This window comes from Salminus brasiliensis, chromosome 15 (genome assembly GCF_030463535.1).
Source record: "Salminus brasiliensis chromosome 15, fSalBra1.hap2, whole genome shotgun sequence".
Lineage (NCBI taxonomy): Eukaryota > Metazoa > Chordata > Actinopteri > Characiformes > Bryconidae > Salminus > Salminus brasiliensis.
Window position 1 is genome coordinate 18,918,472 of NC_132892.1, and position 55,254 is coordinate 18,973,725.

The 55,254-nt window shown below is 39.5% G+C and overlaps 3 protein-coding genes across 3 annotated transcripts; 1 reads left to right on the forward strand and 2 right to left on the reverse strand.

Annotated features, from left to right (window-relative positions):
- Positions 1-19,843: 19,843 nt before the first annotated feature.
- On the reverse strand, positions 19,844-30,855 carry LOC140536183 (interferon-induced GTP-binding protein Mx3-like). Its single transcript, XM_072657867.1, has 13 exons — positions 30,786-30,855; positions 30,465-30,679; positions 30,197-30,334; positions 28,025-28,179; positions 27,779-27,917; positions 27,461-27,659; positions 25,894-25,972; positions 25,672-25,794; positions 25,445-25,577; positions 24,319-24,474; positions 24,161-24,237; positions 22,386-22,643; positions 19,844-20,922 (listed from the first exon to the last, which is right to left on the reverse strand). The coding sequence occupies exons 1-13, from the start codon at positions 30,842-30,844 to the stop codon at positions 20,692-20,694; spliced, it is 1,962 nt and encodes a 653-aa protein (XP_072513968.1). The 5' UTR covers positions 30,845-30,855; the 3' UTR covers positions 19,844-20,691.
- A 1,411-nt stretch (positions 30,856-32,266) lies between these two features.
- Positions 32,267-41,641, reverse strand: LOC140535504 (interferon-induced GTP-binding protein Mx3-like; the record flags this gene model as incomplete). The annotated part of the gene is made up of 12 exons (XM_072656902.1): positions 32,267-32,753; positions 35,367-35,606; positions 36,286-36,362; positions 36,480-36,638; positions 36,767-36,899; positions 37,734-37,856; positions 38,433-38,511; positions 38,597-38,795; positions 38,911-39,049; positions 40,127-40,281; positions 40,377-40,508; positions 41,398-41,641. Coding segments are annotated over 12 exons (1,905 nt in total), but the record flags the coding sequence as incomplete, so codon positions are not given.
- A 1,742-nt stretch (positions 41,642-43,383) lies between these two features.
- On the forward strand, positions 43,384-52,255 carry LOC140536182 (adrenodoxin-like). Its single transcript, XM_072657866.1, has 4 exons — positions 43,384-44,022; positions 45,923-46,047; positions 46,695-46,824; positions 51,479-52,255. Exons 1-4 carry the CDS (start codon positions 43,856-43,858, stop codon positions 51,582-51,584), a joined length of 528 nt encoding a protein of 175 aa, XP_072513967.1. The 5' UTR covers positions 43,384-43,855; the 3' UTR covers positions 51,585-52,255.
- Positions 52,256-55,254: the final 2,999 nt, after the last annotated feature.

Sequence of the window (55,254 nt, forward strand, 5' to 3'; positions counted from 1 at the left end):
AGAGATCCGGGTCCGAGCCTCTTCTGAGCAAGCAAGCGGCGACAGTGGCAAGGAAAAACTCCCTCAGGTCAAGAGGAAGAAACCTTGAGAGGAACCAAGACTCAAAAGAGGAACCCATCCTCCTCTGGTCTACACCGGATAGCACAACTATATAATGTGTTTAGTAAAAGTTTATGAAGGAGTCAGTCTTATCAGGGGGATGAGTGGAGCTGCTGAGGGGGTTCTCTGGCTCTACTGGAGGGTAAATGGAACAAGCAGAAAACTCAATGATGGTGGAGTCTGTCTGGAGAGCAGCAGCAGAAGCAGCAGCTGGAAGAGCCAGTCAGCCCTGATCTCACACCAGCATCAACACAGACAGGAGGGCGGTACAGCTCGGAAAAAAGAGAAATACGGAGAGTTAGAAAAATAGACAGCCGGGAAGAAAGACCGCGGGGCAAAGACAGCTCAAAAGACAGCTCAAAAGACATGTCCATAGTGGGATGTGTGGGATGGAAAAACAGGCAAGATGAAAGACAGACAGATAGAAAGGCAGGTAGGCAGAAAATATACAGTCAGAAGTTTTCTAATGAGCGCTGGATTAATCTTGTTTATTGCATCTTTAATCTTTATTTATTTCTGCATTGTTCAGATGCTAGAGTGCAGCTGGAAAGACAGGCAGTTAACAAGATAGAGGAGAGAGACAGAAGGAAACAAGGATTCTGCGAAAGACGGGGGGGGGGGGGTGTCAGAGAGTGGGAAAGAAAATATACAGCTAGACTGAGAGTGAAAATGACACCTGGAAAGACAGTTGGAAAGATAGACAGCTGTAAACAGAGAGTGGGAAAGAAAGACTGAGGGGAAAGTCAGGCAGGCAGATGGACAGCTGGGTAAAAAAGACAGTGGGAGAGCCAGACAGCTTGAAAGACACACACCTGAGAAGACAAATACTGGGAAAGGCAGACCGTTGGAAAGACACGAAAGGCAAGATGAAAGTCAGGGAGGCAGAAGGACAGATAGATGGAAATATAGATAGATATAGATGGAAAGACAGACAGTGGGAGAGCCAGAAAGATGAAAGAAAAGCCATTTAAAAAACAAATTGGCAGAAAGACAGACAGATGGAAACAGACAGTGAGAAGGACAGACAAATGGACAGTCAGGCAGATATAAAGACAGACAGATAGAAATAAAGACAGCGAAAGATCAGCTGGCAGACAAAGGCAGTGAGAAAGGCAAATAGCTGGAAAGGCAGGCAGTTGGAAAGATAGACAGTTGGAAAGATAGAAAGTCAGGCAGATATAAAGACAGAGATAGGAAGAAAGGCAATTTGAAACACAGGCTGGCAGATAGCACACTGAAAGAGAGACAGGTAGTAAAAAACAGACAGTGGAAAAGAAAGACTGATGGAAAGTCAGGTAGGCAGAAAGGCAGATAGATGGAAACAGACAGTGAGAAGGACAGACAAATGGACAGACAGTGAAAAAGGCAAAACATTGAAAAGACAGACAGCTGAAAGGCAGAGAGCTAGAAAGACAAACAGTTGAAAAAAATAGACAGTTGAAGAGACAGCGGGAAAGAGAGAGATGAAAAGCAAGGCAAAAGATAACAGGCAAGATCAAAGACAGCTGGAAAGACAAGCAGCTAGAAAGACAGACAGATTGCAAGGCAGACAGTTTGAAAGACAGACAGTGGGATGAAAAAACAGGCAAGATAAAAGTCAGGTAGGCAGAAAGACAGACAGACAGGAGTTCTATAAAGAGTACTGGATTATCAGGGTTTATTGCATTATTAATATCCTAAACATGTTTTCTGCTTCGTTCAGACGCTAGAGACACAGCAGCAGGAAAGACAGACCGATTGATAGATAGAAGGCCAGCCAGGCAGAAAGACAAATAAAAAAGACAGACCGTGGGAAAGACAAACAGTTGGAAAATCAGATGTATGGAAAGTCAGTCAGTCAGAAAGACAGATAGACAGACGGGTATAGATGAAAAGACATTTGAAAGACATGCTGGCACAGACAGACAGTGGGAAAGACAGATTTGGAAAGACAGACAGTGGAGTGGTGAAACAGGCAAGACAGATACAAAGTGAGGCAGGCAGGCAGATGGATGGACAGACAGGCAGGCAAGAAAGAAAGACAGGCGGAAAGACAGACAGACAGACAGGCAAGCAAAAAGAGATATGGAAAGACATACCGCCAGGCAGACAGACAGGTGGAAAGACAGGCAAAAAGACAGACAGACAGACAGACAGGTAGTTGGAATGACAGGCAGGCAGACAGTTGAAAAAACAAATGGAAAGACATGCAGTTGGAAAGAGAGATATCAAAAGTCAGGCGGAAAGACAGGCAGGCAGACAGGTTTAACTACAGATATTTGGAAATAAAGACAGACAAATGGAAACACAATACAGACAGACAGAGAGAGAGAGAAAACAAAAGGGCAAAAGACAAGCAGGCAGAAAGCATGACAGAAGACAAGGACAGCTGGAAAGAGAGTGTTTTAAAGACAGGCAGATGGACAGACGGGCAGGCAGAAGCACAGACAGACAGGCAGAAAGAAAGAGAGATGGAAATAAAGGCAGGCAGTGGAAAAGAGACAGCTGGAAAGACAGACAGCTGGAAAGATAGACAATGGAAAGACATGCAGGATTTAAAGTAGACAGGAAGAAAGACAGAGTTGGAAAAATATTCAGCTATAAAGACAGACAGCTGGAGAGAGACAGCTGAAAAGACAGAGTTGGAAAAATATTCAGCTAGAAAGAAAGACCCCGGAACGACAGACAGTTGAAAAGATAGGCAGTGGGAAACAGACAGATTAAAAGGCAGGCAGGCAGGCAGAAAGACATTTAGATGGAAAGACAGGCCGTGAGAAAGGCAAACAGTTGGAAAGATAGAGAGTTGGAAAGATACAACATCAGGCAGATATAAAGACAGACAGACAGGAAGAAAGGCAATTTGAAACACAGGCTGGCAGATAGCACACTGAAAGAGAGACAGGTAGTAAAAAACAGACAGTTTGAAAGACAGACAGTAGGATGGAAAAACAAGCAGGATAAAAGTCAGGTAGGCAGAAAGACAGAAAGACAGACAGACAGGAGTTCTATAAGAGTACTGGATTATCAGGGTTTATTGCATTATTAATATCCTAAACATGTTTTCTGCTTTGTTCAGACGCTAGAGACACAGCAGCAGGAAAGACAGGCCGAAGGATAGATAGGCAGACCAATAGAAAGTCGGGCAGGCAGAAAGACACACAAATAGAAAGACAGACAGTGGAATAGCCAGACAGTTGAAGAGACAGCGGGATAGAGAGAGTTGAAAAGCAAGGCAAAAGATGAAAGGCCAGATGAAAGTCAGCTGGAAAGAAAAAACAGGCAAGATGAAAGTCAGGTAGTCAGAAAGACAGACACACAAGAATTCTATAGAGTACTGGATTATCACTGTTTATTAATATCCTAAACGTGTTTTCTGCTTCAATCAGACGCTAGAGGGCAGCTGGAACAACAAGCAGTTGGAAAGACAGACAGCTGGATGAATAGACAGTTGGAAAGACAGACAGCTGGATGAGAGACGGAGATGGAAAGATAGACAATCAGAAAGAGAGCTGGAAACAGTGGGAAAGAGACAGTTGAAGAGACTAGCAACTTGAAAGACAGTGGGAAAGAAAGACGAAAAGACAGACAGATGAAAAAAAAGACACTAAACTGAAAGACAGACAGGCAATTTGAAAGATCAGCTGGCAGACAGACAGCTGGGGAAAAAAGACAGCTGGGATTATTGTTTATTGCACCATTAATATCCTAAGCGTGTTCTCTGCTTAGTTCAGACACTAGAGACACAGCAGCAGGAAAGACAGACAGATGGAAAGACAGAGAGATAGATTTATAGGCAGACAGATAGAAGGTCACATAGGCAGAAAGACAGACAAAAAAAATGGAACAATAGAGAGATGGAAAGGCAGACATTGGGAAAAATATACAGCTAGAAAGACGGACAGTGAAAAAGAGACAGCTGGAAAGAAAGGCAGACAGATGGACAGACAGGCAGACAAGAAAGAAAGACAGGTGGAAAGACATATAGTCAGAAAGATAATACAAGCAGTCAGAAAGACAGACAGTTAAAATGACAGGTAGGTAGAAAGACGTAAGATGGATAGGCAGACAGATGAAAGAACAAATGGAAAAACAGGCAGTTGGAAAGACAGGCAAAAAGACAGACAGACAGATATAAAGACATGTAGAAAGAAAAAAAGATAGAAAATGAAAGAAAAATGCAGGCAGTTTGAACAAATTATGTAAAGACGTGACGGAAAGTCAGGCAAAAAGACTGACCGATAGACAGGTAGTTGAAATGACAGGCAGGCAGACAGTTGAAAAAACAAATGGAAAGACATGCAGTTAGAAAGAGAGATATGAAAAACAACAGGCAGAAAGACAGACAGGCAGGAAGACAGGTTTAACTACAGATATTTGGAAAGAAAGACAGACAGATTGAAACACAATAGAGGCAGACAGAGGAAAGGAAAGGATCTGGAAAATCTGACAGTTGGAAAATCAGATGTATGGAAAGTCAGTCAGTCAAAAAAGACAGATGCACAGATGGGTATAGATGAAAAGAAAGACAATTGAAAGACATGCTGGCACAGACAGACAGTGGGAAAGACAGATTTGGAGAGACAGACAGTGGAGTGGTGAAACAGACAAGACAGATACAAAGTCAGACAGGCAGAAAGACATTTGAAAGACATGCTGGCACAGACAGACAGTGGGAAAGACAGATTTGGAAAGACAGACAGTGGAGTGGTGAAGCAGACAAGACAGATACAAAGTCAGGCAGGCAGAAAGACAGACAGATGGATGGACAGACAGACAGGCAGGAAAGAAAGACAGGCGGAAAGACAGATAGACAGACAGGCAAGCAAAAGGAGATATTGAAAGACAGACCGCCAGGCAGACAGACAGGTGGAAAGACAGACATGAAGAAAGATAGACAGGTGGAAAAACATGCAGTTGGGCAGACAGGCAAAAAGACAGACAGACAGGTAGTTGGAATGACCGGCAGACATACAGATGGAAAGACAGATAGGTGGAGATAGTAGACAGTTGAAAAAACAAATGGAAAGACATGCAGTTGGAAAGAGAGATATAAAAAACAGGTAGAAAGACAGATGGACAGACAGGCAAGCAGACAGGTTTAACTACAGATATTTGGGGAAAAAAAAAAAGACAGACAGATGGAAACAATACAGACAGACAGAGAGAGAGAAGAGAAAAGGGGAAAAGACAAGCAGGCAGAAAGCATGACAGAAGACAAGGACAGTTGGAAAGAGTGTTTAAAGGACAGGCAGGTAGAAAGACCAACAGCTGTAAAGAAAGGCAGGCAGTGGGAAAGACAGAGCAGAAAAAACAGAGAGCTAGAAAAATGGACAGCTGGAAAGACAGAGTTGGAAAGAGACAGCTCGAAAGGCAGTGGGAGACAATGAAAAAGACAGGCAGCTGGAAAGACAGACTTGGAAAGGCAGACAGTTGGGAAAATATACAGCTAGAAAGACAAACAGCTGGAAAGACGGACCATGAAAAAAAGACAGACAGTGGAAAAGTACTGGATTATTGTTTATTGTACCAGGCAAAAAGACTGACAGATAGACGGACAGGTAGTTGGAATGACAGGCAGGCAGATGGAAACAAATGGAAAGACATGCAATTGGAAAGAGAGCTATGAAAAGTCAGGCAGAAAGACAGATGGACAGACAGGCAGGCGGACAGGTTTAACTACAGATATTTGGAAAGAAAGACAGACAGAGAGAGAAAGAAAGACAAAAGGGGAAAAGACAAGCAGGCAGAAAGCATGACAGAGGACAAGGACAACTGGAAAGAGAGTTTAAAAGACAGGCAGATGGACAGAAAGGCAGGCAGAAACACAGACAGACAGGTAGAAAGAAAGAGAGATGGCACAACAGATGACAAGAGACAGTTGGAAAGAGAGTTTAAAGGACAGGCAAGCAGAAAGACAAACAGCTGGAAAGACAGATAAAAGACAGAGTGCTGGATTAATCTTGTTTATTGAATTTTTAATCATCTTTATTAATTTCTGCATTGTTCAGATGCTAGAGGGCAGCTGCAAAGACAGACAGTTTGGAAGATAGAAGAGAGAGACAGTAGGAAAAAGGGACGTTGCGAAAGACAGAGGGGGGAAAGACAGAGAGTGGGAAAGACAGAAAGTCGGAAAAAAAAACACTAAAAGACAGGGTTGGAAAGAGACAGCTCGAAAGGCAGTGGGAGACCATGGAAAAGACAGGCAGCTGGAAAGACAGATTTGGAAAGACGGGCCGTGAAAAAAAGACAGTGGAAAAGTACTGGATTATTGTTTATTGCACCATTAATATCCTAAACGAGTTCTCTGCTTTGTTCAGATGCTAGAGACACAGCAGTAAGAAAGACAGACAGATGGAAAGACAGAGAGATAGATTTATAGGCAGACAGATAGAAGGTCACATAGGCAGAAAGACAGACAAAAAAAATGGAACAATAGAGAGATGGAAAGGCAGACATTGGGAAAAATATACAGCTAGAAAGACGGACAGTGAAAAAGAGACAGCTGGAAAGAAAGGCAGACAGATGGACAGACAGGCAGACAAGAAAGAAAGACAGGTGGAAAGACATATAGTCAGAAAGATAATACAAGCAGTCAGAAAGACAGACAGTTAAAATGACAGGTAGGTAGAAAGACGTAAGATGGATAGGCAGACAGATGAAAGAACAAATGGAAAAACAGGCAGTTGGAAAGACAGGCAAAAAGACAGACAGACAGATATAAAGACATGTAGAAAGAAAAAAAGATAGAAAATGAAAGAAAAATGCAGGCAGTTTGAACAAATTATGTAAAGACGTGACGGAAAGTCAGGCAAAAAGACTGACCGATAGACAGGTAGTTGAAATGACAGGCAGGCAGACAGTTGAAAAAACAAATGGAAAGACATGCAGTTAGAAAGAGAGATATGAAAAACAACAGGCAGAAAGACAGACAGGCAGGAAGACAGGTTTAACTACAGATATTTGGAAAGAAAGACAGACAGATTGAAACACAATAGAGGCAGACAGAGGAAAGGAAAGGATCTGGAAAATCTGACAGTTGGAAAATCAGATGTATGGAAAGTCAGTCAGTCAAAAAAGACAGATGCACAGATGGGTATAGATGAAAAGAAAGACATTTGAAAGACATGCTGGCACAGACAGACAGTGGGAAAGACAGATTTGGAGAGACAGACAGTGGAGTGGTGAAACAGACAAGACAGATACAAAGTCAGACAGGCAGAAAGACATTTGAAAGACATGCTGGCACAGACAGACAGTGGGAAAGACAGATTTGGAAAGACAGACAGTGGAGTGGTGAAGCAGACAAGACAGATACAAAGTCAGGCAGGCAGAAAGACAGACAGATGGATGGACAGACAGACAGGCAGGAAAGAAAGACAGGCGGAAAGACAGATAGACAGACAGGCAAGCAAAAGGAGATATTGAAAGACAGACCGCCAGGCAGACAGACAGGTGGAAAGACAGACATGAAGAAAGATAGACAGGTGGAAAAACATGCAGTTGGGCAGACAGGCAAAAAGACAGACAGACAGGTAGTTGGAATGACCGGCAGACATACAGATGGAAAGACAGATAGGTGGAGATAGTAGACAGTTGAAAAAACAAATGGAAAGACATGCAGTTGGAAAGAGAGATATAAAAAACAGGTAGAAAGACAGATGGACAGACAGGCAAGCAGACAGGTTTAACTACAGATATTTGGGGAAAAAAAAAAAGACAGACAGATGGAAACAATACAGACAGACAGAGAGAGAGAAGAGAAAAGGGGAAAAGACAAGCAGGCAGAAAGCATGACAGAAGACAAGGACAGTTGGAAAGAGTGTTTAAAGGACAGGCAGGTAGAAAGACCAACAGCTGTAAAGAAAGGCAGGCAGTGGGAAAGACAGAGCAGAAAAAACAGAGAGCTAGAAAAATGGACAGCTGGAAAGACAGAGTTGGAAAGAGACAGCTCGAAAGGCAGTGGGAGACAATGAAAAAGACAGGCAGCTGGAAAGACAGACTTGGAAAGGCAGACAGTTGGGAAAATATACAGCTAGAAAGACAAACAGCTGGAAAGACGGACCATGAAAAAAAGACAGACAGTGGAAAAGTACTGGATTATTGTTTATTGTACCAGGCAAAAAGACTGACAGATAGACGGACAGGTAGTTGGAATGACAGGCAGGCAGATGGAAACAAATGGAAAGACATGCAATTGGAAAGAGAGCTATGAAAAGTCAGGCAGAAAGACAGATGGACAGACAGGCAGGCGGACAGGTTTAACTACAGATATTTGGAAAGAAAGACAGACAGAGAGAGAAAGAAAGACAAAAGGGGAAAAGACAAGCAGGCAGAAAGCATGACAGAGGACAAGGACAACTGGAAAGAGAGTTTAAAAGACAGGCAGATGGACAGAAAGGCAGGCAGAAACACAGACAGACAGGTAGAAAGAAAGAGAGATGGCACAACAGATGACAAGAGACAGTTGGAAAGAGAGTTTAAAGGACAGGCAGGCAGAAAGACAAACAGCTGGAAAGACAGATAAAAGACAGAGTGCTGGATTAATCTTGTTTATTGAATTTTTAATCATCTTTATTAATTTCTGCATTGTTCAGATGCTAGAGGGCAGCTGCAAAGACAGACAGTTTGGAAGATAGAAGAGAGAGACAGTAGGAAAAAGGGACGTTGCGAAAGACAGAGGGGGGAAAGACAGAGAGTGGGAAAGACAGAAAGTCGGAAAAAAAAACACTAAAAGACAGGGTTGGAAAGAGACAGCTCGAAAGGCAGTGGGAGACCATGGAAAAGACAGGCAGCTGGAAAGACAGATTTGGAAAGACGGGCCGTGAAAAAAAGACAGTGGAAAAGTACTGGATTATTGTTTATTGCACCATTAATATCCTAAACGAGTTCTCTGCTTTGTTCAGATGCTAGAGACACAGCAGTAAGAAAGACAGACAGATGGAAAGACAGAGAGATGGATAGATAGGCAGACAGAAAGTCAGGCAGGCAGACAGAGACAAAAGGAAAAAAGACAGTGGGATAGCCAGACAGTTGAAAAGATAGACAATTGTAGAACTGAAGAAGCAGAAAGACAGACAGATGAAAAAGCAGCTGTGAAAGCAGACAGTTTCAAAGACCATGGAAAAGAGATGAAAAGACAGACAGTAAGAAAAAAAAGACACTAAATTGAAATACAGACAGACAGGCAATTTGAAAGATCAGCTGGCAGACAGACAGCTGGGAAAAAAGTGTGTTCTCTGCTTAGTTCAGACACTAGAGACACAGCAGCAGGAAAGACAGACAGCTGGAAAGACAGAGAGATAGATATATAGGCAGACAGATAGAAGGTCACGTAGGCAGAAAGACAGACAAGAAAAAGTAGAAAGATAGACAGCTGGAAAGGCAGACATTGGGGAAAATATACAGCTGGAAAGACGGACAGTGAAAAAGAGACAGCTGGAAAGAAAGACAGATGGAAAGACATAGTCAGAAAGATAATACAAGCAGTCAGAAAGACAGACAGTTAAAATGACAGGTAGGCAGAAAGACAGTAAGATGGATAGGTACACAGATGAAAGAACAAATGGAAAGGCAGGCAGAAAGACAGATAGACAGACAGGTAAGCAAGAAGACAGAGTTGGAAAGACAGACCACCCCGCAAACAGACAGATGGAAAGACCAACAGGTAGAAAGACAGACATGAAGAAAGATAGACAGTTGGAAAAACATGCAGTTGGAAAGACAGACAGACAGATATAAAGAAAGATGATTTGAAAAAAAAAAAAAACAGAGTTAGAAAAATAGACAGCTGGGAAGACAGACAGTTTGAAAGATAGACAGTTGTAAACACACAGTGAGAAAGAAAGACTGAGGAAAAGTCAGACAGGCAGACAGACAGATAGATGGAAATATGGACAGCTGGAAAGACAGACAGTGGGAGAGACAGACAGATGAAAACACAGACATTGAGAGAAGCAAGATCAAAAATTGACAGGCAAGATCAAACTCAGGCAGGCAGAAAGACAGAGAGATAGAAGGAAAAACAATGGGAAAGATCCACTGGCAGACAGACAGATAGATGGGGAAAAACACAGCTGGAAAGACAGTGAGAGAAACAGAAAGACAGTGGAAAACAGAGATATGAAAACACAGGCAAGTTGAAACACAGACAAGTGAAAAAATAGACAGTGGGAAGGACAGACAGATGAAAAGGCAGGCAGGCAGGAAGACATTTAGATGGAAAGACAGGCAGTGAGAAAGGCAAACGGTTGGAAAGACAGACAGCTGGAAAGATAGACAGACAAATAGATAGGTAGACAGATAGATGTTTAGGCAGGCAAATGGAGAGACACTGGGAAAACAAACAGTTGGAAAAAGAGAAAGCTGAAAGGCAGACAACGGGAAAGACAGACAGCTAAAAGGCAGAGAGCTAGAAAGATGATCAGCTGGAAAAATAGTCAGTTTTAAAGACAGACACCTAGGAAGACAAACAGTGGGAAAGGCAGGGATAGATAAAAAGAAAGGACACTTGAAAGACAGGCTGGCAGACATACAGTACACTAAAAGATAGACTGTTGCAAAGACATACAGCTTGAAAGACAGACAGTGGAAAAAACAGCTGGAAAAATAGAAAGCAGAAAAAACAGAGTTAGAAAAATAGACAGCTTGGAAGACAGAAAGAGAGACAGATCTATAAGTGTACTCTATAAGGAGTTCTAAGAGTACTAGATTATCAGGGCTTATTGCATTGTTAATATCCTAAATGTGTTTTCTGCTTCGTTCAGATGCTAGAGAGACAGCAGAGATGAAAGATGGAGAGATGGAAAGGCTGACAGGAAGAAAGATAGACATGGATACATGGAAAGACAGGCAAAGAAAGACATGCAAAATGATAGACATATGGAAAGAACAGAAATGCAGAAAGACATGCAGGAATAACAACAGACTGAGATGGAAAGAGAGACAGATGGAAAGAAACATGCAGAAAGACAGATGGTTAGAAAAGCAGGCAGTAAGACAGATGTAAAGGACAGATGTAAACACAGAGAGACAAAAAGACAGGCAGGCAGAAAGACAGAAAGATGGATAGACAGACATTTTAAAAAAACTACACGCAGTTGGAATGACAGATGAAAAGGCAGAGAGAAAGACAGACAGAAGGACTGACCCATCAGATAGACAGACGGGCAAGCAGAAAGACAGAAAGATTTCAGTTTGATAAAACAGATGAAGACATAATTGAAGAGAAATACAGGAAACATTAAAATGCATGTAGAATGAGAGGCAGTCAGAAAGACAGACAGACAGACAGACAGACAGGAGGGTGAATAGACAAGCAGTTGGAAAAAATGATGAAAAGACAGGAAAAAAGACAGAGACAGGTGGAAGGACAAGCAGACAAATGACAGCCAGGAAAAAGATGGAAAGACAGACAGAAAAATAGACATGGAAAGACAGACATGCAAAATGACAGTGAGTCAGAAAGACAGACAGTTAGAAAGGCAGGCAGCAAGACAGAATGATGTAAACACAGAGAGACAGACAGACAGGCAGACAGGCAGAAAGACAGACAGACAGGAGTTGTCTATGGAGGACTGGATTATCATCATTTAGTGCAGCATTAATCTCCTAAACGTGTCTCTGCTGGGTTCAGACGCTAGAGGGCGCTGCAGTGCGAGTCAGAGGAAACGGGTTGAGGGGAGATTTAGTGGAGTCTCGTTTTGTAGGATTGATGATTTTAACAGAGGAAACGGCTCGATTCCTCAAAACAGACCAACATCAGACATTTCAACACTGCTGAGAGATTTTAAACTCCTTTAAACTCCACTAATAAACTTAGAGTGGACTTTTAACACCGTCTTATTTCCACTGAAGCACAGACACACAGTGAGCTGATCAGCTGACCAGCCAGTCAGCACTCAGTGATTTTTCATGAGCTACATTTACAGAAATGAAGATAATTCTCCAGTAAAAGAATAAAAATATGAATATTTAATAAACACTTCTATCCGTTCAGCTCCATTCAGCTCTATTCAGTAAGGACTCGGTCTCTGGCGCCCTCTAGCGTTTCTACTCATGTTTCTTTGGTAGAATAGGAGCAATAGGCTCCTCACAGATCTGCTCAGGAGAGTTTTCGCACCTGTACTCCCTCTGCTTCCCTCCGCCACTCCTGGAAAATGGACACACCTGGACACAGCTTGGGTCACACACCTGGGGGCGGTCAGCTGAACCAGAAACGGCTCCGTATGAAGAGAAAGCAGCTTGTCGGTGGAGCGGTCGGTTAACGTGTGAACGGTTTCCACCGGATCAGAACCCGAACCGAACACCGAGCTCCATTTCAGCGCGCGCTCACAATCAGCCTCCAGCGTCATCAACGAGTGATGTCATCGACGTTATGACGATGTTAATGTATTAGTAGACTAATATCTCTCAAAGCTAATAACAATAAAGTCATTTTTAAAAGACAGACACAAATAAAAACATTTGTCTATGATCATAAAAAGCTTCAGTGCATGTATTTCATACATTTTATAAGCAATGAAGGTAATAATAGGACATAGCGGCACGTATTTGTCTTCAGCTGGTTAACATGCTAGCATCAACATTGTTAGTGTTAAAGCAAAAAAACCTTTTTATTCAAGTTTTTCATTTTCACAACAATTTCACTCTTTTCTGGGATATTTTAGCAAAAAAAACAAAAAAACAAAAAAAAAAAACAACAAGCTATCTCAAATCCAATTCAGCCTTTAACAATATCAGTGCCATCTTGGTCAAGTGATGTCACTTCCTCTAAGTCCTAACCCTTAAATGCAGAACATGGGGACAGTTGTAAAATTACAAATTTTCTTGATCTATAATTACATGTTTGTAATCAATATGTTAATAACAACATGTATTTCTTTTTAACATAAAACAAAAAGTTTTCATAATCAAACTATGAAAGATGTAGCTAATATTAACTGGGTAAACCCAATAATAAATTGTAATTTTCATAAGTGTTTTAAACAAAGGAAAAAACGACCAACACAAACTGTTCCGCAACAGATAAGCTTCTGTCTCTGACTTTACATCTATGCCTTTACACCACACCCACCACCCAAATAATACCTGATCTGTGGTGGTCCTGTGGGATCCTGACCATTAAAGAACAGGGTGAAGGAGGCTAACAAACTATGCAGAGAAACAGATGGACTACAGTCAGGAAATAGAAAACTACAAAAAGCTGCTGTATGGGAAGTGGAGCGGATATAACGGACAGTGTGTACATAAAGATGTGGCATTAATGTTAAGGCTGATCGGTGGAGCTAGCTCAGAAGCATGCGGATTTGGATGAATATGTATGATAACTAATGAAATATCTAACTAACAACTATTAAGATACATTTTTAATTTGTACTTAGTTATTCAAATACAAAACAAATTTATTGTCACATCACATGAACATAAAAGTAAAGGTGAGTGAAAAACTAGCTGCTTGTCCTTCGAAATTAAATAATAAATATATATATAATATAAATAGTTACTTTAAAAAGTAGAATGCAGACTATACACACATTATCACACACACATTAACATACACTTTACATACTACTGCACTGCTTATATGCATAAGCAATTAGTTATGAATATTCAGATGTTACAAATTGCTACTTATAGGCATTTATAGCAAAAGGGTGAGAGTCTTTAGTGTGCAATATGACTGGGCTGTTAATCCCAGCTGTAAAATGCAGGGATTCCATAGAGGTAAAATGCTACTTCCATAGAGGTCCATAGTAGTGCTGACTGAACCAGCTGGTTCTGGTCTTCATGCTTCTGTACCATCGGCCGCTGGGCAGCTGTAAAACCAGACAGCTGTAAAAATCAGACAGCAGCTGGTGTGCGAGTCCAAAAAGTTTGGGAGCTCAACCCTGGTGATGTGCTGGGCTGTGCGCACCACCATCTGAAGAGCTTTCTGCTCGAGAGGGGTGCAGTTCCTATACCAGGTTGTGATGAAGCCAATCAGACACACAGTGTATTCATACAATTGTGCAATAACTGCCTTAAAAGGATACTTATGCTCTCTTGTCACTGTGCAATCCCTGGAGCATGCTCAAGAGTTTCAGCTATATGGGTCTCACCATCTTGCCCTTTAGTCCTGGTCTGTTTGTCATCAGTGCTTCTGAATGGATCAAACATAAAAGTTAAACAATGAATGCAAGGGGGGGTGGGGGGGGTGGGGGGGGAATCTAAGTCTAAATGAAGCCCATACTCTTAAGGATATCAGAATGTGCATTGTACGTCTCCCTGAATCTTTTAAAATTTGCTAAGTAATTTCTCACAAGAAATTGGCCCTCTCAGGTGGCAAGATATCGGACCTATAAAGAGAACTGGACTGTTTACCGTTTTAGTTCACATGACTGAAATTCTGAAACGCCACTGACTGTAAAAAGTACACTGAATGCAGCAATGCATCACAGCAATATTGGACAGTATATCAATATTTAATTTATTCACTTTATCATCTTTCAATTTCATCTCAGTACGAAACTCTCCAGATCATTCACAGTGACAAACTCTACATCCAGTGGCCCCTCAATTGATTAACTATTTAAGAAAAAGACGGTGTTCCTCCTGCTTCTGCAAACCTGGTCCAGTTTCTTAAGGACATGCATCTGAAAATGTTTAAAACAGAATGTTGCCATAGTATCTCCAAAATATTTAATTAATACTATTAAATACTATTTATAAACTTACTGTCTCTTGGGGAAGTGTGCTCCTGTTCACAAGGTTGCCCTAAAACAACTGCAATTAAAAAATCTTAACATTAGATGGTTAATGGTTTGCTGGCTGTGATATTTGATTTCATGTTAGAAATATGGATTGCTTATAGAAATGTAAAAAATATTAGCTGACCCAGGGACATCAGGACCGCTGCAAGATCGGTCTGGATCAGTCCTGCTGTCAGTGGCTGGAGTGGGTGGTTGGGTGGACGCAGGGGCCTTCACTGGAAAGGAGGATGGTGGTGGCACAGGCTCCTGTGGGCTGGGGCTGGTGCTGAGGTGGCATGTGGATTTAGAGGAAAAAAAGATGCCACACTTCCTGAATCCATGCACCACAATGCCCCGGGCTTTCAGCCGCTGGTACGAGTGACGGAAAACTCAGGAAGACATGCGAGCAATGAGGTAGAAGGCACAGGAGTAACACATCTTCCCTTTTGGCTGCCTCAATGGCCTCTGGTGTGAGGTGAGATTTGTGGTCATCAAAGATTAAGAGCAGAGGGCGCTCTTTCCAAGCATGGTGAAGAAAGTGGTCAAACCACTGCTGGAACAGGTCCCCGTTGATGTACCCCCCTAAAGATTTCCCATAGAGGCAGTTGGGCAGTCCTCCTTGAGTGTAAAGACCTTGGGAAAAATAATAAATGGAGGAATGTCCTCCCCAGCTGCGTTGAAGTACGGGCATGTGGTCTTGGGTGCCGGGGGCCTGCTAATACACATGTTTAGACACTCGGGGTGACTGTACTGGTGCCACTCCTCTGGAAACCATCTCATCACGGCCCTTCAGACCAGCCTTTTCCAGAGATGATCAGCAGGTCAAAGTACTGATCCACCATCTTCTTCTTAGCATACAAAGATGCAAACCTTGGGAGACAGTGGATGCAAATGATGACACTTCACACTTCCCCATTTAGACTAAAAGAAAATGAAAGAGCAGGTCATCAGAAAACAATCAATGAGGGAAATGTGTCTTATTTCTGAAAGCGTTTCTCTCCACCTTATTTTAAAACTGAAAAATGATCAAATACAGAGTACAGTTTGCTCACAGGGTGAAAAACTACGTGGCTCTGAGTCAGGAGAGAGAAGCTGGTTATCAGACAACTAGCTAACAGCTGAGCTCCCGACTCAAGACTGGAAGACAGAAGAAAAACTTGTGTATGTGAGAGAAGTCGAGCGACTGGTGTTGGGAGAACATAAAAAAGGCAAATTGAGAGACCGGTGCTGCCATGTTTGGACTTGTCGTCAGCTCTAGCACGATGTAGCTTCATTTATACAGCACTAGCTAAGTTAGCCAGCACGCTAAACACCACAGCACAGTCTGTGTTCCAGCTAACTGAGGGAGTCGAGCTAAAGGTCTTAGGAGTGCTTTCCACTGTTTTTAGGCACATTTAATATCCAGATTTGCTCGATTTTCCCTTTCAGTCGAGCTCAGCCGTCATTAACTCACAACTATGGCGGGCTTGTTTTTCAGTGAGCTCCCACAGCGCCCCCACCCTGTGGCTCTCTTAAATGCACATGGGGGGGGGGGGTGAGCTTATTTGACCATTGATTAGATTAGATACACACTGAACAGAAATCTGACACATCAGACACGCAGTAATTCAACTTCTCACTGTATTTACATGCAGTCCATAAATATCTGAATGAATTACAAGAAAGATGAAATTAGAGACTATTTATTCAGAAGTAATATTAAGTCTAATAATAATGTTCTTATTATTCAAAGCACACCCAGAAGTCCTGACACATTAATCACAACATATAAAAATACAGAAATACTATACCATTATTTTAATGTTTATTATGTTAATGTTTATTATATTTAAATAAGCACAAACCTCCAGCCTGAACCGGTGTGTGCATGACATAGTGGCAGTGTGTCTGTGACGTGGACATGTGAAGACTTTTCAGAGCCTGAAGCTTTTATTATTCTAGCAAAAGAATAAAGATTAATTCCAAGGCAAATGACTAACTAAATGTTCTAACTGGTACATTATGATCCATACACACACACACATACACACACACACACACACACACACACACACACACATACATACATATATATATATATATATATATATATATATATATATATATATATATATATATATATATATGTTTTGTTCAGAAGTAATATTAAGTCTAATAATAATGTTCTTATTGTTCAAAGCACACCCAGGAGTCCTGACACATTACTTACAAAATATAAAAATACAGAAATACTATACCATTATTTTTATGTCTTTTGATAATATGAAACTATATGACAGTAAAAAAAAAAAAAAAGACTGCAGAACCCAGGTCTGTGTTGAATTCAGAGTAAAATGCCTTTCAGGGCACAATCTATAGATCAAACACCACAACTGATCAACAACGATAACGTCTGTCTTGACGTCATCACGTGGAATGATGATTTACTAGATTCCTGAGTGATCTGTGTCACTTCTGTACAGAGTACAGAAGAGTACAGAAAACACTGACTGAATAATTCTTCAGACCTTTCTGATCTGATTCATGTACAACTAAATCAGATCTGACATATTATTGGCTATACTAATAACCATATAATACTAATATAATATGTACTAATAACCAGCAATGTTAATGGATATGTCAGGCCAAACCTGTGATGCTTGAAAAAGCAATAAAAAAAAGAATAACAAGTAGACAAATGTAAATACATGTATTTTATTACAGATACACAGATCAATACACCCCTCAATTATATTATTCAGGGTCATCATAGTTTATTTAAAATAAAAAAGTGATAATTCTGCACAGTTTGTTTATAATGCGGTAGCTCAGCTTAAGAACGAAGTATTGGAAACCAGTTTGAATAAAACAGATCCTCTGTGGAAGAACTGTACCCCGACAACTGATGAACAATACAGATACAACAGTCTTGTTTAATCCATCATCATTTCATAACTTTAAATAAAGTGGAAAAGGCCAGGCTGAAACACTGCTGCTGAAACACAGTGTTTATTTTCAGTCATTTCACTGCAAACAGAATGCGTGGGCCATTCTCTCTATGCATAGCTTACCACATACCATGACGGTTCAGTGTGAGCACATACCGCTACACCCACAGTGGAGGAATGACTACTGCTGCATTTGAACGGCTTAAATTAAAGAGGAACTAAAGAGCCTTTCACCCCAGTAATAAGGAGCTCCTAACTTCCCTGACTATCAAAATAAGCACAAACCTCCAGCCCGAAGTAGCACAGGAACCCTGATGTATCCAAAGTGACATAGTGGCAGTGTGTCTGTGACGTGGACATGTGAAGACTTCTCAGAGCCTGAAGCTTATATTATTTTAGCAAAAGAATAAAGATTAATTCCAAGGCAAGTGACTAACTAAATGTTCTAACTCGTACATTATGATGCATACACACACACACACACACACACACGCACACACACACATATATATATATATATATATATATATATATATATATATATATATATATATATATAAACCCATAATGTTGGATGGGCAAGATCCCAGAGTGTGTAAAAGCAGAAAATAAATGTCAGTGTTTTTAAGTGTTTTTAAGTATATATCTTCAGCATCTGCAGCGTACAGTTGATTACCACAGACAGTAATTGTTGACTCCTGAGTCATAATTGAAGCTCAACGGGCCAATCTTTAATTATTGCCATCAGGTCAGGAGGTGCAGGTTGTTTTTTGTCCTGTTTGGTCATCACACACTCGCACTCAAGTGGTTTAAGTTGATTTCAACATTATTTGCCATGCAAATATCTATAAAATGGTATGCATGCAGAATACACAGTGCTAACAGATGAATTACAGCTTCAGTGAGTTAGCTAGCATTAGGTAACTACATTAGCTTTGTAGTTGTAGTGCAAGACTGAAGAACGAAGCTTCATACGGCATAGCCTCGATAACCGTTTGGCCCTGCAGTGGAAAACAGGCCTATGAATCCTGTCGCAGCTTCCGCAGGCTGATCATTCTTGTGCAACTATTATTTTGCACAACCATCTGTAACTACTGTGAGATACTTAAGCTGTGTTGCATGCACAGCTCTTTTAAGGTCTATTGGATCTTTGCTCTTTGTGGCCAAAAATTACTATTTTAACTTAATTTAGTTTGCAGTAGTTGCATGCATCAGGCTTCCTTAGATGTTCTTCTCACTTTGAATTTTGCAATGAGGATGCAGGAAAGACTTATTCTTAAAGTCTTTTCATGAAGCATATTTCTGCAGACATTGAGAGCCTCAAAATCTGCCTGAAAGTCTTTTGCAGTCAAAATAAGCAGCAATTCTATGAGCAAACCACTTCCAGACCATGATTAGATTACCACCATTCCTGTTGATCGTCAATTCTCAACTACATTAGAAACTGAAGAAAAGGCTTCCTGGAAACACAGTGAAAATCTTGTGATTTTTATCTGTGGTTCATGTGACATGCGTGTTTTGTGCATGTTCTTTCATTACACTAATGGCAAGCATAACAAGTTTTTGGAATAGGAACTCGACAATGCAAGTGCAAGTGCCACAGGAAAAGTGATGAACTCATAACCCATTACGCTGTAGACCTTTTATCCAGTAAGTATTTCTAATACTCATTATCCAGGAACTACTATGACATTCTATATGAACTATCTGTACCCACTGAAAGGATAATGAAGTTCAAATAAGACTAGCAGACCTTCATTTGACATGTTATCCAACACAAGATTTATTTTTCATTTTCATAATGAGTACAATTTTTGTTTCAACAGTTAAAGCACACTTAATATAACTCACATGTTAACTGCCAGGTTTAGTGGGTCGGTTACAGCAGGGAAATCAGCAGTCTGTGCTGCACTCATGCCCCCTGTTACCCACCGTTGATCTAGTACATTAACCCTTCATCTGCTCATCAATTTTTGTGATGAAACTGCTGTAAAGACACTCGACTTATTCCCTCATTGAATTGAGAGTGTAATGCAGATTACATAGGTGACAACGCCTAAAAAAGGTAAGTGTCGGAAAGTAAACATGTTTTGTCACTACACAGCTCCTCAGACATTTACTTTAAGCTACACTGAAAGTTGAGGTAAGAAGAAACACTACAGAACAATTATATGTTTGTTAAAAGGCAGAAATGTGACAATGAAATGTATCTCTACGTTACCCTAAAAATCTTGTGTGACCGCTCAGTTGAGTTGCCCAGTTAGGGTAAAAAGAATTAGACGCTAACGCTTTTCTTTGCTAGACTAAATTGTATTTGTTACTTTTAGATTGGCATGTCTTTACAGCTATTTACCCTCTCCACAATGAGGCATAATAGTGCTAATAGTGCTCATTATTTCAGCCATCAAAGCTGGGTCTACCTAAAGAACAATAAGCATTGAACAGCCACAGCTACTGCTATCTAGACAGGTAGTTAGCTATTAACATTATATTTACATCTAACTTGGGATAGCAAATTTGTCCATGTTTTATTTAGCACAATAAACTTTCTTCTGTTTTCTGTGTTTGAATATTAATTATATTCTACTTCTATATACTTCTATATAATTACAATGAAAGTTCAAATTGTATATAGATGTTGTTAGTTGATGCATTTAAGCAATTTGATTAAATTACAGTTGTTGTATTACAGACTGTTCTGTAGAACGTTTTACCGGAACTGGGCAATTTTGCTTCATCAAAAAATAAATAATTGAAAAAGAAAAGTTGCTATGAGTATGAATCCAGGAACACAATTTTACTAATAATTGTTGCCAAATATACTTTTTGATGTAACTTTTAAAAGGTTAAAAGGTCAAAAAGTCTTACTAGCTTGGGCACATTACAAGAAATTCTGTATTTGAATTTCTCTTCACATTAAGTATAAAAAAAAAGAAATTATACAAAACTGCAACATTTCAAAGGTTAATAGTGATGCTGATTCTCTCCTGTGCCTGTCGCAGTCGTTCCATGCGCTGATAAAGCTCCGCCCTCTTTCGCCCGGCCTCTGAGTCTTCAATAAGTAGTTTTGACATATCAGCTCCATCCCGCAGGTTCATGGACTCAGCTCGCAGCAGAATGGCAGCTTCTTTCAGCATGAACAGCAGAACCAGCATAGGCACGTAGTCCGCCAGCCGCTGGTAGACAATCTGTTAGGTTGGAGAGCAAGGCATGTTCTTCAGATACTAACCAACACATGCATTATTCAGTTTTTTGTATTGGTAAATACAATGACACTATAAGTTACTATAAGTTTGCTATTGCTGAGAGCGGGAAGTTGAAGTGTGGGCTCACATAAAGGTGAAAGTGAAGGTTATAGGGGTAAGAAATTTTATGAAATAACATTCAGAACACTATAGGAAATGACAAAGAACGAAACAAAAGTGATGACATTTGAAGGATCATGCCTGAAACTGAAACGTATGCATCCCACCATCTCCTTCCGATTATTTTTTATGCTTACCACTCAAGACAAGAGACAACACAACCATTTTCACCATTAGTGTCGGACACGGATGGAATTTGGCCTCTGCCTTTAACCCATCCGTGCAGTGAACACACACATACACACAGTGATCAAACACCCACACACATGCCTGGAGCAGTGGGCAGCCATTACTTCACTCCAGCACCCAGGAAGCAGGGAGAATTAAAGACCTTCCTCAAGGGCTCAACAGTGGGACACACTCATAATTCACTTCAACCGTACCTTTACAATACCTGTACAGCACTGTATTTTTGTTCCTCAAGATACAACAATGACAATATATCCTCATAAAGTACAACACAGTCCTTAAAATCCAATCACTTTCACTTTTCCAGGGGAAAGAAGAATATATGTAGTTGTTCATAACCTAGTAAGTGTTTTTTAAGAGTATCCACACAATGATAGTTCAGTACCCTTTTCTGTGAATGTACTCACTCTATGAGGTACATCATATAAACTACAGTTTTGGAAATTAACTATATGGACAAAAGTTTTGGGACACCAACAGGATTTTTTTTTTCCTATTCCAAATCCAAAGACATTAATATGGAGTCTGCACCTCCCCCCCTTTGCAGTTCTAACAGCAGGTTGGGAGTCAGCAAAGCGTTGGAGACATATGCACTATATGCCTCAGCTCTGTGTGACACAGCTCTGTAACTTTACATCGTCTGACACTTCATCTGACAAAGAGTTCATGTGGTTCCTAAACACTTCCACTTTTAAATAAGACCACTCACAGTTGATAGGGGAATATCTAAGAAGGAAAATATTTCACCAGCTGACTTGGTGTTGCAATGGTGGCATCCTACTACGGTACCAGGCTGGAATTCAGTGAGCTCTTGAGAACGACATGCTCTTTCATTAATGTGTGTGAAGGCAGTAATGTGCACGATTTTATACACCTGTAGCAACGGGACTGGATGAAACACCTGGATTCAATGATTAGAAGGTGTGTCTGAATACTTTTGTCCATATAGCGTATGTTAAAAATTCTCAGATTCTGCACAGGTTCACAGGTTTCAAATGTTAAGTAGGTGTCTGTAAAGATGTTAAAATTGTTAATAAAAAAAAAGTCTCCAGTAAGGATTTTGGATTCACTTCCACATTGTCTTGTGCGGCACCCACCTCGTAGTAGATGATCAGTTTTTCAGGCGTTAGCTGTCTGGTGTCAAACACAGCACAGTTGCTGGCAGAGGTAGCGTTCTCCCCAGTGTCTAAACAATTGGACTCATACTCTTGCCTCCGCTCCACGAACCGGAATTCTACCAGTTTCAGTGTAAATATGGGGTCCTGTGTATACACAAGCTTCTCCATGTTGATGTATTCGAGAAGCCTCTTCTCCACTTTGGCCTCTTGCTTTGACTGAATGCTATCGATCTGGTTCTGAACACATGTAGAGCGGCTATTAGGACATACAGTTCACACAGCATGAAGCCTTGTTATTTTTGATAGCATACTTAGACAGTGTGTTTACTATCCCAGGCTTGTTATTGACTCATTCATCTTTAAAACTGGTATTTATTATTCAGTAGCTGCTGTGAATTATTTGGTTGCTATGGTGAAACTACTGAGCAGGTTATGTGGTCATGAGTGAGAATGCGTAATTGATGTATAAGCTCACATACATACCCTTACGGCAGGGTTCTTTAATTCTGGCTATACAAGACATTGTGTTGGACACGTGTTTCTTAGTCCTGCCCTTGGGGACCCACTACACATTTTCTCCAGCCCTAACACACCTGAGCTAACTCATCAGCTAATTATAAAACTCTTTCTGAGCTGGATCAGGTGTGAATGGGTTGGGAATATTTTGGCCATAGAAGCAAAAACTTTTTTAGCTGTGGAAAACATAAACTAAATAAATTCCATAAATACCAAACAAGAAGGGGCCACAGTATTATAAAATTATGGCCTAGAGTAAAAGAGATTCATTCAGTTCTGGGCCACAATAAGGTGTAAGGGGGGATGTGGAGTTCTTGGATACATTAATAGAAAGGTTATAAAGTTCTTGGCAATAGTAATGGTTTTTGTGAAGTTCTGGCCCACAGTAAGGTATAAGGGGGGATGTGAAGTTCTGGGCTACATTATTATGTTTGTGGCACAGTAAGGGGGGTCTGGTATAGTTCATGACCACAATAAGAGGGTTGGTAAAGTTCTTAGTCACAGTGAGAGGGTGTGGTATATAGTTCCTGACCACAGTAACAGAATTTTACAAAGTTCTTGGCCACAGTTCTTGGTCTGGTATAGTTCTAGACCACAATAAGGGGGGTTTGTAAAGTTTCTGGCCACAGTTCATGGTCTAGATTAGTTCTAGGCCATAGTAAAGGGGGTTTCGTAAAGTTCTGTGCCACAGTAAAGGAGGGAAGTTGTAAAATTCTTGACCACAGTAAGGGGGTTCAGTATTTTTCCTGGCCACAGTAAAGGGGCTTTTATAAAGTTTTTGACCATAGTAAAGGGGTTTTGTAATGTTCTGGGCCACAGTAAGGGGGTACGGTATAGTTCCTAGCCACAGTAAAGATGGTTCGTATAGCTCTGGGCCACAGGAAAAGGGGTTTCGTAAAGTTCATGGCCACAGTAAAGGGGGCTTCATATAGTTCTTGGTCACAACAAAGGGGGTTTTGTAAAGTTCCTGGCCATAGTAAGGGGAGTTTTGTAAAGTTCTGGGCCACAGTAAAGGGATGGGGGGGGGGGGGGTTGTAAAGTTCTTGGTCACAGTAAGGGGGTTTGTAAAGTTCTAAGCCTCAGTAACGGGGCCTGTATAGTTGTTGGCTTTGTAAAATTCAAGTCCAAGGTTGGCAGGGTTGTAAAGTTCTAGGGCACAGTAAAACTTATTGTCCCAAAAAGTTACACAGCAAAAGAGAAGCTCAAATTGTTTCACTTAAAAGATCATCTTTACTTACTAGGATCATGTACCTCAAATGAGGATAATTTGGGAAGCAGAGCTCACACACACCTCTAAACTCACTTTGTACAATGCCTGAAAAAAAGAAGAGTAAAAAAAAACATCAATGAATTCTCTGTACCTTCATATTTTTGTGCTGGTTTTGTGTCACATTACCTCTGATGATCTTCATAGTCTCCACAGCTGGTAGTTTGAGATCATTAACGTGCTTCTGAATCAGTGATTCATACACACAGTAGTCGCTGAATGTTATCAGCTCTCTCCCACGATGTTCTGCGTAGTTCTCGGTCATCTCTTGAATTGCTTCTCTGACTTCATTCAGACCAAAAAGGGAACATAACTTAGATAAGTAAATAAACTAAAATTAAATTAATAATTAATACTTGAGTCTATTATGCTTGTTCATACTGATTTAAACAATCTAACAAAAACAAAAATCTAATTTACAGTGATCCACTCACCCCAGATGTAGTTGATCCATCAAGATATGCAAGATATATCAAGATATGGTTCGCCTGACCCTACAATTGCTGTAGTACGCATCTAGCATGAGTGCTAACTGTGCCCTAGCTTGGAACTTAACCATGACGTCAGTAAAGGTTGTCTTATATGTGCCGCATGATAAAAAGAAAATCACTTGCATAATTGATAAATCTGAGCATCAGCGTGCCCAAAACAGCTCCAAATAAGCATCAGGCAACTAAAATCTACAAAATTACATTTCTGTCAGTCTAGTTTAAATCAGGCAGGCGATGCAGATCAGGAAGAAACCATTTTTCTTCAGCCCAAAAAGCCACATTATGATGATATTGAAAGTTAGGAAGCCCTGAACGTGAAGTGCAATGTGAGCGCAGGCCAGTAAGGGAGTGGGTATAATCGTGGCTGGGCACGGTACAAGGCAACCAGGTCTGGTGTGATTACACCCTGAGCAAGTGGTAAAAACAAGTAGACCACTGAATGTGCATAATCACTTTAAGGTGTGAACTGGAAGATTACCCGAGTTGGGAAATTCTGAGCTCCTATGAACGCGGCATTTTTGACATGGTTTGAGACAAGGGTGTGATGATTTAGTCACACAGTTTGCAGGATGCTAACCTGGAAGCTAGAAACGTATTCCAATACTTAGCCTCATAGCTTCAGTGAGAAACTATAGAAGAACACTTCGGACACCAGGTTATGGCTGTTTGATTACACCTGGGGTGAGGGGAACATGTTTGGCCAAACCAACATTTTACACATTTTTACAATAGAAGAACTCAAAGCTCTGACATTAAGGACATACAGCTTGCTTTGGAGTCTCTCAGCAAGCCTTCCCATTGCTTGAACACAGGCCGCAGGAGAGAGTAGAGGTTTCCTTGTCCTGACGCTCCAGTCCGGCAGAGCTCGCTGATCTGATCGCTGAACTCCAGGATTCTCTACTCACCCAAAAATAAGCAAGAGACCACTTACAAGAGACAACTCACAGCATGAATGCGTACCTACATTTTCTGCTATATTCCTGATGCTTACCTTGCTCAGATAAGGTCCCATCTTCTCTTGCTCTAGGGGAGGACCCTGACCATAGCTCTTAAGCTCTACCCTGACAGCAGACAGACGGATCTGAATCTGCTCTGTCAAGGATGGCAGTGATGCCTGCATATGAGGGAAAATCAGTATAACATTAGTATAAGTAGCACTTATTCCATGTTCAGGGATACTGTATAAGTCTTTCACCAGCATGTTAGAACTTGCCTTGATATGTTCTACCAGGTCTTTGGTGAGCCTGTTGGCAAGGCACCGAGTTGTGACTCTCTGTTCTTCCAGAAGATAGCTGAAGAGGATTACACATTTCAGTGAGTGTTTCAGTCTCAGTGAGGTCAGTGGTCCACACAATAACACCCAAAATGAGCTTAAAACTGTCTTTAAGATCAGTATGTTTATGTAATATTTTGGAAGGTTTTGCACAGATTTGTCAGTATTTGAAAACATTTTTATTGACCTTATAGACCACCATTAAACTTAATTTATTTTACTGTAGCTACTAAAACTGCAAATAGTTAATAATAATAGTAGTAATAACTACTACTATTAGACTACTAGTAGTAGTCAAGTCAAGTGGGTTTTATTGTCATTTCAACTACATACAGAGTTGTTTCGTTTCACTGTGTACTCTGTATGTAGTTGAAATAACAATAAAACCCACTTGACTTGACTTGACTTTACTACTACTATGCCTACGTAACTGTTATACTACTGTCTAATCTCTATTTTGATAGGATAAGTTGGGGGGGGGGGCTGTTAATAAAATATTTTGCCCCTTAAAAAAAACATTTGCATCCAGAATCCATAAAATGTGGCAAGACAAGCAAGTTCCTAGTGGGTCATATTTTCTATGGACCCATATGATCATCACAGGAAACATAAAGTCTCCAGAAGTCAGATTCAGATCCATCCTGATTACTAATGAAACATTTATATTCTTTGTTGTGTTATCTTTTACAAAAGACCCTTCATTAAAATTCCTTAATTTGAAGTGATTTTGGTTTTACAATCATTTTGAAAAGTGCTATGCTAATTTAAATGCTCTGATCTGAAACCTGAAAATGATTTTTTAGATAAAATAAAGAAATAATAGAAAGTATTGACATACAAAAGATAAGAAAAAACCTAAAAACATTGAAAAACTATAGCAAAACTCCATAATCTGTAACTGCAACAAAAAGTGATTCTACCAAACAGTAGTCTGTTTTTTACAAATAACTTTACGAGCAGTGAAAATAGCTGTCTGGAACAATCTGTGTAAATGTAATTCAGACAAATCTGATCAAAAACTTTTGCAAGGCACTGTCTGAATCAAAAAGTAATGATTTGTACCTGTAGCTGCTACTACAAGCACCTCTTTAATTAGTTGGCTAGATCTAGCTTTCCTAACTAGTGATAAAGCCAGGCCAGTCATATCCAGTTCTGGCTCGGGAGGCTCAGTATGATGCTTTTCCTGTTCTAACTCACCTACTTAAATTGGCAATTAATATACTGTATGTATGTTTATATGAGCAGTGAAAGTACCCTGTGTGCTGTACAGTGGCCCTTTAAGACCAGAAGTGAATACCCTTGCCACAGTCCTAGTCATGGCAAAGTTGTTCTGTAGTAATATTTGTCAGTATCATTATGATTCATTTTACTAAGGGTTAATATATGACTCAATTAATACTTTGCCTTGATTTAATGGTAAAGACAAGTATATGTCACAGGCATCAAAACACCAGGTTCTTGTGGACCACAGTTGCAGGCTGGGTTTTCTGTGGCAGAATTATGTTACCTGAAATGACTGTGGTTGCGGAAGAATTCCGTCTCCAGTCTTGTGGCTTCAGCCAAGGACAGGTTTTCATTGATGTCACTCTGGCCCCTACATCTTACGATGATGTAACCCTTTTTCAGTGGGACAACTTTACCCTGCATAATCTGCAAGATGTCAGCCTCGGCCCCTTTATCCACCAAATCGGGTTTTGTTAGAATTGCTGGTTGAGAGAGATAGAAAGAGACAGATAAGGAAACATATCCAATAAAGTACACTGCTTTTCAAGTCAAATTACTTCTGCATTGAGACAGACAGCTAAGCTTTCATGTAAATTCATACCTAAAGTTCTCATTCCGTGAGGATCCACACCCTGTGCCATCCGCAGGGCCTCAGTTGTCGCTATGTCAACATTGCAGGGCACAACGACCAAATTGATGGTTTCTTTCTTCTCAATGAATTTCAAAATAAGCCGCCTAATCTGAAATCAAGCATACGGGTTGGGTTCACTGGTTATTTAGATAAAAAGAACTTTGCCAGTATTAATGACTGTTTATAGAGTAGTGCATATTAAATATATAAACACACCTGATCTCCAATATCTTCAGGTTGACCTTTCACAGGAACTCTAGTTATACCAGGGAGGTCAATCAGTGTGAGGTCACACACATCAGGAGAGGTGATCTCCAAACTGATGAGTTCATCACAGATTCCGACTCCCTCTCCAGCAAGCACATTCTGGGCTGTGTGCATAAGCAAGGTTTTCATTTCCAATTACAACCAATTTTACAGGTGATCAAGGCCTCCAAAAAGGCCTCTTGGGGGTTCTTTAGTAAAGACAATATTACTACATGGAACCATAACAGCTCAAAGAGCCATATATAGGCTAAAATGGATATATATTGCAAATATAATATACATTCTATAGAGATTATAATATTTATAATACATATTCCATATAGCATCAAAAAGTGTTACCTACACTACCAAACATTTTAGGACACCCACAATTTTTTTAGTAGTCCACTGGCAGTGTGAAGCCTGTTTACACCTCAGCAGTGTCTTTCTTACTGCCACTCCACCTGCAGTCAACCCTGCACCTCCAAGACTTCTCTTCACAGCTAAAACTGAGACTTGGTCCAGTGCTAAGCTGAGCTACAATGTGTTTTACAACCTGATTTCTCAGAAACCTCTTTTGGTGGTTGTAAATTAGAGTCTATCAGATCTCTTCCTGTACCAGACCTCTTCAGCTTTCTCCACTTTCCAAGAGTGTTTCCTTTGATGGTGTAGGAAATTGTACTTGAAAACACACTCTGTTTCATTGTAATTCCTCTAAAGGAAAGACCTACACTTAAACATAAAGTCTATCAGGTCTGTTTCTAGACAGTATGATTGCAATCCAAACTGGCAGTCTTATGTACATACTATAGTAAAGAGTCAGTAACACGGCCTGATGAACACTGCTTCTGTACAGACAAAGACTTTATAGTATTTATAGTCTTTATAGTTTATAGTCTTTATAGTTTAGTCTTTATAGTCTTTATAGTTTATAGTCTTTATAGTTTATAGTCTTTATAGTTTGTATAGACTTTATAGTCTGTATAGACTTTATAGTCTTTATAGTTTATAGTCAAAGACTTTATAGTCTTTGTCTCAGTAATCAGCTAAAGTTTGTACATGTGAGTTGTTTGCATACATTTTCAAAGCTTAATTTTACTTCCTTTGCTACAAAACAGCTGTGAGTTGCTAACCAATGACTTGTTTCCTGAAAAAAAGGAACCGAAATGGTTGGAAAAAAGGGAACCTCTTTTTTAAACATACTAAAATGTATATATTTTTTTCAGCCTTTAGTTATTTTCACCGACCCGACGATTTACTGCTTACTTTGGACCATTTGAGTTCAGTAGACTTCAAACCATTTCAGGTTATGAACTGTTATTAATCTCTAACCCCTGAAAACCCACGTCTCCACATTGATCGTAGCCTTGACTCTGTAACAAGCCAAAGGCATCTCGATATCATATTTCTACATGAATCTTTCATGTAGACATCCAGCTTAGACCTGGACTACCTAATATGGAATGATTCAATGGCCTGGTAGATCAACCTTTGCATTAGTTTATACTGGATTTGGCAGCAGTAGCTTCTTTTCCTATACGTTTAGTTCACTTTCTGCCAAGGGGGTCTATGGTAGGTATATTTACATATCCACAACAATATTTGTGTTGAATATCATACATACATTTTATAGGTTTTTACAGGTCATTTTACAGGTCAAATGAAAACCTTGAATAACATTTAATCAAGAAGTATCTTTACCTTTTCTGACAAAACTGAAAAAGGGTGACCCTTATTGTAATACAATAGGGCATAATTAATAAAACTAAGTGGTGAACTAAATCCATTTACTTCTATTTTAAGAAGGAAAAAGTATTATATAATTAATTTAAATTAAATAATGAAAACATATTTACATTAAATATTACAATATTAAATAAACTAAGAGAAGAAGAATTTTTTGTAAAAAAGGATCCATTGTTTTAATGTACAGTACCCTGGCTATGTTACAATTATGGGTTTATTTAACTTTTATTAGTAGGTTTACAATAATCTGTGTTACATTCTGACCTGGCAACATCTAAATACATCTAAAAACATCTAATGTCAAATAAAAACCTAATAATATGTACAACATAATATGTATTAATACATTATATGCAATAATATGTAAATTAACAGTTAAATAAGAAGTATCTTTACCTTTTCTGACAAAACTCTCAACCTGTGCAGGGTTAGTGAACGTCTCTTGTGTGTCTCGGTAAGAGATCACAGCCGTCCAGCTCGCACCCAATTGCATCTTCCGTAATTTCAGCTCCAGTGGACACCGAGTGACAATACCTAAAACAGAAGCAAGACTTTTACAATTCTTTTTAAACAGATTTTGAGCAAAAGTTACAAACATTATATCTCATCTCTCTATGACTTTCTCATTTGAGTTCATACAGACATCAAGAAGTAGATGTCTCACCACTGCCTCTGGGTAAAGCCACACCAGATAGTGCCTCTAAAACAGAGCTCTTCCCAGAACTTTGGTCACCAACGACGGCGATGGACGGCAGGGCGAGATCTTTCTCAATGCCAATGCGCCGCAGGTAGTCGATCATCTCAATGTAGGGGCGCACTTTCGATTCCCATTGCTGGAGGAATATCCCACTCTTCTCTTCAACTGAATAAACCTGATGTCTTTTAAAAAGGAAATAGAACAAACATTAGTATCAGAGGCAGACAGCATTTATTTAGCAGAACGTATGGAGAAATAAGTAACTATGCAATTCAGAGATGTTCTTACTCGATTTCAACTCGGGACTCAAACTGCATTATTACTTCAGGTGGGGGTGAATTGTCCATGCTTGTAGTAAACGCTCCGAAGTTCAACAAGCTATATACACACTGTATTGTTATATAATGGAAAGAATTCAGTCAATCAACCAGTCAGTCAACCTTTATTTGGAGTCTAAGTCTATTGAGGGTGACCCTCATTTCAGTGCAGCTGAGAGTAATTAATAATACAAAAAAGAAACGTATTTAAGTAATTTGGAAGTACAACAGCGAGTCTATTAAACCTTTAATAGCAAGTTAAGAATAATCTGTGTGTTACTTTCTGGTCTGGCATCCATGTTAAATCAGAATCCATGTTTAAAACAACAGAAACCAAAAAAATCTAATAACGTGATAAAGTAAAGATTTCAATAAACAGCATTTTATCCAACAAGCAGTTTACAATCTGGCAGATTATTTGAAACCTACCTCTGATACAGGGTTTGCAGACAGAAAACACACTGTTGCAGTTGCCAGCTGTTTTGATGTACAGAGAGAACTGAACATTTACAACATCTCTCTCTATATATAGGGGTTAAAGAGGCTGGTGTAACCTTAGGGAGTTCCATGTGGGACAGTAATGTCCTTTCTTAAGCATAATCCATCATTAACATAAGCACACAATCAGCATCCCATGTATTTGATTTGAATACAAATCAAGGAAGGAAGTCTAGGATGAAAATATCATGGTTTACCATAGGCTGTAACTTTGCCTGTTATTTAAAATGAGCTGTTTATGGAAATTGTTTTTGGGAAGGGAAAGGGAAGTACTGCTTTTGTGTGTGCAAGTGTGCATCTGTTTTAATTCTAAATATAACAACGTATTACACACAAAAAAAAAATATTTATGTACACACAAGAAAAGATATTAGGTTAACACAATTCATGTTTAGATTTGCTCCTTTTGGGAAAAACTGTGTCCCCATAGTGTGATATAACATTTAAGACACTGCACTTACAATTTTTTGTCAAGAACTGGCCTTTTATTTATTAGTTTATTTCTCTCAACACAAAGGCCCTGTCTATACATTTTTTTAAATAGAAACACTCTCCAAATTGGAGCTTTTTACAAAGAGCTGACATCATCAAGCCTATGTAAGACATGTATGGCAGATTTTTATATCTGATTTTAAGCAGTTTTTCTAGTAAAACGAACTAAGAAAAAGAAGAAATAAAAGAAATTTTAGGATTCGTACAATGTGTACTAAATATATTTTAAAAAGAAAACTAAGACACACCCAGACACACAGAAATCAATCGATGTGAACAGTGAATGTTACAAAGAAACCAGTAACCAGTATTTTGTTATCTGAACCTAATCTTAACCAACTACACCACTTTATGGTGTAATCTAAACACAGACTAAACTTAACCTACTACACCTAAACCTAATCCTAGTCTAAACTATATATTATCCACCCCAATACACACAAAATGTCAGAAATCCATTGATTGTGAAAAGTGAGTAAAAAGAGTTTTATTGAACACATTTCTTTGTGCATTTGTGTGTTAAAAAATACATTAACATGCAGCCCTCATGATTTGGTGAAATCACTTCATTGTAAAAGGTACAGTTAAATAATTGCAAAGTCATTGATTTCATTCATATGTATTACCATAAAACAACATACAGGTTGTCCTTATTTTAGTCATCTGATGCCCTGTCTTGTGTTTGATGCAGTTCTCACTATCAATAACCTAAATAGTAGTACTCTTAGAAAGTGGTACAGATTCTGGACTGAGCTTCTTTTAGTCTTTGTAGACGCTGAAGCAGCTCGACCCTCTTCCGTCCTCTTTCTGTACCTTCGCTCAATAGTTTCATGGCATTTGCACCATCTCTCAAGTCCATCATTTGATCACGCAACATTTTAGCCGCATCCTTCAGCATGAAGATCTGGAGCAGCATCGGGACGTAGTCCGACAGTCTCTGGTAGACAATCTGCAAACAGCAAAGTAGGGTTGGGTGGCTTTTCTTTCCTTTTTTCCCCCAAAAAGTCTCAAAGTAATACAGTGGTATATGGTTTTACTGTGGGTGGTCTTACGTTTACATGGCATCCATACGATGACCAAAAATGACCAAATACAACATTCAGTTTGCTCGCAGGGTGACAAAGTAAACACTGCACAATTATAAATCAATCAATACATGTTAAACCGTCAATCTGAAAATTACAAATGTTAAACTGCTCTGAATCAGGACAGATAAGATGGCTTTAGCTTAGTCAGCAGCATAACAGTCTGCTCACTACAGAACAAACTTAAGTCTGTAAGTCTGACAGAAATCCCACTTTGTGACTGAGAGAGCGAAGTCGAGCGACTGGTGTTGGGAGTAACAGAAAGGTTAAATGAGGTTCGGACTGCCCATTAGCTATCGAGGCTTAGATAGCTTAGTGCTAACTCTCGCAGGCTAAACACCATAGCACAGACTGTGTTCCAGCGCTAACTGAGGCTCAAATCACACAGCTTTAGAGGATAAAGCACAAAGTTTACTGGATCATCCAGGTCTGCTGTCTCAGCGTTGCTAAACTCACAATGGACGAGACACAAAATCACTGCGATACTCTGGTAATAATTACATTACCCCACCTCCCCATGTAAAAACAAGTCTTAACCAAATAGGGATTATGTCAAGGTGAAATCATAAATGACTAGGGGGATGGGACGGGAGATGTCTTGCCACAGCTATGCAGATGACACTCAGATCTACTTGGCCCTCAGCTCGAATAACTATGGTCCCCTCGACTCACTGTGTAAGTACCTTGAGCACATCAATAAGTGGATGGGTCAGAACTTTCTGCAGCTGAATAGAAATAAAACAGATTATTTATATATTTATTCAGGAATCTGTACGAGGGGCAAAGACTAGTTGTATATCTGCATGAGAGAGACCTAAAATCTATAGAGCTAGCTCATAAGCTAGGTGTACTAATAGACTCTGAGCTCAGTTTTTGCAGTCACAAAAACAGTGTTCTATCACCTTAAGAACATTAACAAGATCAGGGATTTTCAATCACATCTTCATTTCCAGCAGGATTGCTTACCTGTAATGGCCTTCTAACTAGACTTCCAAAAAAGACAATCAAACTGCTTCAGCTGATTCAAAATGCAGGACTAAAAGAGGGGAACACATCACCCCTGTTCTTAAGTCCTTACACTGGATACCCGTCTGTTACAGAATAGACTATAAGGTTACTGCACTATCAATGTTTCTATTGCATAGGACCGGCATATTTATCTGATATGGTGCAGTGACAAGAAGAAAAGCTAGTCCTGCCCAAGATAAATATGAAGCATGGAGAAGCAGCATTTATCAGAATTCATGCTGTAATCTTTTAAATATCTCTATATATTTTTCTTTCTTTTTAATTATGAATTTCATTACATTTACATTATATATTAATTGCCTTGCCTTTCCAACGGGCCGGTTTTTTAAATGCATAAGGAAGTCAGCGCATGAGGAAGTCACTTGACCGGCTTCTTATCAGTTAGTAGCTAGAGGAGTCTGATAAGACTCAGTAAGTGAACTTCTCGTTTTACTGCTTAATGAAACCAATAAAGAAAAGAGTTTCTCTTTTCTTTATGCTATAAGGTTACAATGTGTTATCATATGTTTCCACAGTTTTACCAGCGAAAAGCCCAATATATGATGTTTGGACTTTTGAGGAGATTTGTTAAGGAGATATTAATCTTATCTGTGAATTAATTAGTTAGAACTTTGTCAGATTATGGTAGCCTACCAACTGAGCTGAGAGTTAGTCCCCCAACAATGGCCGTCCCCAATGTCGCCCACTCCCGCGCAGTGAGTATTCCCGCTCTCTCACTTTGCCAATCGTTTACATAAAATTAAAAAAAACATAAGCTCCCACCTTAGACAGGCATTTAAACTTTATTCTTGCAAAAACAATAATTAAACATCACTAACAGCGTTGTGTTTTGAAATTTGCAATACGAGGTAGTGTGCAGATATTGGGAACGGTTGTTGTTAGGAGACCAACTGCTAATGAAGCTAGCTTAGCTGGTCACCCAAACAAAGTTACACTAGCTAGACTTTACAGGCCAATTTATCCAAATAGAGATTAGGCTTAGTTATGAACTACCAAGGATTTTAAATGGAGATGAAAGGAAAATATAGTCCATAATTAGGCTTAATTTCTATCCTGGTCCTATAAGTCTCACTGTCTCAGACCAAATTAAGCCTTAGCCTACACTGAATTTCTGAAATTTAGCTTAATCCATGTTTAGGAGACCCGGAGACATGTATCTTATATCTCTTTTTAGTGTCTGTATGTTTTTTGTTTTTCATTTATTATCTTTTATTTCATGGTGAGATTCAAAGTTATATATTGACCCAGTACTACCAGTACTACTACGATTTAACCCAGCTTTAGTTTTGCATGAAATAATTCTCAAAGCTGTGAAGTTGCACAGAATAAGCACATTAAAATAATTTTATGAATTTCTCCAATCAAAAACCCATATTTTTAAACATATTTCTAAATTCTGAGTATCAATATTTCACAGTCTATAATTCAGTATGTGATGTCTGACCAACCTCATAGTACAGGACAATCTTTTCTGGGATGAGACTTCTGGTATCAAGTGCTGCACACCCACTTGATGAAATGCAATCGTCATCATCATCACTTAAATCCTCCTTAAGCGAGAGTTTGGAGCGGAGTTTCTGCTGTAAGATACTGTCCTGAGTGAAAACCAGCTGCTCCATTCGAATGAACTCTTTGATCCTGGTCTCCACTTGGGCTTCTTGCTTTAACTGAATATCATCAATCATTGTCTGTGGACATACATTCAACAAGAAAGGACATGTTTAAAGAAAGGTCACTGTGTAAACGAATGCTAAGTACAGATTCAGAAGCGTATCTAATTAAAACAGGTAGACATGTAAAACAAGTTCACCCTGCCGTGAACCAAGTGTCCTAACTATGCCACAGAAATGGTCTGTTTTGAATTCAATGCTGAATTTTAGGTGATAAAGACATGGTTGGTGAATAGTCATGTAAGATGTCTAGTACATAAATCCACACAAAAGCACTGGGACAAAAGAACTGGGACAATATACCTACAGGAGATTTTATCACATCCTATTCTAAATCCATATGCATTAATATGGAGTTGGTCGCTCCTTTTGCGGCTATAACAGCAGGTTTGGAACTCTGGCAACAGAGGCCTCCTTTTTTAGTGCCACGCTGGACTTCAGTGAGCTCTTTAGAAGCGATAATTTTTTCACTAATGTGTGTAAAGGAAGACAGGGCTAGGTGCTTGATTTTATACACTTGTGCAAAGGGACTGAATAAAACACCTAAATTCAAAGACTGAAAGGTGTGTCCGCATACTTTTGCCCATATAGTTTACCTTTACACAATTACAGTATTTTACTTTTACTTTTAACACGTTAGTCTTAGCAAGTTAGCGTAAATGACATTTCTAAAAAAAAAATGAAAGAGTAAACTTACCATGACTATGTATCTCAGATGAGGGTAGTTGTCAAACGACATTTCACAAATGTTCTTAAACTCAGCCTGAATGATCTCTGGAAATGAAAATGGGCTACATTAGTTTCTAAAATCCTCTTGCACTGATCGATCCCCCATCGATCCCCCACATTTTCAAATCAGAATTAATCTCAGCGTGTCTTGGTGTTGCTCACCTCGGATGATCTTAAGTGTTTCCATTGCTGGTTCTTCAAGTGCCTTTACCTGCTTTTTGACTAAAGACTCCAAAGAGGAGTAGTCACTAAACGTTAGCAGCTCCCGGCCACGGTGCAGGTCATCATATCCACTGATCATTCCGTCAACGGCTTCTTTGACTGAATTCAGAACCCAGCAGGGAGCACAAGCAATCAGTTAAATTGTGAACACTTCATAAGGCTTTACAGTGACAATGATTAGTGTAGTTGACCCACAGCTGGAAAATTAAGGGGAAACATGCTCTTACATGATAACTTGCTGGTCTTTAAATATTTATCCCACTGTTTGAAGACTGGGCGCAGCAGTGCAAATAAGTTCTTGTGCTGTGACTCCCCTGTTCTAGCCAATTCATTGATTTGATCACTGAACGCAATTATAACCTGGATAAAGGACAAAATAAAAAATATATATATGATACCACTGGATTACATTACATTTATATTTAAGGCATTAAGCAGACGCTCTTATCTAGAGCATTTTACGAAAGTGCTTCACTGTTTACTCAGAAAATACCCTTAGCTAGTTTGTATCGGCTAGAATCCAAAAGATACCTCTAAGCTTAGATAGTACTAAATACAGAAGTCAGTATGGAGACCACAACACTCAACACTACACTTCACCCAAGTACTCTTGAAAGAGATGGGTGACTCTGCTGTTCGGACACCCAGGGGAGAACTTCCCCACCTGGATGCTTGTCTTCCGTTGATCTTAAAGGATGGCGGGACAAGCCAAGCCGTGCTTGAAGCTCGAAGGGCTAAGGGATAAAGGTCCCTTTACTTCCTTTGCTCTGCATGTGTTTATATGCACTTCAGTAATTAGATAATGGAAAAGTGTACATGAGTCTGGCAGTAATCGGGTTTCTGCTTTACAACCAAAACATAATAGGAATAAGACGTGACGTGACTTAACTTCATGCTGTGGCTTTCCCCCCCCCTCCACACACTAAGCCACAATTTCTTAATTGACAGTGTTAAAATGAGTACAGCAATGCCTTTTACAGTAGTCTAATATCTGCTGTAATGCAAAAAATGTGATAGCAACTATAGTACTGCCATTATTGCTATAATAAATGTTTACTGTATAATTACAGTATTTTATAGGAAGTGTGATTAAATGTGCAGTATGCAGACCATGTTTTATTTTATTGGTAGACAAGTATTTCCAAGCAATAGATCTAGACTCATGGTACAGGTTTTATGTTAGAGATGGGCTACCTGACTCAAAAAAGGTCCCATCATTTTGTGGTCTATTGGTGGACCCTCTTTATACTTCTTTAGCTCCACTTGCAGCTGAGACAGAAGGCTTTGGACTTGATCGGTCAAGTGTGGCAGTGATTTCTGCAAGAGAGATACATATATCCTGTTCACAACAGCATTATTTAATGATTGAAATAACTTCTCTCCCGACATAAGCTGTGTACTATTCTCTCTACCTGAGCACTAGCTGCTATACTCATCACTGCACTGTACACTCTCTTTAGGTATGAGATGCTGTTTACAACACCAGGCTGGTCTACCTCAGCATACATTCTTGCATTCCTTGTTTTACTCTTCATTTACACACATAGCATATCCATCACTGCTCTACATATTTACTCTATTTACTGTTAGTGTAGTAACTTAGTTTCGACCTTAATCATACAGCCTTCATGCACACATTTGCACATGTACAAATTTGTGTTTGTACATTTTCGTATTTATTGTATGTATTGTCTTTGTATTTGTTGTCTGTGCACCCTGTTTCGTGTTTTGTCTATTGTCCTTGCACTATTGTATGTCCTACCTACTCAGCATCGGACACTTAGCCTAACAGTGTTTTATTGTACTGTAAAAGCCTGTATTTGTACTGAATGATTGTTGTTTAGTATTTTTTTTCAGGACTACTTAGTTGAGAATATGCAGCATCTGTCTTACCTTAATGTGGGCAACCAAGTCTCTGGTCAGCTTTCTTGCCAAGCACTCAACAGTAGCTTTCTCTTCATCCAAAAGCGAACTGAAAACAAATTACAGGTTAATGTAGTGAAGACTTGTATATAATGATAATTTATATATATATATATATATATATGCAACAGTACCTAAAATATCTGTGTTTCTTGAAGAAATCTTTCTCAATCTGCATGGCCTCAGTCAGAGAGATCTTATCGTTGATGTCCTGTTGACCTCGGCACCGCACAATAATGTACCCTTTACTTAGAGGAATGACTTTGCCCTGGACAATCTTTAAAACGTCACCTTCTGCTCCTTTGTCAATCAGGTCTGGTTTTGTAAGGATGGCTGTACGAGGATTGAGGAAATCATTACATTTCAAGGGCAGACTGAAGTAAAACTGTAATATGAGTACAGCATGAAATGAACTGTGTATAACTGAAATCAAAGAGATTTCAGGTACCTAGAGTTCTGCTTCCATGAGGATCCACTTCCTGCGCCATTTTCAGTGCCTCTGTTGTGGCTATATCAACATTACAAGGGACCACAACCAAACTGATGGTTTCTTCTTTGGTGATGTATTTCAAAATGAGACTGCGGATCTAGAAATGTAAAAAGGAGAGACTTAGAGTTCTTTTGTGAGAGCTGTTATTATTTTATTTTTCATTTCTATGAATACAGTGAAATGGGAAAGGACTACATTATGCTCTTAGAAATAAAGCTGCCAAAATGGGTTCTCTTCTAGTTCCCAAAGACCCTGGTTCTCCAATTGGGAGTCTAGTATCATGACAGGCCAGGGGCCTGACATGAAATGGGATTTGGCACATCACTGCACTTATTACTCTATAAATCAACTGAAAATTCAAGTATACTGTTAAAAGTATATGATCCTTGAGGAGCTTTTGGAGGTTCTTCAGTTTCAAACCACACAAGATCCTCAAATATCGTATACTTTTATTCAGTGTACAATGGCGAGCGGATCAGTCTTGGTTCTTAGTGAAAATGACAGTACTAATCTGTTTCAAGGTTCTAGCACAGGAGTGCGCAACTGGGGCTGAAGTCCAGCATTTTTGGCAGAGTTCCCTGCTCTAACAGACCTAGCAAACCCAGACAGGCGAGTTGAATCAGGAGTGTTTGAGAAAGAAAAGCACAAAACCAGAGTTGCCCACCCATGTTCTAGACAACACACATCTAATTAAGACGTACCCTGGTTACACCAGGAAAACAGGAGAACAAAACACAAGTCACTAGTCACTATTTACCAGTAATATTACAGTATTTCAGTGGATTGATAAAATCCAGAAGCCACTCATCTCTGTAGAAGAGCTCACGCTACTGTTAAACAAACATTGTGGTTCACCCCTGGGTGCAAAAACAGGACTACAAAAAGTATGAGAACCCCTGCCCTAAAGAACAAAGGTTTTCATACAACTGATCATTTTACTCTCCAGGGATAGCTTTCTACTAAACTTTCCACCACCCCACCTCATCCCCAACTCATTCCAAAATTAGAGAACACAGGTCCACTGCTCCTCAGCTCAATGCTGGGAGCTTTATACTCCTCTAGCCCATGCCTGGGCCTAAACCACATTAAGGAGCCTCTTATTTTGAGGTGGTACATTACTAGTCTAAATCTTGGTAATTCTGTAGAATACACCTGCCCTTGTTGATCTGCTCACCTGGTCACCAATATCATCTGGCTGGCCTTTCACAGGTACTCGTGTAATACCCGGGAGATCAATCAGAGTGAGGTCGCACACATCAGGGGATGATATTTCCAAAGTAATCAAATCATGGCAGATCCCCACCCCATCTCCAGCCAGAGTGTCCTGAGCTGTTTAGCAGATCGTAGAGAAGAACCTTGAATAGCAGGCTTTCTGGGACTTACATGAGTATGTGTAAGTTGTTACAGTGTGTTTATGCTCTTGCCTTTTCTGACCAGATTTTCCACCTGTAATGGATCATGGAATGTTTCTGAGTGACCGTTATATGAGATCTTTCCCTCCCATTTCCCTTCTTTCTTACGTAGTTTCAGCTCCAGAGGACAGCGAGTGACGATACCTAGCAGATGTGATAATGCCATTGAGGTTAATCAAAAAGAGCGGAGAAACAGACAATTAGGTCATTTTGTTCAATTGTTTATGGACTCAAAATCTGCTTATTACGCATAACTACACTACCTGTAGATTCAGAAACATAGGCCTGCATTTTTTTTTTAAAAAAAACAACCTCAGTTGCTAAAAAGACTTTTGTCAATGTCCATGCCATTTCACCCCAAAAAACATGATTTTAGTGTCTAAGTGTTTAGAATAAACTAAATTGTTCATACAGGATTAACTGCCCTAACGTGGGACGCTGCCTAATGTGGGGCACCTAAGCTTTATTTGAAGTAGGTCTTTCTCAAAATCAGTAAAATTCTGGGTTAACACAAGCTGTCATGCCATGACCAAAATCACAATCTTAGATTATGATGAAGCAACCTTCAAACAGAAAGCACCCCCAATGCAAAAATGGCCCACATTGGGCTAATTCAGCCTAGGTTTGTATTAATTGACATGTAGCCTAATGAACACTTCCCCATAGTAAAGTGTTACCTGCAAATATTACTATCTAAAGATGGTAGGCTTCATTTTTTGAATAACAGTACCTTCAGATACATTCCTGCATGCAGAGCATATTAAGCCAAATGTGAGACATTTTAGGTAGGTGGACAGTGTGACCATGTCAAAAACAATGTTACCAGACCAATAAAGCAAATACTGAAAGACAGGCACTGTTAATTATTCAGTATGGCCTAGAACATGTCACATTTTTATGTCTTACGTGGCTTGTACAGTTTGTACAGTAAGTTTAGTTAATTCAATAGTCTGCACCTGGCTGACCTTTCCATTTCCACCATCAATCTATAAAGCTTTTGTATATACATGACGTTATGAGAAAGCGGATTTACCACTGCCTCTCGGTAGGGCCACCCCTGAAATGGCTTCTAGGACAGAGCTTTTTCCAGAACTCTGATCTCCAACCACAGCGATGGAGGGCAGATTTAGGTCCTTGTCAATGCCAATCACCCTCAGAGAGTCAATTAACTCGATAAAAGGCCGAACTTCATTTTGCAAGTAGTTCTGGAATGTGACATCCCTTATAGAGGATGTATACTGGCTTAAAATAAAAACAGAGGAACAAAAATTATTCCAAAAGTTATTTCATTTTTAGCTAAAAACAATGATCACTGCTTACCTTTTCTCTAAATCGTTTAGTGAATCCATTGCTTTACCTGCTAATGAATGAATGAATAAAAAAATAAATGAATGAATGAAATATCTGACAAAGTTAAATCCATAAAGCATTTGTTTAGCGCAAATCCAAGTAATTCATGAGCATAAATGTTATATAGTGAATGCTGAAAAATGATTACCTACTGTCTCAATGAATAACTTTGTAGACCACTAGCTTTGGCAAGCAGGCAACACAGAAAACAAAGCAAGATGAAAGTGAAATACATCCTCTAGTGCCTTTATATGCACTGCACATGACACAAACATGGCCAAGGTTCATTAAGCATGTGCAGTTTTATTATAGATAGAAGGAGCATAACATAATGGCGGGGGCATAGTTAAACATTGAATTAAAATAATGAGACAGTCCTATGTGTGACCTAGTTCCCTGTCTAGATAGGTTTGAAGCTCACAAAGTAGAAAGTCACTTGGGGTATGTAGGCTAATGAATGAAGTTCATAGAGTATTAATAATATAGGAGTTTATAGAAGAATATTACCATCTTAATTTGTAATTAGAAAATGTAAGACTCCGAACATTCACGTTTCTAGCTTTCCACCTAACTCCCCCTTGGTTTTATGGACTCCAATAGAAACTGGGTTGGGTCTTAACACTTTGTACCATCACCCTCCCTTAACTATCGTGACTAAAAGTAATTACACACATAGATAAGAGCAGTGTACACTAATAGGCTATTTATTGAAGTAACTATCTCTGTACATTTGACCTTTACATACACTACATATCAGCCATGACATTAATAACATTAAAATCACCTGCCTCATATTGTGTAGGCCCCCCCTCCTGTCCTATCGCCTACCATCCACTAAGGCAAAGACCTCTGATGGTGTCCTGTGCTATCTGAAAAAGAAGAACCACTTAATTTGAGCTGCACACAGAAAAATGTGTCTTCCACAATCTTTCACCATCCATGCAGTGAAAAAACACACACATACACACACACACACACACTAGATAACAGTGAGCATGCATGCCCAGAGTGGTGGTCAGCCCTAGCTGCAGTGCCTGAGGAGAAGCTGGTGGTTGGTGCTGTCCTGTTGGTTCAGGGACTCAAACCAGTGACCTTACAGTTGCATGCTGCTTCTTTAACCTTCAGGACACAGCTGCCCCCCTGGTGCATTTGCAGAGGAGCCTTTAGGTCCTGCTATTAAGCCTCCAAGGTTCATCTTGGATGTCCATGACCCTTTAGCCAGGGCACCGGTTGTCCTCCACTGCACCACTGTGATTTGCTTCACTTTACACTGTTTAGGAGATGCTCTGACCCATCACAGTTTGCCCCTAGACATTTTCCAGCTTCATGAACTGACTGTTCTCCTGCTGCCTAATATGTGTATCCCACCCTTTTACAGGTGTTACAGGTCACTGGAACTGGAATATAATCAGTGTTAATCACTTCACCAGTCAGTGCATGTAGAGTTAGGTGTATATTTGCACTGTATATTGTTCATGTAAAAATTAATCGAGTCATGATTCATTAAGTAAAACGACAGTTCAAAAGAATCGGTCCAGTGAACGAGTTACGGGAGGTAGCTACCGTCTATAGACCGGCCATTGGATGCGAGGATACTAAAAGCTGATAGGTCAGAAAACATCACTAGATCCCGCCTACTCAACTCTGATTGGCTGTCCAGCTGTCACGTACAGCGGTCGGGAAATGCCGCACAGTTGCAGTGGAGTTGCTTAGCTTGGCTGTTAATTTGATACTCCGTCCATTAATACTTTTGCGTATTGACGTGCTGTTCCCTAAGACGGGTGGTCTGATCATTTCAGTTCAAAAGCTTCTCTAAAATATCCTCAGTCTGAACTTTGCTTCTTATCTAACAGGCCGGCTGTCCGTTATCGCAGGGTGTTATGCAATGTGAGGTCTCTGTGAGGCAACTCTGAACTCTGCGCCGAGCTAACAGCGCTTAGCCAGCCCTGCTAGCACACATCTCCACTCGGGACGATAAGGAGCCGGACAGCCAGCTAACCTAGCTAGCTACTATCTGAGGACCTAACCGCCTTAACTAACGCTGACAGCCTTTTCTCTGCAGCAGAAGTCACGGTAGAGGAGTGGACATCGTCCCACAGAAGCCGGTCCGCGACCCCTAGCTAGCTTAGCTATTTAAAACAATGTCTTTTTCGGCGGCGACGAGGAGATTAGTCGGCTTGAGTGTTTCGAGGAGCTCCTCCATACTTTCGGTGTCCTCCTCGAAGACTCTACCACCTAGTGCTCTACTGCCCAGAGTATCTGCTCAGAGGAGAGAAATTACCTCCTGCAGTGTGGTGCAACCTCTCAGGTAAGGGGGCATTTCACTGGACCGGCACCCTTTAAGGCTAGCTAGCCTGAAGGGACGTTAGCTAGTGTGAACTACGCTAAGCTAACCTGGGTTTGACTTTGAATGGTTATAACGAGGCTAGCTAGCTATAAAATGCTGCGTGAACTAAATTAGCTAGCTACAGATTAATAAACCCTTTATTATGTAATTCTAGCAAATGTCAGCTAATTTTATTACAGGAAAAGCTTGCATTTGGAAACACCAGGCGATGCTGTGTTGTTGAGCCTCCTGGAGCACGAGAAGCTAGCTAGCTACCCTCTCCCGTTCATGTGCCTGGAGGAATCCAGCTACCTGACAGCCAGACAGCACCACAGTAGTGTTTATATATGTATATATATATATAATTTAATTAAGCCTTTGAAAGAGTGAAGTTAGCTTATCGTAGGGTGATCTGCGTGTAGAGATAGATGGAGTAGATGGAGTGAAGGACCTTCCCATGACCCTGGTCATGTTGATCTCCTCAGTCTAACTCCAGTGAGCAGCCAGTCAACAAGATACAGTGCTTTTCTGTTGGGAAAGATTGTGTCTGGCCACTTAGCTGTTATCTTTAAGCTTATATTTGGATTCATTTCTCTCAGGAATATATTTTCAGTGTGACTATAAACAGCAGAATCAATAAGATGTGAAATAATAACAAAAACATCCACAATTAGCAATATTTTCCAATGCAGATAAAGATTGCCCTGGATTGTTATTAAGGGGGAAATTATGTGCTTAGCTGCAATGGCTAAAAATATTTTTTTTTATTTATAATCATTAATACTGCATTTAAAACGTTTTCAGAAGATCCTCGAAAACCCTTAACCGCAGTAGGGCTGGTTCACACCGCTTTACGGTTATTTCTGCAGTCACCAGCTCTTTACTAGGTGGTAGAATAGCCTGAGGAATGAGGGCTTTTTTATTCTTTATATACTTATTTTAACCAGTTTGGGTAAATGTTAATTTCCCAATAAGTCACCAGTTAAAGGCGGTTGTTTCACAGTTAGTGGTCTATTTGGCAGTGAAATATATGATGCAAATGGCTTGATGTAGCTGAAGAAATGCAGAAATGTCCCCTCTGTGAATGAGTTGCCTACCCAGGAGATAACAAACAGAGCCTGAGGCTTTTCACACAAGAAGTTATCAGAAGTGGAAAGGACAGCAGATAAAGGATGGCACAATAATACGTTTTCTGATCTGATATTGGAATCTTCACTATCGGCCGGTGGCAGTACAATATTACTAAACTGGAGCTGTTTTCAGTAGAAACACTACTAACACACCTAACATGGGCATCTAAAATGGATTGAAATGCATGTTTGGAAAACTGTGCACGATTTGGGTCTAGATTTGTTACAGGACTGAATCATACAAGTTCCTCTCGTCTCCTTTGGATATCCGGAGGTGCAGAATCTTATGATAGCCATACCAATCAATACTGATATGCCACCTCTACTGTAGATTACTTTTCATTAATGTTGTTTGTGGTGGGAGGTTATTTTAGCGTTCGTTTATATGAGTGCTTTTCAGTGTGTGTGGTTTTAATTGGTCTGATCATATGTGAAGTAATCTGACCTTTATTTTGCTTCACTTTATTCAGTATTGCAGGATACAGGATAGAAAAGCCCAGCATTTTGGATTTACTATTTTGCAAACAAATGCATTTAAAGTATAATGAGAGAAATTAAGTATAGATGTGACTTCAGTCAGATGTGATGTAGTATTTAGAGCTTTCTTCCACTAGAGGGCAGCATGCTCTCAATCATTGCTTTAACGGAAGGTTCGAACAGCCCGTTACTGTTTATTCTTGATAAGCCATAAACAAGTGTTGCATATCACACAACAGTAATTTGCCTCTTTTTAATTCTCGGCTTGGAACTAGGTCAGAAAACAAGGTGACTGTTAATTTCATCAATCGAGATGGGGAGAAAATTACAGTCAAGGCCTCCCCTGGTGAATCTCTGTTAGATGTCGTTGTTGATCAAGACCTTGACTTCGATGGATTTGGTGAGTGCATACTATTCCTTTCTGAGGCATACCCCCCTTCATGTGCTGTGGTAAAAGTTTTGTTTGTCTGAATTGTATTAATGCCACGTTTACACTGCAGAGAAGCTAAAACACAGATAAGTAGCCTAGTTGAGATGTTAGATGTCAGATACAATAAAGAGGAGAGTAAAATGTCTCCCTCTAATTTCCTCATCTTCTCAGATATGCTGATATTGGAGAGTGGTTTGGTTCTTTACCTGATTCACTGTCGCCCAGCCAAAGTTTTCGCATTTGCATAAATTTGAGAAAAGCTTTTTATTGCACTCCTCCCACAATGCCACACACAACCACAGCCTGTCACATCATTCACTGAAGAGAATAAAAACGTATTAGCTCAAATCATCTTGGGCCTATTGTTTATCTATCCCTCTGGTTATCAGATTAGCATTTATGGATACTTGTATAACATAAATGTCCAGGATATACATCCCAAGTGCATAATTGGGAAAATGAAACCACATGGCAAATACAATACAATCTTCATTTAGGAAAAGCACTGATAACTTTTTAAGGAGGTTAAGCAAGAGAGCGTTTGGGAGTTAAGGAAGAAAGTAAGTTTCACATTTTTTAACCATTTACTGTTTTTTTTTTTATTTTTTTATTACCAGGAGCATGTGAGGGAACTCTAGCTTGTTCTACCTGTCACGTTATCTTTGAAGAAGAGATTTACAAACAGTTAGGACCCATCAGTGATGAGGAGATGGACATGCTGGACCTTGCTTACGGCCTCACAGACACGTAAGTTGGATTTACTACTGATCTGATACAAAAATGTTCTCAGTGCTCATTATAAATCAGATTCGGACCAATTGTAGAGAGTGTCTAAACAAGAACAACCAGTGTACACTCACTGAGCACAGGTTAGGAACACCTGAACACCTACTCGTTCATGAAGTTATCTAATGGCAGCAGTGCGGTACATACAGGTCAGTAGCTCCAGGTAATGTTCACATCAGCCAGAAAGTTGAGGCTGCAGTGGGCACAGGCTCACCAAAACTGGACGGCTGAAGACTTGGGGAAAAACATAGTCTTATCTGATTAAACTTGATTTCTGCTGAGGCACACAGATGGTTGGGTCAGAATTTGGTGCCAACAGCATGAATTTAAAGATTAATTAAACCCTGCCTGGTAAAGGACTTGTCTTCAAAGTCTGAAGATGTAAATCGCATATTGGTTAGTTTTTAACTGTGAACTGTGAATAATGCAGTGGTAGTGATGCCAATGCCGTGGTAGTAACTTTAAAGTCATGATTGCAATGCTGGGCAAACCAGCGGAGATGCTAACGCAGCGATTGCGATATTGGGTCAGCTCAAAATATGTAACCTTTTGAACCAAATTTTAAATAGATATAAGATTTATGAAGCAGTACAGCATTGCAGGAGGAAGATGGGTTTGTAGCTCATTACTAATACTATATCTGTATCAATCTATTATTCCTGTCTGTCTTTTGCAAATATTGCATGATGACAGAATCTGCATAGTTTAAATTCACCTTGCATTTGCCAAAAGTATTGAAGCACATACTAGCTTTGAATTTGAATGGCCGGTCCGATTTGCTTTTTATGGGTCACAGAGAACATCACCTATTTCAAACATGCTGCTCTGTTGAACAGCTTTACAATAAAGCCCCACAAAAAGTAGAACTATTCGAAATAATCAGGTCAGGGTTGTAGGAATGCTGCAATTTTTTTTTCAATTCTGAGAATTTTGGAGAATTAATTCAGGGAGATCTGGAAAAAAATTATAAAAAAGGAAACGGACTCCCAAGTCCTCACCCATTCAGACTTTGAGCGTGTGTCTGCTTGAGCCGATCTGTAATGTCACAAGAAGATTACTAATGAAGCAGATTGCTAATCACCGTCAATAGAACAGTGGGATTACAGCCTAATGCTTTATCGGTTGCATTGGGGATTGTGTTTGGACAGAGCTGTGTTTGTTGTTGTTGTTCTTGTATTGTGTTGACATTGTGTCCATTAGCCTAGATTCCTAACGAAAGTGTTCATTAATCTGTATTAAAGAATGTGGTCTAATTCAAGATTTCTGCACAGTGTTGATTGTGTAACAGTGACTCTGGATAACTAACTCTGTACACAGTTTAGAATTTCTCATTCTGTTATTTTTATTTTATATATATATATATATATGAAAAGAAAACCAAACTATATTTCCCCACAGTTTTACCCCATAGTAGTATCTTAACTTATTTTGTTATAAAGTAATTCCTTAAATGAATTAATATTTAAGTTTAAATTTAGCTTTTCCAGTCATACAGAAATTTCCAGCGAGGTTCTTGCCTCCCCATCTAATGACTATAATTGCAAGTTGCTGACAATAGCTAGTGGGTTTATTTGAAGTCAGGCGGACATGAAACCTGTGTGGTCTTTGGGATATGAAATGTTGCAACGAGCCAAACGTTTTGGTGTTTTTCAACTCAAATCACTTCTCACAGATGAAAACTAACATGCGTATATTATTCTCAGTCTGAAACTGATGGACTGCGACACCGCATGCACTTTTCATTTAGAGCCTGCTCTATTTTCTGAGTTGCACTCAGACCAGATGACCAATTAAAGCTACGTTGTCATGGTTGCAGACCAAAGTAATGTGCAGCAAGATCACGACGGAACAGCTCCTCAAGATTGTCTAGGTGCATCCTTCATGTCCACGAAGAACCCTGAACTGTAGCTTCTCTCTTACTTTGTGTGACTAGGCCACACATTTGATCATCTCCTTTTTCTCTCTCTTCACGCTGCATGTCTGATTTAGTCCAGCTCTTCGGCAGGAGCTCTCCGTAGTCTCTGACCATGTCTATATGGGCGCACGTGTGCGAGCCTACGGTCAATAGCGACACAGTTATGCTTAGTGTTTGATGCTGCTAAATTGATTTCTGTGCTTCTTTTGTCGCATTTGTTACAACTTGCTAACACCTTACAATGTTTAATGTGAAATCCGTCAAGAAGCATAGCGGCTGAAGCAAACCTAAATACAGTGAGAAACTCAAGCACATTTTCTAACAAGGATTTTCTCACAGTGTTCAAACAACAGGCACATACATAAAGCATTCACTCACACAGACTGAAAACCCAACCAAAGGGTTTTTTACATTGCTGTGGTGATGCCGCTGTCTCTGAATCACTCACACACTCCGGCAGAGAAGTGGAGTTGTAAGGGTAATAAAGTAAACCTAGTCGTTAGTCGGCAACTTGCAGTCAGCAGTTTTTTGGGTTTTTTTTCAGTTTTTTTTTTAAAATAATAAATAAATAAATTATCCAGATGTGTGTGTATGTTGTCTTAGGCAGTAGTCACGCTCCATTATTATTATTATTATTTTTTTTTATGAATAACTGGCCTTGAACCCTAACTCAGCAATGAACCTTGTCTTAGTAGATAAATGAGCCCTCTAGTTATGTCACTTTTCGAAAGGTGAACTGAAGACCTTTTCTCCGTCAAGCTGCATTTTCTAACTTTACTATCCTGTTGTGTTCAACTGATTATACAGATGTCTCAGTCTTCATTTAAATGGTCATGCCAGTTTCTTAAACACCACATAAGCATCCTGTGATTGACTGGCTGGCTAGTGATCTAATTCACTGTTAATAGCTTTGCAGCCTTTCTGCTTAATACCACATTTTCTTGGCCACTTATGCACAGGTGTAATGACTGTTGCATGAGAGCAACAAGGATATCAGATTAGTGAAATATGGACTAGTATAATTAGGGTTTCAATATTCTGGGAATTTTTTAAAGTTGGAAAATTTACCATGGGAATAAACAGGGAATTAATGGGAATAAAATGGGAATATTCAAAGCTAAAGGTGAGAAACTTGCATATAGTTGATAAAAATATATATACTGAAGCATAATCTTGTCTAAAATAATTAGATATGAGCAAAACAGTGGAATAGCAAAGCTGCTTCTCAATCCCACACATGGCACATTACACAATGAAGGGCTATGGAGACCACAGCCCCAAGTTCCCAAAATGTCCATGGAAAGTTAACATTTTGGAAAATTCCAGTGGAAAGATACCAGTAATTTACTGGACTTTTTTCCACACTTTTGCAACCCTAAACATAATATAATATTGCAGTGTATTAGGGCAAACAACTATTTTGAAAGTCTGATAATCTGTTGATTGAAACGAATAATTAATTATTTGGATTATGACTCTCACAGTTACCAAATAACCCTTATACCCGTGTCCACTTTTAAATGTAGCTCAGTGATGTTTTATGTGTTTGCTAACTAATAGTGGACACAAAGATGCATAACATATTTGAAAATTGACTTGAATTTTCCTGCTAATATACAAGATGAATAAAATTCCATTGTCTTTCTCGTCAACTGGTAAAAACAAGGATGTGCAAAGTAGCGTTGATAAAAGTAAAGTGTTAAAAGTGTTACTGCTTTGTTTGTATTAGTGACTTATTTTGACTGGCCAGAGCCTTTTCTGCTTGCTGCATGCTGATTGGCTCATTTCGTTGAAGGGTCAGGGCTTTATCTGTAAACAGGCACTGTGTTGAGTCTGTGTGTTCACTGCAGCTCTGCAACGTGATTGAGGGAATTATTACAGTGAGAAATAACAGCAGCAGTAAAACTGTATTCCACACTGTTTTAGTTCGTTTTCTGAACATATCGTAGATATAATCAGTGCTTAAAGAGCACTGACCAACTATTTCATTACAGAGAGTATAATTAGCCCTGTTTAATTGAATGAAGTGCAGCAGCTTGACAAAAGATCACTGTACTTTGTATGTAGACATGTACTCATATCTGGCAGGCAAAATATATGTATATATGTGAAAATGTAAAAAATAAAGTGTGTGTGTGTGTGTGTGTGTGTGTATGTATGTATGTGTGTGTGTATATATATATACATAATACACAGCTATTACATACGCCCACCCCTTATTGTGCCTTGCATATTAGGTTATGGCTATAAATAAAGCACAAAAAGCACAGATTTTCTTTCAAATATTAACTAGGGTTTATTTTCTAATCAACAAAATAGAAAAATATGAACACATTAGCATGAGCCATGTTTTTAGGCACTTGCCTTGTTTTAACAGTACTGAAATGCTATTTAAATGAATAAAGTTTGGGCTTTGTAGCTACTGGACATTAGTTATTTATATTTCATTTTGTCATTGCATTTTTTCCTATCACCATGCTTCCTAGTTGCTTAATCTGCAGAATTCCTGCGTTTTTGTGTTAGTGTTTTAGGAATAGCTCATGGTTTCTTCTAAATTCAAGTGTGAGTTTATCCTGCTTTGCTGGGGTAAATGTCTCTACTGTCCAGGGAAGGCTTTCTACTAGGTTGTGGAGGAGCACTGCTGTGAGGATTTGGTGAGCTGCACTGAATTTTAACATTTATTTTATCTTCCATTCACAGGTCCCGTCTGGGTTGCCAAATTTGCCTCACAAAGTCCCTCAATGGGGTCACGGTACGTCTGCCAGAGAGTGTGGCAGACATCAGACAGTCAGATGGCTCTGCCTAGCTCTGCTTTCATTTGCCTACAACTACTGCGTCCATGCAATTAGTATATACCCATGTAAATTTAAGGGATTTGAGGAGAAGGCAATTACAGGACCTGTGTGATGGTATTGATTGATTGCCTTTAAATGATGAGAATTTTGTCCCCCCTATGGCTACAGTGTCTAGGATGCATTGTAAGGGTCTACCTGAAGAGCTCCATGCAGGTGTTAATCTGTTTATCAGCAAAGACTGACATAAGTGATAGATCGTAGAAAATACAATTATTAACTAATAAGTACGATTTTTACTTTATTACTCGGAATACAATCTCATTATATTAATGTTGATAATGTTTTTAACTACTATAATGTCACCATTTTGGAGATTTTTATTATAAAAATGATGTGACATGTTGGTCTTTGATGGGGTCCCTAATGCAGCATTCACTGCATAGCAGCACAGGCATTTTTTAAGACCTATAATCTGAGGTGTTTATTGTTCATAGGTTTTAAAAAAAGAAGCTAATGCGTTATCATGACACAACACTCAAGGGATGTTCTGATAATGTCTGAGCACATTTATTTACAGTATTATGTGGTAAACAGTTAGTGCCTCCCTGTGTAATTAGTAGAAAACATATCTACTTTGGAATATCACATGCAACTGTATTAAATAAATGACTCTTTATAATTACATCTGTGTCATACTTCATTTTTAAAGTCATAGCTAAAGCCAGATGTAAATGATCTCTTCTAGGGCTGTAAATCTTTGCCCTAACTGTGAGGACTGATTGTAAATGTAACACCTGTTTTAATAGGAGAATTTAGGTTTAAGATTTTATTCTTTAGTTATTTAGTCAAATTACTCCCTTTCTCTCCTAATTTGGCACTGCCAATTAACCCACCCGTGCGCAACTCGCCGTAGAACTAGCAATGCTCCTGACACCAAAAGTATAAGGACACGTCTCCACCAATACATGCAACGCCAGCCACCACCTCTTTTTGAAGTGCCACCGATGTAGCACTGTTGGGCAGCTAATGTGCTTGTTCCTAGCTCTACTGCTATTATTGTTACTTAGTTTATAAAGCTATGACTTATCCACAGTCATCATTAGGAAAGGTCAGGTGATGTCAATTTCAAAGCTTCATTCTTTGACTTAGACAGCTCTTTCAGACTCCTTAAAGCTTGTCCTTTCAATCAACAGCCTTGGCCTCCTCTAAGCAGCTGCCTAGCACTCTGAAAATGACAAAATCAATGCCCACAAAGTAGGAGAGGGCTGTATGTCAATGTAATTAAGAAATTACAGTTAAGAGAAATGGTTGAGGTCTGGAGGACCAAGAAAACCTACATTACAATTGAGCAGACTCCGCTCCTAAATCTAGAAGAACGAGACTGGGGGGGATCCTCCAAACACACATTGAAAAACATGTAAAAACCGTGCCACCCATCCAAGTAATCCCAATCATTCAATGATGCTGAAGTCTGGAGTCTGTGTGGTGAGGTGGTCATTTGGTGGTGAGGTATTTTGTGAACCAATTCTGCTTCTTGATCAGATTCACAGTGATGAGTGGGATCTCACAGTGGAAGGACAGACAGAAGCATATGTGGATTGTTCCTCAAAGTGGGCCTTTAAAAAGTAGCATGGCATAATTTTGCACAAAAATAGTTATTGCTGTAATCAATCCTGAAACTCCAAAAATATGTTCAGCCTTTAGGCCAACCCTGAATTTGTTTTCATACAGAGCCAACAACAGTTTTTCATATTATATTTAATTATACGTAGCTGCTCAATTTAGCATATATTTATATACTTGAACGATATAATTGTATTTACTCTGATTTTAGAAGGCTGGAACTGTGCCTAGGTCATCGCTCTCATTCTGGGAAGTTTGATATGAATGACTTGGTCACAGATCACAAGATGAAAGGCCATAAGGCTTCGACAGGGTGTGGGGGATGTCCCCTCTAGTAGGCCTGTCCTCTCATCCGCACTGTCCGTATAGGTCACTCACCACGCGCCCACGTTCACATGAAAGAGGAAGTGGCTCCGTGTGAGGAAGGGAAATGTCAGCTTTGAAGGCCATCTCAAATTTTAATAAGAAAAAACACAAGCATGTGAGACGGGGGCTGGAAATGACCGACAGATGGGGGGGAAAGGGTTTGCTGAGAGGGAGAAATTAAATTTGCGTTGCTGGAGGTGCTGCTTTGGCTTTAAAATTCATTAAAAAAATCCTAAAATCTTAACAGGCTGCGTGTCATTGATGAGAGAGGTCCATTCTTATTTTCCAATATCTGCTCAGTCCAGTCATTCTGAGGGGGTTGATGTGATCTGGTGACAGTGGATTCAGTGGCTGTGATCCCTACAACACAAATTTAACAGAACTGCCCATTACAGTAAGTATGCCAACCCTCTCAACACTGTTTATAAGTATATGTAATGTTAATGAGCTTGAAATAGTGCTAAATCCTTTTTCAACACTACACGTAAGCCCACCTCTCCGCCATGAAAAAAATCTGAGGGTCACCCCGCTGTCGTAAAACGCCTCAGACCTCAGGCAACGTATTTGTCACCACATGATGATGTAAGAACTTTGTCTGGCTTCATTCATCACTTCTGTGAACTATTCTAACTCTCTAAAATGCTCCACCTCTCCCGCATACTGGTAGCGGCTCCCTGAAGCCCGGAAATCACATAGCTACAATATCCGGGACATCGGAATTCTGAATATCTGGCTTTTTGGGAGCAAGCTGGAGTCTCCTTTAATGAAGTACGAGAACATTTCACAGACAGGTTTAAACAACTGACCCCAAATTACCAAACACTTACAGAATTGAAAAAATTAGGGATAATTATGGGAGAGAGGCACACCGCCCCCCCCGCCCCACCCCCAGTATATATCCGAGTGACACCGCCTGAGAGACAGTGGGTAACACCTCCCTCACTGTTCGCTTTAACAGTCATTACTGCAGCTCGTTTTCTTTCAGTTTAATTATCAGTAAATAGCGTGCGCATAAGTATTAGTATGTATATAAAATATATGTACATATATATATATATATTTTTTTAATGATTATTATATATATTTTTTTTAATGATTGCTGTCTTATTCACTACTGTCATATTTTGTAGTTGTTGTTATTTTTATTATACTGTAATTTTGTTGTTAGTTATTTTTTAATGCTTTGGCAATGTTGATGTCATTAGTCATGCCAATAAAGCTTCTTTGAATCTTGACTGACGTAAGGAGAGTCAAGAGAGTCTCCTGATTGGTCCCTCTTTTTAAGCTCAGAAGACCAATCAGTGCTCTCGGTGGGAGGGATTTACAGTCGACCGCGCTCACGCACCGTAGCAGTGTGTTTACAGACAATATCACACTACCTCCGCCTATTAGCATAATAAAAGGGTTAAAATCATCACAGTTTTGCTACTTTCTATTCCTCATGAGTCAAATGACAGTAAAAGACAAGCTGAGGTGACCTGACAGCGGTCGGTTCTTAATTAGCACAGCTAATGCTATCTATAGCTGTGCTGCTCCATCGACATGATCCTTAATGATGAGTGTGATGAACTCCCTGTAAACTCCATGAGCTGATTTATATAGTGAAAGTACATGTTTTAAAGACATATTGTCTGCAAATAGCTACCAATCATGGTTTACAGATTAGACAAATATACTAAAATTAACAAAAAA

What these genes read in the sequence shown, in the direction of transcription:
- LOC140536183 (XM_072657867.1), bottom strand. Translation starts at nt 30,844, where the DNA reads ATGGACAATTCACCCCCACCTGAAGTAATAATGCAGTTTGAGTCCCGA. An exon ending in GAGTCCCGAGTTGAAATCGA is followed by an intron (nt 30,680 to 30,785) that starts GTAAGAACATCT and finishes CCTTTTTAAAAG; the next exon opens with ACATCAGGTTTATTCAGTTG. An exon ending in AACTGATCATCTACTACGAG is followed by an intron (nt 20,923 to 22,385) that starts GTGGGTGCCGCA and finishes CCAACCTAACAG; the next exon opens with ATTGTCTACCAGCGGCTGGC.
- LOC140536182 (XM_072657866.1), top strand. Translation starts at nt 43,856, where the DNA reads ATGTCTTTTTCGGCGGCGACGAGGAGATTAGTCGGCTTGAGTGTTTCG. An exon ending in CCTTGACTTCGATGGATTTG is followed by an intron (nt 46,048 to 46,694) that starts GTGAGTGCATAC and finishes TTTTATTACCAG; the next exon opens with GAGCATGTGAGGGAACTCTA. An exon ending in GCTTACGGCCTCACAGACAC is followed by an intron (nt 46,825 to 51,478) that starts GTAAGTTGGATT and finishes TTCCATTCACAG; the next exon opens with GTCCCGTCTGGGTTGCCAAA.